Below are 68,417 nucleotides of genomic sequence, written 5' to 3'. Positions count from 1 at the left end.
AGGTGTTTGTCTATAATCCGGGGTCTTCTCTCCGCAATTACGTGGCAGTGACACAAAAATTGATCGATAATGTCCGATGTCCGTTCGTTTGTAATAGACCTATCGTTTCATTCACCAGACAGGACTTCTATTATCTGCCCGAGGTTATACTTCGTCATTCCCAGAAAAAGCAATATCCTAATGAACCAGTCTTGACTTCATTCGGATAGTCGCTCCCGCATCGTCTTCTATAGTGTTTACAAAATCGCGAAGACTTCCGCCTAAAAGACGCTACGACGGTACTTCCCAATTTCCAAGAAACTGAAAGTAGACTTTTACTCCTATGCCGCAATCCAATTAAGACCCATCCGTTTACAAAGGAGGTCTTGGAAAAGGCGGGGTAACTTCAACTCAGAGATACCTTTTTAAGAGAACAACTTCTTACCCGTCGTCAAGGAAGGACCCCCCTGGTACATATTACATCGTTCCGCATATAGCCCGTCAGCATGGTGTTGCATTGCTAGCCCCATTAGAATTGAAAAATGCCACACACCCAACATAACGGTGGAAAGGCGTAAGATAGAGCATGGCGTTCAGATTGCCGCGGTACCCTATACCTTCGCGAATATTATGCGGGGGGAGTGGAGAGAAAAATGGGCGCCCAACTGAGTTTTATGCCATAGCAAACATCCATAGGTGAGAGATGAGCGAACCACTGCCGTAAACATCCAATGTAACATCCGCGTCCTCAGCTCCAACTTCCCTCGAGAACCTTTTCTCGACGTTCCTTCTTCGGTTTATTTTCGGGGTCAAGAATTATTCCCAGTAGGTTTATACTCTGGGGTTCACACCAAGCCCATTGGCCTTCTCCAAAGCCCTCTTTGGAGAGGGCCCTCTGGCCACCCACCGCGCATCCATGCACACAGAAATGAAATCGATAAGAAATTTTCAATTTAAAATATAACCGAAAATAAAATTGTTTTCAATTCAAAAATTAACTGATTCAATCATTTCTTTAATTGAATATGAAATTTTTTCAATTACAGTTGTGATTGAAATGTTTGCAATTTTCAATTGAAACTGAAAGAATTTTTAAACGCAATCATGATCGAAATTTTTTAAAATTTTTAATTAAAAAATTAATTGAATCAATCAATTTTTTAATTGAATTGAAAAAGGTTTGAACGAATATTGGTATTCCTGCGATATAACTGTTAGAAGATTGCTCACATTTCGGTAAATTTTTAGTAATCCCATGGCATCCAATTCTACGAACCGGATTTTAAAAAAATTTTAAAAAATTTCAATAATTTTTTTAATTGGATCAATTAAAAAATTAATTGATCGAATTTAATTCTTTTTTATCACGATAATGCGGACTCTCAGACATTATTTGAAACAATGAGATATTTGAGAGCTCAAAGTATTAAATTTCAGTCCAAATTTTACTCTTGATTACTTCTTCCTATTCCCTCACATCAAGACAAGGATAGTGATATACCCTTTGTGTCTGATATCAGTCTAGCTATCGAACTTTTGATGCAAATGCAAATTTTCCTGTGAACATTCCATTAAGGAACAGGGGCAAACATCTCACACATAACCGAGTGCTGTCCGATTCAGTTTAAAGCTCAATGATAAGGGGTTCTATTTTTTATAGGCGAGTCCGAACGGCGTGCTCCAGAGCGACACCTCTTTGAGGAGAAGATTTTACATGGCAAAGTACCTCACAAATGTCGTCAGTATTAGGATGAAATTTTTTCTGATGTTCTCGCCATGATTCGAACCCAGGCGTTCAGCATTATAAGCGGACATGCTAACCTCTGCGCAACGATGGCCTTAAACGTTTGATACTAACATTTATTCGATACCCATTCTTGAGAAACCTCTAAACCTATGTTTTGAAGGTGTCTCAATCAAAGTGGCAAAAATGCTTCGAATATTGGTATTTTTATTGTTAGTGCCATGTAATGTAAATAGCAACCCTAGTATCAACTATTGAAGTTATTTTTAGTTATCTCCTTAACTGCAATCGTGCCGCTCTAACAGAGGAACTTACGTAAAATACCAACCCCTCACAGTACAGATGCTATTGGTAACTGTCACCTTAAGCATCTGATATTACTTTCGTTTAAATTCCTTTTCATTTTCCACAAAATCTAACAAATTTTAATCTCATTTTCAAATAACTACCACTAAATGTTGCGCTGTCAAAACCAATCAAAATAGTTTTCATGAATTAAAAGAGAACACAACACAAAATAGCTCTTAAGTGATAACATCCGGAAGGTGTCAATCACTTGAGATTTTCTCTCGCTCTTACAATATCTATGAAATTGCCGAAGACAAGAACAAACCTCTTGAAAAAGTCTTCAGAGAGATGGTGTAAATGAAGCTACTTAAGATTCTTTGAACATTTCATAGCTAACTACCACGAACACCCTCGTATACCCTCTTCCCCATGACAACTGAGTAAAAATAACAATGCCCACATTGAGATCTCAATTAGAGAGTCTTTACATCGTCTAAGAGCACAACTACTAAAGAGCCTCGTAACCAGGAGATAAAAGTTGAGTGTTGATAGTTGTACCAATAGTTGGGAGGAGTTTTATTTGCTTTTTTCGATTTGGGTGTCATTTTTCTTCTTATGTATAGCGCAGCTATTCCACATGGAATTGTTTCATCTGTTTTGTAGCGCTTGTTCTGCATTACAGATGATTGTTGTTCTTCAACCCCCGTCTAAAATACCTCACCTAGCCAAAGAGTATGTCATCGGACGTTTTGAATCAAGTTTCAGTGTCTTTCGTCTGGTATGACAGAGCAAATTAGCCTGACATACAGTGACTAGTGTTGACACCCATATTCCTTTTATTTATTTTTCCTTGTCCAACAAACTTCTTTAGCTCATCACCTCCTACAAGACTGACAGCGACATCAACACCATACTCAAGTTGAAACAATCAATTTGTTGTGCAAATGATGATCAGGATGGCTGCTGCTACAATACTACACATTGGGAAGGTTTGTAAGAAGAAAATATTAGAAAATTTTTACTTTCGAAAAAATTTCAACATAATTTTTTCTTAAGAGAACATTTTATGCAAATTGTGTCATGAAAACAATTTCATGGAAATTTTGTCTTTAGAGAACATTTCATGGAAATTTTGTTTTAAGAGAAAATTTCATGGAAATTTTGTCTTAAGAGAAAATTTCATGAAAATTTTGTCTTTGGAGAAAATTTCATGAAAATTTTGTCTTTGGAGAAAATTTTATAGAAATTTTGTCTTTAAAGAAAATTTCATTAAAATTTTGTCTTTAGAGAAAATTTCATGGAAATTTTGTCTTTAGAGAATATTTCATGGAAATTTTGTCTTTAGAGAAAATTTCATGGAAATTTGGTCTTTAGAGAAAATTTCATGGAAATTTGGTCTTTAGAGCAAATTTCATGGAAATTTGGTCTTTAGAGAAAATTTCATGGAAATCTGATCTTTAGAGAAAATTTTATGGAAATTTGGTCTTTAGAGAAAACTTCATGGAAATTAATTTTACGGAAATTTTTTCTTTTTCACTAATGAAAAAATTTCACGGAAATTTTTTTAGAGAAAATTTCATGGAAATTTTGTCTTTAGAGAAATTTTCATGGAAATTTTGTCTTTAGAGAAAATTTCATGGAAATTTTGTCTTTAGAGAAAATTTCATGGAAATTTTGTCTTCATAGAAATTTTTATGAAAATTTTGTCATCAGAGAAATTTTTATGGAAATTTTGTCTTTAGAGAAATGTTCATGGAAATTTTGTCTTTAGAGAAATTTTCATGGGCGGGCTTCGAATGGTGTTTTCCATAGAGAGCGAGCGCCTTGGTGTCGAACGCCAGTGGTGAGCAAATTGAGCGCTGGCCTGGCTGACCTCGGAATCGTCATATTCGACTAGAAAAATAAAGTCAGGGATCTTGTCGGCGGATACATATAACGACGTCATATGTTTCGGCGGTAGGGAAAAGCAGGTGCGCTATGTACCTATTGTATTAAGATATAACTTTATATTTGGGATTTTATATATCGCTATAATAAAATGTACGGGATAAAACGATTTCTGACAGGGGAACTTATGGGGAACTGCAAGCTATCTACGGCCGATTAAGCTATCTGGGGATACAACTAAGTGCGGATACAACTGGGTTGCAGATTCAAACTAAGTGCGGATGGGAGCTAAACGCAGATGCTTACTAGGTGCAGATGCAAGCTAAGTGCGGATGCGAGCTAAGCCCCGATGCAGACTAGGTGCGGACGTAAGCTAAATGCGGATGCGAGCTAATCGCGGATGCAGACTAGGTGCAGATGCCAACTAAGCTCGGATGTAAATTAAAATAATTCAGAAGACTACTCAGAAGAATATTTGCACAAGGTAATTTAGATTGTCCAATCATGGAAGACATAGACGACAATGTCAAGACATCGACGACAAGGATTACGATAGCGGTAGTGGGGTCCTTCGAAAATAGTTGTCCTGTTAGATAGAAAATCAGCCCAAGAAAAACCCTGGATGATTGGGGAGATTCGCAATATAGGGAAAGAGGTCATCAGATTTTACAAACGAACACGTCGTAAAAATGCGAAAATTTATTGGAATGTGTGTTACACACGGCTCAAGGAATACAATACGATTATCACAGCGGCAAAAAGTGCTTCCTGGAAGCGAAGGAAGATTATCAGAGCGGCGAACAAGTCAATACCGTTAATGATGCCGCTAAGATGCAAAAAGTTTCTCTCATAAGCCCATGTCCAAACCTCATAAGCCCTACTCAAAACCATGGAACGTATTGTGGATACCATGATAAAGAGTAGAACATCCAGCGAACTGATCAAACACAAACCAGCGAACTGTCAATTGAAGGTTGGTGGAGACTGCCCTGCACGAGGATGTGCATAAAATAGATGAAACCTTCGATGCTAAGGCGTAGATATTAGCGGTTTGTAAGGAAGGGCAAATAAATTGTGACATAACTTAGGTGGGGCACAAAATGATCACTGGCTTAGTTTTATGTCCATAGTGGCATGGGACGGATAAATTCCACATCCTCTTTTCAACCTAACATAATATAAAACAACTAGCATCCCCATGGTTCACTACGCTACACCCGTTTTTTATACCCCTTTTTTAGTGCAGGACTTCCGAAAACCTAGGAAGTCACGCAGTTTATAAGATTATGAAGTTTTGTTATAATTGCGTATACAATTTCAGAAATCTGTCCTCTTCTCTAATTAATGTACCAGATAAATAATGAAAGATGACAAAACATCGGATAAATCATTAAGTCGCTCAATATAAAGAGTGATTTTTTAGCTTTTATCTTTTTGTCAACACTGCTTTAAACAGCTCACCCACGTTTAGTGTTTTGTTTCAATGTCAAACATCTTCAGTTTGGTTTATTATTTAACCGTGAATCGCCTTACAAACCAACAATGGTGGCAAATTATTGAATTTAATGATCAAAATTCGTGCTCTGTTAAGAAAGTTCATCATCCGCTTCTTCCATTGAGCGTTGAGGCTAATTTTTGGCTCAATGGGTACGTAATTAAGCAGAATTGTCGTTTTTGGAGTGAAGATCAGACAGAAACATTGCAAGAGCTACCAATGCATCTAGAAAAATCACAGTTCAGTGCGGTTTATGGGCTGGTGGCATCATTGGATCGTACTTCTTCAAAGATGATGCGAATCGCAACGTAACTGTGAATGGTGATCGCTATCGTGAGATGACTTTTTTTGCCTAAAATGCAAGAGCTTTACTTCCATGACATGTGGTTTCAACAAGAAGGTGCCACATACCACACAAACAATGGACTTATTGAGAGGCGAGTTCGGTGAACATTTTATTTCACGCATTTATTCGGGAAATTGAAGCATTTATTCGGGAGATACCGGCCGAAATGTTGGAAAGAGTATGCCAAAATTGGACTTAGCGGCATTTGCATAAAATAATCTTCAAATATTAATTTATATGGACTATAATTATCGTTTCAAATAAAGATTTCATGCATTTTTCCGAAATTTAAATTTTAAATCATTTAAAAAATCCCCCTTATATAGAGATAGAGATAAAATAATTTATAAAAAACACCAACATCTGTTTTGTCCATGGCGTCAAGCCGATTTCAATAAAAGGAAAATTTTTCAAAATTAAAAATCGTGTCCCAATTCTATGACACCCACTGTATATATGGGAGCTACATATGAAACTGAACCGATTTCGATGAAATTCGCCATTTATATCTAGAGTGAGAAGAGAATCTTTCGTGACATTCCGAAAACAAATTACCATATTATTGCCAATTTGGTCGAAATCGGACAAAAGTATATATGGGAGCTATATCCGAATCTGAACCCTCTCCACAAAGATTTTGAATTTTATGTTAAATCACTTAAAAAATCACCCTTTATATAGAGATATATAAAATAATTTATAAAAAACACCAACATCTGTTTTGTCCATGACCTCTAGCCGATTTCAATAAAAGGAAAATTTTTCAAAATTAAAAATGGTGTCCCAATTCTATACACCCACTGTATGTGGGAGCTACATATGAAACTGAACTGATTTCCATAAAATTCGCCATTCATATCGAGAGAATAAGAGAATCCTTTGTGACATTCCGGAAACAAATTACCATGTTATTGCCAATTTGGTCGAAATCGGACAAAAGTATATATGGGAGCTATATCCGAATCTGAAACCTCTCTACAATGGGTCCCGACATGAAGAATACTGATTTTAAAAATCATAGTTCTTACAACATTTAAGGGCTAATCTCACTTTATTTGTATCAAAACTGAAAGTTTCATGGCAAAAAATTACCTTCCTTAACATTTAAATCTTCATTCTTCCCATTGTGCAAAGGTGTGTTGGGAGCAACTTACAGCTCATGGTAAAATGGTACTTCAATAAGGTCTTCATAAAAAGTTTGTGGGATTGTGTTTTTTTTAAGTTACGTAAATTATTTTCGTTTTTTTTCTATCCTTCCACTTTGATCTCGTTGACATCTTATAAATATGAGAATGTATAGTGGTGTGTACTGAAATTCACTCAATCTGATCGTTTGGCCACTCGTTCGCACTCCCCCTTACTCACATCCGTGAAATGTCATTTGCATATAACAGTAAAGTGCGGGTGAGTGCTGCCACTTCTTTTTAATTCATTCACAAAGGGTTGTTGGATGGGGATAGTGGCATTGGTGTTGTTGGTGTTGGTGGCTACGTTGCTGGTGATGATATGTTGTGTCATGTACTTGACTGCAGTTTTTTATGAAATTCTGAATATGACATGACAGCGTGTATTTAATATTAATGGCTTCTCATTAGTATTTCTTAACGAAATGAACAACAACAAAAAGCCACACCACCAAGAAACATTTACCACTTAAATATGAAGAACAAGATGATTATAAACAACAAAAAATGTTTGCTTGTATCACAAAATGTTCTCATGTCACCACATTCACAAGTAGATGTGATGGCACCAATGGGCCAATGTAAATGGAAAATTCTTCTCTTGAGTTCCATTACGAATGTTTTAATTTTTCTTAAGGAATTAGTGAAATCCTATTACAATATACATTTTTTTCGGGGAGGGAGGATGGATAACTCTTCTCACCGGAAATAGTGGGGTGATGAGCATATACTTCAAACAAATCTTTGAAATTATGATCGATATGGTTTGTTATGAAATTTGACTTAACTTAGTCGGATTATGCCCCAATGGCAAATATGGAGCATTGGTATAAGTTTTTTACATGAAGTAAAAAATCTCGGAATAAAAAAATTTTAAAAAAAACAAGAATAAATTTCATGGCATAATATTAAAAATAAAATACAAATTTCTATAAAAATCATGGATTATAAACGGAACATAAAAACAACATGACTTAAGAGAAAAAATTCCAAAGGATTTTATTTATAAAAAAAACAAGTTCTTTAATTGACTTTTGAATAGAAAAACACCACCTCCAAAATTTCAGGCAAATCGAGTAATAATTGCGCCCTCCAGAGGCTCAAGCAGTCTATTCGGGAGATCGGTTTGTATGGCAACTATATCAGGTTATGGACTGAATAGATTATACTAGACACATATGTTGGAAGTCATAGCAGAACATTTCATGCAAAATTTCAGCCAAAGCGGATAAGAATTGCGCCCTCTAGAAGCTCTAGATGTCAAGACCCAAGGTCGGTTTATATGGCAGCTATATCAGATTATGAACCGATTTAGACCATACCTGGCACAGTTGTCGGATGTGATACCAAAACACCACGTGCATAATTTCAGCCAAACCGAATAAGAAATCAAATGCAAATTTTGCCCATTCCACTAAGGAACAGGAGCAAACTTCTCACATATCAACGAGTGCAGTCCGATTCAAGTTTAAGCTCAATGATAAGGGGCCTCCTTTTTATAGCCGAGTCCGAACGGCGAGCCGCAGTGCGACACCTCTTTGGAGAGAAGTTTTACATGGCATAGTACCTCAGCATTAGGAGGGGAAAACCACCGGTGAACATTTTTTTCTGATGGTCTCGCCAGGATTCGAACCCAGGCCTTCAGCGTCATAGGCGGACATGCTAACCTCTGCGCTACGGTGGCCTCCGAATAAGAAATGCGCCCTCTAAAAGCTCAAGAAGGTAAGACCTAAGATCGGTTTATATGGCAGCTTTAGCACATGAGCCGATTTGGTATTTGTGCAATATTTCAAGCGCCTAGCTTTACTCCTTCGAGTGTTAGCGTGCATTCGACAGACTGACGGACTTGGCTAGATCGACTTAAAATGTCATGACGATCAAAAATATATATTCTTAATGGAGTCTTAGACGCGTATTTCGAGGTGTTACAAACGGAATGACGAAATTAGTATCGGTTAGGTTTGAGTGGCAGTCTGTCATCAGGCTCACTTACACGTTTTCGAACAGAAGAAGGAATTTGTCTTCTAGTTCCTACCGTTGAACCATCCAGATCGCTTTAAAAATCCCAACAACTTACGAATGTTCACATCCTCTAAATCAGACAGGTTCTCAAAGAAATGAGAACCTAAAGTAGAACTCTTTCTGACTGCCAGTGCGGAACACAAATAGACAATGACCTGTCATGACGGACGCAATGACTGAGAAGTCCGTTCTAGCCAGTAACAGCAAAGCGGTAGACCTCTTCAAGTCTAGATTAGGCCACATAGTTTTGGACTATCTATCATCGGACAATGTATCCAGGATAACACAGTGTCCATAGCCGCCATATGACCAAAGAGAAAGCTCCCTTAGCCTCATGTCAGAGGTCGCAGCAATTTGTCTAGTCGCAATGTCCAGAGGCATTAGATTTGGCATTAAATTCAGTGCATCAGATTGTGTCGTCCTCAGTGAGGTTGTGATGCCGTCCACCAGACCACAACACCATATAGCATTATAGGTCTGACCACTGCAGTGTATACCCAATGCTTGACGCGCGGTCTAAACCCCCAAATTTTGCCAATGGCTCTCTTGCAGGTGTATAGGGAAACAGTGGCTTTTCTTGCCCTTTCCAAAATGTTGGTATTGAAGTTCAATTTCCTGTCCAGCACAACACCCAAGTATTTCTGTATATGGAACATTCTCTTCTCTCAAGGATACGAGTGCTACTTTAGGCAACTTGTGTCTCCTGCTGAAGAAAACTACTTCTGTCTTGCACGGATTTACACCTAGACCACTTTCTGTGGGCCACTTCACTGTTGCACGAAGGTCATCCTGAAGCATAACCCTTTGAGTGCTAGCAAACCGCAATAGCCACATCATCTTCATACCACTTTTACGCCTTTTTCTTACAGAGACAATAATATATTGTTAATGACTATATTACAAAGTAGAGGAGACAGTACACCTCCTTGAGATGTTCCGCTGCTGAGCCATCTTTTTAGATCCACAGATCCCAAGCCTGCCGTAATGCATCTTTTAGTAAGTAAGTTATTAATAAACTTCCTTACGGTAGAGTAAGAACTTCAACTCCTTCATGATTGTCGTCGGTTTTACATTATTGAAAACACCTTCAATGTCAAGAAATGCTACCATTGTATATTCCTTGACAGCGAACGAACCTCCATGTAGGCGACTAGGTTGTGAAGGGCTGTTTCAGTGGACTTGCCTTTACTATGTATATGCATGCTGCTGCCGAGACAGACGATCTACAGGGATCTTTGCCCTAAGATATGATTCTATCAATCAGGCTAGTCCAAAACACTGTAGTTTAAGAAATGGAGGAGCAGTGCTTATCGCATCATTTTGAGCCGATAATCAGGCATATTAAAACAACAATTTTGAGAAGTTGTGTGGGTACGTGTTAGAGCATTTTGGCCCAAGAAAACAAAGTCGAAAATATGTGTTATTGCATGCATATTTTGCGAAGTTGTGACGGGTGGATGGTGGATTGACCTCTAAATGAGATTCCGACACTGGGTAGGTTATAGAATTCCAAAAACTACAGTCCGTTGAATCTTGCAACCACTTTTGAAAACATTTTGATTTAAAATCAAATGGTGATTTTATTAATAAATAAAAAAATCTAACCCATGATAAATAAGTTGGGCAATCATTTTTTTTAAGTTTTCTCTGCAGTATCTGCAAACCAAACAAATGATCTTGAAGGAACATAGATAAAATGAGAATCAAAATTTGGAACATCATATGAAATTTTTTTTATCCCAATTTGAATAAAATTCTCTTTGACAATCAAATTGCGAGAATATACATATTCTATAAAAATCTATCTATTACTAATATTTCCAATTTTTCTGTGTTTTATGAAGGATTTCCGGTTATTTGTACTTTCTTATTGAAAACAAATTCGTTTCACAGGAACTAATTACCAGCTGTCACTATATTCTCCTTACACTATTCCCAATGGTCCTTTAAATTGTCATTGCATCACAGAAAATCCAATTACTTAGTGAAATTAAATTCCAAAGAAGTTATCAAAGATGAGTATAGAAAATGTCTAGGCCAAACACCACTATAGGAAGCTCATAAATTGTCTTAAAAATTTAATGTTTCCTTCAAAAAAAAAAGACCTCATATTACACATGCGCTTCCTTAAAGAATGTAAGAAACATGGAAGATAATTTAAAATATCCTCGGAAATTGAGTGCAATCGGTCAGGCTGAATGCCGGTTGTAAAAAACCCTAGAAGAAGAGACGTTCAACTTGTTCCACTACAATTGTGTTGTCAAATAAATCGTTAGTAATTGTTTTCGAATGGATCCTGTTACATGCAATTGCAACAGGATTCATTTTAAGTACCCACGATGTTTGGATAGTTTACTTTTCGATGGAGTTGCTTCAACTACTTTAACGAAGGCCGAAGGGAAATTTATTTAAGAAATTTAATTTTGCGTGACACTTAACCGTCACATTTGAGTAACGATATGCATGCATGATGAACAATACATTAAGAGGAGAAAATAAAATATGAAAATTTGTTCAGAGTGGAAGCATGTTATGTTACGAACAATGTTTTCTCAAATATTATAGAATTGCTTGATTTCAATTTTTATTATTTTAATAATTTAAGATTTTAAATATATTAAATAAATTCGCGGCTGACATACTGCTGCACTTAGGTGCGGATATATTACCAGATTTAACAAACTTAGGGACATATATACCAGAGAACATTTAGGGATTTAGTGAGCAATACGGAATTCCTGACATAGATTTCTTAAGATAGCTTTTTGTGTTTAGAGCGCACAGAAAGCCGATTGCTGGCTTAGTTGTCTAGGTCGGATAATGATCCGTACCCTCTTTTAAAACTTAACCTACCCAAAATACAATTCATATTAGAATACCTTTATCATAGGATGAACGTAAAAAACAAGTTCAACAGTTTATATTTATAAAATTATCTGTCTACTCAATTGTTTAGACTTATTAGCCACTGACTTACCATCTTCTCTCAGTTTCATAAAGCGAATTACATTTGGTGTCTCCCACAATCTTCAACAAAGACCGTCCACCCACTGATCCCACTGGTGGCGACCCATAGTTTCCACAACAATCATTGTGACATACACTTTCAATTTATATTTAAATTATTATTTATTTATTTTATTTATTATTTATTTTATACACTATCTTTAAATTTCGATAACATATCTCTAAATTTGTATAAAATATCTTTGACTGTCATAAACTGTATCAATTTTTGCATCCCGTGAGCCTGATCGATTAAAGAGCATAATAAACAACGACAGCAAGGCGGAAAGACCTCTTCAAGTTTAGATTGATCCACATTATCTTGAAGTAGGGCTCTAAAAGTCGACTTAACGATTAATCGACTTTCACTGTTTAAAATAATAAGAAATAAGTAACATGGCAGGCTACCTTACAAATATAGTCAGCTTTAGTAAAATAACCACCGGTGAAAAAATTGTCTGATGTTTACACCGGGATTTGAACCCGGGTGTATGGCATCATAGGCGGACATGCTAACGGTGGCCTCCATATAAATAACAAGTATCTGTGCAAAATTTCAAGCGACAGGCGGAGGGACGGACATGGCTAAATTGGGTCAGAATGTCAAGACGATCAAGAAATTGAATACTTCATAGGGTCCCTGATCAAAATTTCTAGGAGTTACATACGGAATGACGAAATTAGTATACTCCCCATCCTATGGTGGGGTCAGTTGTTGTTCCAAAAACCATTGATGCTGTGCGCCAACTGATATTGCAAAATCGTCATGTGACTTATCGTGAGATTTGGACAACCTTCGGCATTTGTGGGATTCAATATTGCATGAACATTTGACCGTCAAAAATTTTTTTTCGCATTGGATCCCACACAACTTGTCAATTGCTCAATCGAGTCGATTGATCGATAAAATGCTCCAAAAATACGATCGCGTTGCTTCGAAACACATCTATGACATCGCGACAGTTGATGAATCGTGGATTTACGTGTGTGAGCCCGAAAGTAAACAGCAGTCTACTGTATGGGTGTTTCAAGGTGAGCCAAATCCAACAAAGTTGCTTGCGCACGAAGCACTTCCAAGCAAATGATCGCCAGTTTTTTTTTTTGGAAAAACTGGGCACGACACAATCGTACCACTAGAACAACGCAGAACAGTCAATTCCGAGTGGTATACAACCAATTTTTTTGTCAGTTGTCTTCCAAGAAATCAGGAAAACCAACAACTCTTCACAACGGCAATGCGAGCTCTCACACATCGACTTAAACAACTGCATATTTGAGCACTCAAAACATCGATTTGATCAATCATCCGCGGCATAGTCCTGACTTGACACCGAGTGACTTCATTTTATACCCATACGTAAAAATAAAATGGGAGGTCAACGTTTTTCGACAAATGAAGGAGCGGTTAATGCGTTCATAATGCATGTTTTGGAGATAGCTCAATCAATCGCATTGACTTGATATTCTTTCATGCAGTACTCTCGAGACTATCTTTTATGCGATGGTGAGGAAACTTATTACTTTGTAGTTGGCACATTCCATCCGACATATTATGCTGAGGTTCCAATCATCGGGTATGCGATCTTCTAGCCAGTTCGCGCAGACAAGCTGATGCATACGCCTTATCAGCATATCGCCTCCGGTTTTAAATAGTACAGTGGGCAACCCATCGGCTGCTGCTGCCTTGTTGTTCTTTAGTCCGGTCACTGCTACTTGCACCCCATTCTGACTAGGTGGTAAACATTTTAAGCCATAATCAGGGATATGTTTTGCGGTATCCTAGCCGCCATCGTCTGAAACCAGCAGCCGGAAAATGTTCTTTCCATATCCCATACACACTATCTAAATCAGCTACCAGATTTCCTTCTTTGTCGCTGCAGAAGTATGTGTTAGCTCTAAAGGTTTGATGTTTGGATTCTTTGGTAAAATTTCCGGATTTCATTCTGACTTCTGTACTTCTCAATTCGCTCACACTCACGTCTTTCTATTACCTTTTTCTTTCTGCGGAATTGAAGTTTCTCCTCGCGTGGAATCTGACATCTGGCGCGGCTTCAGTAGCATTTTGCCACTCTTGGTCGTACCATGGGTTTCTTGAGGAAGGCTTCTGATATCAAGTACGGATATCACGGCACTTTTCAAGGAGTGGGCAATGCATTGCCATTGCTCCGTTATATCATCGAGACAAGGAGTGCTATCATCAATCAGTTGGGTCAGTGGAGTGGAGTTTGCAGTTGCCATCTATTGTGTTTGCAGCTTTTCAATGTCCAGCTTTCGTGGAGTGACAGATTGTACTTTCTTCGCCATGCTCAAACGGGTGCAAACTTTTGTTGCAACAATGTAATGATCCGACTCGATATTCGCTTCGTGGATCGATTGTGCATCTTACACGCTGGTTCCTTACTTATTGATCTGTGGTGGCTTTGTGAATTTTCTTTTGTTGAAATCCGGTGCTGTAAACTACTATGTTTATTGCTGCGGCGAAATATATTAGCCGACAACCCATTATGAGAAGTTATCTCATGCAGGCAAAACTTTCCGACTTGTCGTCCAAAGTTATTTTCCTTTCCCATCTTTGCATTAAAATCTCCCAGAACGATTTTAATATCATGGGCGGGGGTCGTATTCTCTCTCCAGCTCGTAGGAAATATTCTTTGTCTGCTCATGAGCACCACTAAAGCTGATGTTGAAAATTTTGGCTTTTATGAGGATTGTGGTTAGTCTCTCATCCACTGGTGTAAAGCTGGAGACAAGGTGTTTCATTCTCCGAATAAGCACAAATCCACAGCCACACTCTTGCGTCGTGTTATGGCATTTATAGTATATCTCGTCACCGTTTGGTGTTGTTGTGCTGCCATTTCCGGTTCATCGCACTTCCTGTAAGGCGATAAAATCTGCCTTGTACTTCTCCAATACATCCGCCAGAAATATACTGCACCTTATCTGTAGAGTCCTGACATTCCAGGTGCAGATCTGCAGATCATAGTCCATTTTTCAGTTGCGTGGGTTGTCAACGTTAAGGAAGTCCTTTTTATACCCTCCACCATAGGATGGAGGTATACTAATTTCGTCATTCTGTTTGTAACTACTCGAAATATTCGTCTAAGACCCCATAAAGTATATATATTCTTGATCGTCGTGACATTTTATGTCGATCTAGCCATGTCCGTCCGTCTGTCTGTCGAAAACACGCTAACTTTCGAAGGATTAAAGCTAGCCGCTTGAAATATTGCACAAATACATCTTATTTGTGTAGGTCGGTTGGGATTGTAAATGGGTCATATCGGTCCATGTTTTGATATAGCTGCCATATAAACCGATCTTGGGTCTTGACATCTTGGTTCTCTAGAGGGCGCAATTCTTGACCGATTTGACTGAAAATTTGCACGTGGTGTTTTGATATCACTTCCAACATCTGCGCTTAGTATGGTTTAAATCGGGCCATGCTTTGATATAGCTGCCATATAAACCGATCTTGGGTCTTGACTTTTTGAGCCTCTAGAGTGTGCAATTCTTATCCGATTGCAATGAAATTTTGCACGACATATTTCGTTATGATATCCAACAACTGTTTGAAGTATGGTTTAAATCGGTCCATAGCCTGATATAGCTGCCATATAAACCGATCTGGGATCTTGACTTCTTGAGCTTCTAGAGGTCGCAATTATTATCCGATTTGCCTGAAAATTTGCACGACGGATCCTCTCATTACCATCAACATAAGTGTTCATTATGATCTGAATCGGTTTAAGGCCTGATACAGCTCCCATATAAATCGATCTCTCTTACTCCTTGAGCCCCAAAGGGCGCAATTCTTATTTGAATTGGCTGATATTTTACACAGGTCTCCAACATATAATTTAATGTGGTCCAAACCGGACTATATGATGATATCGCTCTAATAGCAGAGCAAATCTTTTCTTATATCCTTTTTTGCCTAAGAAGATATGCCGGGAAAATAACTCGACAAATGCGATCCATGGTGGAGGGTATATAAGATTCGGCCCGGCCGAACTTAGCACGCTTTTACTTGTTTCTATTCTTTTGTTTCTCAGAGTAATCCTTATAGTTTTCCGGGTGCGGATTACTTGATCATCGCTCCAATCGCATAGGTTATGTGGGATCGCACATGACCGCTCACCGAGACTCTTCTCGACCTAAGACCATTATGGCCTAATCCTGCATGAAACCAAACCCAACCACCACTTGTGGTACATTGTGTAGCATGTGACTCCTCTATGACTCCTTCACCTTCACCACATTTCATTAGCCACAGTGTCTTTTTTTTATCCAACGGCGAGAGCTCATCAACAGTCCTGATTCTTGTGGTACCACATTAATATACTCTAGTCGGACCAGCGCAACTGATTTCGATTTCTGTAGAGAATATTCCTAAAAGACTGAGATCTATTGCCACAAACGCTACGGCACATCTAAGAATGTGATGAAAAAGTTATTGCGTTAAGGACACAGAGAAGTGCAGTTTGGTCATAATACAGTCACAAAATAAACTTGAAAATTTCAATCTTGAAGAATGGCAGCTAAAGATCTCAAGATGCAAAGTCCCTTAACTACGCCTTTGGCTAACGTATTTTGTTCACCATTTGTGTTCTTCCCCTGAACAAATTTCATGTGTGTTTACAATGAAAAATCACTTAAGCATTTCATTTCTTACACTAACTAAATGTTATGGAAGAAAGAATCTGTGTGCAACAATAAGCAGCGGTCCTTATGTTATTCTTTGGCTTGCGTTATGTTTTGTAGTGAGCCATGGGGCCCGTAGGGGAAATGAAAATGGGAAGTTGTCATAAATACGAGAAGGATTAAGTTGAGTGACAACTGTCGTTCGTGTGTAACGAAAATTATGAAAAATGTTTAATAAATTCAAAATTTTAATAATCCAGAACAATTTTGTCTTTTTCTTTATTTAAAGATGGTGTCGCATGATATCTTTTAACTTCCATACAAGTATTTATTGTAAAAAATGCACTCAATATGATCATTTTTAATTTAAAAAAAGATGTAAATAATAATGTTCAAGTATATATAAATAACACATGAGTTGTATATCAAAGTTTGTAATAGAATTTTAGTATAGGTTTTTTTATGATTTGTATACAATTATCCCGTCACTGATACTGGCAATATTTGCGAAGTTTTCACAGTTCACAACTAGGTGGCTACTAAAAAGACATTCCCTTATCATAGAGCTACAACTTGTATCGGATAGCACTCTATGATATGAGGCAATAATACCTGTTTTTACTTTAAAGACATATCGATTATAAAGAGTATACCCTGGCGGCGTTTCTTGATATTGAAGGGCCCTTTAACAACGTAAGCACCTCTGCTATAGATGTGGCACCTAGGGATGAGGGTCTGGGGAACAGTGTGATTGCTTGCATAATGAATATACTATGGGCAGGGAGATAGCGGTTGCTATTGGTGAATTCACAGTGAACATGAATGTTATTAGGGGAACACCTCAGAGAGGGGTGGTATCACCTCAGCTCTGGATCCTCGTGGTGGACGGTCTTCTTAGAAGACTGGAAAGGAGTTAGAGTTTGCGTGAGGTTAAGGAAGCTTTCTCATTGGTCTAATGGCTGCTACAGACACTGTGTTATATTTGATACAATATACGATGTTCCAGGCAGTGTGGATTACAGGATTTTTGATAAAAATTACTGTACCACTATTCCTGATAGAACCGTTTGGAAATAAAATATCCCTGATTACAAAAGTTACATACACTTCTATACGGATGGTTCCAAACTAAACGACCAGGTGGGTTTTGGGGGTGTACTCTAAAGATCTAGAACTGGTCATATCGAAGAGGTTACCCAACCACTGCAGTGTGTATCAAGCAGAGATACTTGCAATTAAGGAAGTGGTGGAATGGCTAAGATATAATGTCATTACGACGATTGGCATAAATATCTTCTCAGGCAGCCATTAAATCCCTGGAGAACGCATTTCTGAACACAAAAACCGCCCTCAACTGTCGCAGATTTCTCAACGAGATGGCTGAACAGTTCAAAAATTCACCTGTTCTGGGCCACAGAGATATCCCAGGGAATTGTAAAGCGGACGAGCTTACGAGACTAGAAACTACCTTACACACTCCAGGGACACTGGAATCTGTGGGTATGCCTCTAGCGACATGTAAGCTAAGTTTTAAGGACCAGGCCCGAAGAGCAACGAATGATAGATGGTCACAAAGAGGGGGCTGTGAGCATTCCAAAACTCTGTTGCCTCATCTACACTTGAAGAGGTCTACTGCTTTGCTGTCATTGGCTAGAACAGACGTCTCAGTCATTGTGTCCGTCATGACAGGTCATTGTCTAATCGGAAAACGTGCTGACAGACTGAAGGTTGCCAACAACGACTTTTTGCAGAAGCTGTAGGGACATCGAGGAAGAAGAGACTATAGAACACCTTCTGTGTGTGTGTCCCGCACTAGCAGTTAGATGGAGTTCCACTTTAGGTTCTCATTTCTTTGAGAACCTGTCTGATTTAGTGGATGTGAACATTCGCAAGTTATTGGTCTTTTTAAAGCCATCTGGATGGTTCAACGTTTCGAACTAGAAGGCATCTTCCTTATTCTGTTTCTGTGGTATTACAATGGACGAAAACATCTAAGTGAGTCTGACGGCAGATTGCCACTTAAACCTAACCTAACCTAGAGTTTTCGAACGCAGACGATCTGGTTATTCTCGTCAGAGGGAAGTTTTTCGACACGGTTTCGAAGGTTTTTGTTGGTGCACTGCTCCATGGGCTGAGGGATGTGGTCTGGGAGACGGAATTGATCCTGTGTACGCGTAGTCGGAGGATACCGGTCTGCAGAGGGTGGCTTTACAGTTATCGCAGTCGGCGAAATTTTTGGGCAAATTGGATTGGAGACTGAACATGGAGTCGAGAATTGCGGCACTGTATACGTGTGGGAAGCTCATAGGCAGTAAGTGGGGTTTGAGGCCTAAGCACAGGTTGTTCTCGGCGGTCATGCGGCCAGTCCTAGCATATGGTCGCAACGTCTGATGGAAGGTGACAGATTTTATGTCACATGCCCGTAACCTTAACATGGTGAATAGACTCGGACTATGAATTGTGTCTGGGGCTATGGGAAACACTGCGACTTGGTCATTACAGCTCATGTTGGGAATTCAGCCTATGGACTTGTTTATAAGGGAGACAGCGGAAAGGACTCTTCTCAGATTGTCGCAGCTTGACTTGATTGGTGGATAATACCATGGCGATCTCTCAGTCAGACTTCCAAATAGCAATGGGCGTGATGGATAAAGGACTGCAGATAAAGTTAGCTACCTTGGCAGAGTGGCAGAAAGGGCGGGTTAGGTTTTCAGGCATTAATGTTTTTACAGATGGTTCGAAAATGTAAAATGGAACAGGGTGTGGTATCTACTGCAGTGAACTCGATATTAATGTCTCCTTCCGGATGAGGGATGATTGCAGCATCTTTCAAGCCGAGGTGTATGCGATGGCTGTATGCAATATCATAGACAACACAAGTTCCTTGTTGTCTATGAATATCGGGCGAACAAAAATTCATATTTTCAGCGACAGTCAAGCAACGTTGAAGGCGTTAAACAGTACATTTATGAGATCCAAGGTCCTCGGGAGTTACTGATGCGTCTATAAGAATGAATGAATGTCTACAAGAAGGCACAAGGACATAGAGTGAAATAAGTAAACCGATATACTTGCTAAGTCTGGAGTGAATCTCCCTCTTGTGTTGGTTATGGATTTATCAGATAATATCTGACGCTGGTGTCATATTATAGATGCTATACGAGGGTTGCTTTTTATATTTCAGGATTGGACAACCCTTGTGCTGCAACCTTCCAACTAAAAGCTTTATCCTAAAGCTTGACATTTTTGAGGTTATACGTACTCGGAACGTTTTCACATACGAGCGCTATTTGTGTTGTTTACAGTAAAAAGTTACTTAAAAGATTAATCTCGCCCAAAAAATTATATTAAATCGTAAACATTTTCGTGCGATTATGCAACTTTCGGCGTGGATTAACTCAACAACAGTGCATCGATGAACTTAATTCAATATTTTGGCGATGAAGCTCCATCATCAAGGACCAGTGTTTATCCCTGCCTACTCACTTTAAATGGCTATGACAGAACATTTGTTCCACTAGCCGAAAGCGGAATAGCGTTCCAAACGCCTCGATCTTCTGCGCTCATTCTAAAATCTCTGACACCAAATTTCCCACCACTTGATCTTTCCATCGGTCTTTTGGTTTTTCCGGTTTGCGTGTACCACCGTGTTTGTCTTCAAAAGACTTCTTTGCTGGAGTTTCTTCATCCATTCTGACAACATGACCTACCCAACGCAGCCGTTATATTTTGATGCGTGTAACTATGCTATCGTCGTCATACAGCTCGTGGTCGCCTATATTCTCCATTAATGCAAACTGGTCCATATATATTACGAAGAATATTTCTTTCAAATACTCCAAGCACTTCCTCATCTGCTTTCACAAGTACCCTTGCCTCGGAAACATATAGCAACACGGGTAGTATCAGTGTTTATCGACGGTAACCATACCATCAACCGAGATCGGAGTTCACTATAAAACGAATTTCGTGAAGGTCGTTCAAAATCAGTTGTTCCAAAACCATTAATGCCTTACGCCAACTGATATTGCATGTGACCTATCGTGATATTGAGACTACCTTAGGCATTAGTGGGAGCAGCATTCATTCAATATTGCATGAACATTTGATCGCTTAAAAAAATTTATTCGCGTTGGATCCCACACAATTTGTCAATCGCTCAAAAAAAGGCTCGTGTCGATTGGTCGGAAAATACGATCGCAGCGCTTCGCCTATGACATCGTGCAGGTTATTAATCGTGGATTTACGCCTATGAGCCCGAAAGTAAACAGCAGTCGACTGTATGGGTGTTTCAAGATGAGCCAAATCCAACAAAAGTTGCTCGCGCACGAATCACTTCCAAGCAATGATCGTTTTTTCAGAAAAACTGGACATGTCGCAATCGCACCACTATAACAACTTAGAACAGTCAATTCTGAGTGGTACTCAACCAATTGTTTGCCACTTGTCATTTAAGAAATCAGCAAAAGAATCCGCCGAAGACGAATCACTCTTTATCACGACAATGCGAGCTCTCACACATCGGCTCAAAGAACTGCATGATGAGTCATCCGCCGTATATTTCTGACTTGGCACCGAATGACTTCTTTCTATTTTCGTACGTTAAAAATAAAATGAGAGGTCAATGTTTTTTGACACATGAAGAAGCGGTTGATGCGTTCAGAATGCATGTTTTGGAGATACCTCAATCGGAGCAGCAAAAGTGCTTCGACAATTGGTTCAAACGCATGCAAAAGTGTATAGATCTTAATGGGGAGTATTTTGAAAAACAATAAAGCGATTTTCGATGATTAATGGTTGTTTTTGTGTTCTCTAATCCCGAAATATAAAAGGCAACCCTCGAAGAGGACAGTCAATACAAGGCCTTCATGGAAGCGAGAAAGTGCATTGAAGCCTGTCTTCCAGGCAGTTATTACTGCTGAGAGAACAGGAATAGTTCATGAGGATTCACAATGGGTCACATGATGGCCTACGCGAATGCTAAAACAAAAATCTTGGCGTCATCCTCTTCCAACCTAATTTAGACTACAATTTTCTATAGTTGACATTTTACAGATTGTGGCGTTTTTATACTGCTGTTTTAATTGAACGCTTTCTGGTGGTTTTGTAATGATCTATTCAATTTTTCGGCCAACTGTGAATATTGCACTCTTATTACATATTACATTTATTTTCATCATGCTTAACACTATTTATAATAAAAGGAGTATATATTGTAGATATTAATAAGTTTAGAAACCATCGCATCCAACATCACTTGTACAACATTGTATGTATCGAACGAGAGGGTACATTAACGGTGCAAGAGCCACGAACACTGTCATTTATGGTTATATCCTGGGGAATTGGAGCACTGCAAGAAAAAGAGAGAAGACAAGGAGATATAAAATAACAACACAGTAGCCATAGAAGCAAGAAACCGCAGCACATTACAAAATACTCAAGACAATTTTTGCTATTAAAACAATGTTGTAGATGTTGCCAATGAGCCTACAACAACATTCAACGGTTATGTTGTATGTGGCCATAAGTGGTGCAAAGCAGATGCACCCCAAAATCATTGGGGGTTATTACATTGCTGCGATATGATGTTCTTCTAAGTACTAAACACGCTCAACTCCTACAAATGTGTAATCTCAAGTGTATCATAAGGGAAAATAAAACATAAAACTATTAACAACAATTTTGTCTAGAGATTTACACCCGTCAGCATTCGTATAACACTTTGGAGAATGATACTGTACGAGGTACATTTAATGATTGGTGTTTGTAAACTAGAGTTAAAGAAACAGAGAAATAAAGTAGGAGGTTATTGTAACGGTATTCAGTTCAGTTGTTTTCAAATTTAGTGAACTGTCTTTCATATCGTGCTCGTTTTCCATGTTCGGCAAGGGAACAACAATCCACTTCCCTTTTCAGGACAAAATACATCGCCGGAATTTCTTAAACCTAACAGAAAAGTGGCGAGTATGTTGGTTTAATTTTGGTTTAAAATAGGGTAATCCACCCTAAACTGCTATGAACATTAAAGTGTCCCAGAGACAACAAAAACGCATTTCTTTTTGATCTCAATAAGCAAAACATCAAAAAATACCCATGCCGATAGGACGCCAAGAGTTGAATGTAGTAATTGTCAAGAGATTCAGTTGAGTATTCTGGGTCCTAGAATGAAATTTGTAAACAAAGTACATATTTATACTGCATTAGTGGTTAAAATATGAAATGTGCCCTTCGTCACTTTTGTGGCTATGATAGAATGGGTGGCTTAACTCAGAAAATTTTCCTGATTCGTGTAAACCATGCCCATTTGTTCCTATATCCTTTCAGTACCCTGTCTGTCGTTTTTTTTTGTACTCAAGGTAAAGGTCCATAAAATTTCCACATATCACATTTTAGGCCTAAGTCGAAAGCTATGAATTTCCACATATCACATTTTAACCCTAAGTCAACAGCTATGAATTTTGGTAAAAACTCAGTTCAGAGTTAGATATATCTTCCAAAAATATATATCGCGAGATTTACGCTTATAAGAGTGTAGTTACTAGAAAATTCAGCCGATTTGCACGAAATTTGGTATATACTTAAATAAGCTATGCCAGAAAATATGTCCCATTAGCCGAACTTAGAATAGATTTTCAAGGGCCTCTCCTTCTCGGAAGAAAAATTAAAAAAAAAAATACGACAGGACGTTTAGACATCGTTTAGAATCCTTTCAGAACTATCGGAACAAAAATTCCTATAGACAAACAGTCCAGAAATCGTTCAGAAGTCTTTCCGAAATAATAAAAAAAACGTACGACAAGGTGATCAGATATCGTTCAGAACTATCAAAAAACAAATTTCTGCAGACAAGCACTTCAGAAATCGTTCAAAATTCCTTTCGAACTGTCGGAAGAAAAATAAAAAAAACCTTACGGCAAGACGTTTAGAACTCTTTTAGAACTGTCGAAAAATATCCCTCAGAAAATCAAACAGAATTCGAAACGATTTTGGTAAGCTATTGTCGGAAGAGTTCAAAATTTGTACAGAAATGTCTGACATCCGAAATATGGTTCACTGGGATTCGTAGCTTTGTTAATATTTCAACACTTCTGGCCATACCATTGGTGCTTTGGTGGAGGCATTTGGTGCCCAAGTAAAGATCTTGACATACTCCTCGAGGAGTGGGAAAAGAAGTTCTTTCATCAAGCAATTTGGTTAGTAGAAAGGTGTATGCTGTTGCCACCTGCTGTTTTTGATCTGAACCTATGTTCGCCTCTTAGACCGATGGTAACGAAATTTAAACATTGTTTACTGCAGTTGTCATATATGGTGTTGAGGCTTAGCGGACAGCACTTCAAAAATACACCTACTACTCTATAAGCGCTGGATCAAATGATGGGTTGTGTACGCATCACTTGCTGGTTTGTTCTATACCCACTCTTTTCATACCATCCCCCTTATTTAGTTCCTTTATAAAACTCATACGCATAAATTCTTCAAATATTACTTGTCCTCAAGTGTGTAATGAAATCTTAAAGACGTCAAGAAGAAAACAAACCCCGACAACAACGTATTCCATAAATGAGATTATAACATTCAAATACGCAAAGATGAAACTGAAGTAGCGGACACAATAAATTTTCAAGTACTTAACACTCAAAAGCATTAATGGATCTTTTAATAAGAAGACATTGTCGGGCCCTAAATACCAAGAGTCAGAATGAAATACACGCCAAAGGGCAAGCTGTAGCATATGAATATGAACGCGTGCCAAGAGTATCATGTAATTCATACACCCCAACTTCTTACTTACCTATTCAATATTATCAAAGCAATTGTATCATCCGGTCTCAGAAAACCCACAGCATCTACCGTATTTTGAAGACTGTTTACAGACACTTTAATGCGTTTTGAATCTGGTCTTATAAATTTGGAAAAATGTCCTATGCCATAAAACATGGGCTGCTTATAGAATTCCGAGTAATCTGAATAAGAAATTTGTTAAATTAGAATTTAAATATAGAAAAAGTTCACCTCTTCATGCTCACTTGCTGTATTCACCACAATGGGTGCATCCACATTGTTATTTACATAGTTTGGACCACCTTGCTCATTCAACATAAGATTCCAATCTATCCATCCATTGAAATTATGCTGCAAATCTTGTAGATATGCACGTATGTATTGTTCAGCACGTTCCCATGATCCTAACTCGGGTCCATGCGTTTCCCATGGCTTATCTCCGACACACGACTCCGTATTCAGCAGAAGCTTATTGGGAAATGAACGCATTGCCTGATCTATTAGTTCGGGGCCAAACATCTCATCCCAATACCAATGGACAGCAAAGCCGTCAAGGTATTTTAAGACATCGGGCTTGGTAGCATTCATCTGAAAATCAAAAAGAGTAACGAACAATGGCACCGATGTAGCTTATCACAGCTGACTAGCATATTTTAGAACATGAAGACAAGTTAAAAGGCGTTAAATTTGGCCTGGTCGAACTTTGGATGGCGACCATCTCGGGTATTTATGTAAACCACCTTTCGCCAAAATCCGGTGAAATATGCATACATTATGCCCCACAGCAGCTATATCGAAATATGTTCCGATTTGGACCAAATACTTATAACTACAAGTCATTGTTCAATTGTGTATAACAAAATATTGGTGTTTTAGGTAGCTATATCTAAAAATAAACCAATCTGAACCATATACGACACGGATGTCGAAAAGCCTAACATAAGTCACTGTGTCAAATTTCAGTGAAATCGAATTATAAATGCGCCTTTTATGGGGCCTAGGCTTTAAATCAAGATATTGATCTATATGGGAGCTATATCCAAATTTGGACCGATTTGGGCCAAGTTTCAGAAAAATATCTAAGAAAAATATCACAAAATTCGGTGACATCGGAAAATAAATGCGCCTCTTATGGACCCAAAACCTTAAATCGAGATATCGGTCTACATGGCAGCTATATTCAAATCTGGACCGATCTGTGCCATATTGCAGAAGTATGTCAAGCGGCTTAACTTAACTCAAGGTCCCAAATTTCGGCGACATCGGACAATAAATTTCGCCTTTTATGGGCCCAAAACCTTTAATCGAAAGATCAGTCTATATGGCAGCTATATCCAAATCTGGACCGATCTGGGCCAAATTAAAGAAAGATGTCGAAGGGCCTTACACAACTTACTGTCCCAAATTTCAGAAAAATCGGATAATAAATGTGGCTTTAATGGACCTAAGAACCTAAATCGGCGGATCGGTCTATATGGCAGTCATATCCAAAACTGAACCGATCTGATCCAAATTGCAGAAATATATTGAGGGGCCTAACACAACTCACTGTCCCAAATTTCAACAAAATTTGATAATATATGTGGCCTTTATGGGCCTAATACCCTAAATCAGCGGATCGGTCTATATGGGGGATATATCAAGATATAGTCCGATATAGCCCATCTTCTCCATTTTTGAAGACTGTTACGTGATTTCAACAGACAGACGAACGGACATGGGTAGATCGTCTTAGATTTTTACGCTGATCAAGAATATATATACTTTATAGGGTCGGAAATGGATATTTCGATGTGTTGCAAACGGAATGACAAAATGAATATACCCCCATCCTTTGGTGGTGGGTATAAAAGGACAGGGAATATTTCTATCAAAATTTTGATTTGTAGAAAAAAATTACCCTAACTAAGATAATTCATGCAAAATTTCGTATGTATTTGATTTTTTGGAAAAAATGTCTACTTTTTATAAAGAAATTTATGAGAATGTTATTCTTATGGTAATTGTCTTCCAACATTGATTTCCTTAAAAGACATATTCATTTGAAATAGTTTTCAGTATGGATTATCAATTACTTACCTTTTGGTACCACTCTGGATATGAGTAACGTTGATCATCATTGCCAAAGATTAACACATTTTTAAATTGAGATTGCTTTAGCAATGGTCCCAGATGGTCGTTCAAATAAATGGCCTATATGAAACGATAGAATGAAAAAGCCATTAAAAAAATTCTAAATTCAAAATCTATATGAGGATAAGAGTCCGTTTTTTTGTTATATGCGCCATAATGCACATCGTACCTGACTGGCTGGTGTCCAACCCAAACTCATGAAACGAACAAAAAACCAACCAATGACTCCGTTTAGAGGCTCATTGCCAGTGGATATGGCCCAAATCGTTATATTTTCATTATGCATCAACTGTAGATATCTAATGGTAAAATTTAAGAAAAATGTAAATAAATAAACGCATACTCGTATTTTGTTTAAATTTAGTTCTAACAACATCATGCAGTGAACAAGATCTGACTTTTTCTACCCACCACCGAAGGATGGGGGTATATTCATTTTGTCATTCCGTTTGCAACACATCGAAATATCCATTTCCGACCCTATAAAGTATGTACATTCTTGGTCCTCGTAAAAATCTAAGACGATCTAGTCATGTCCGTCCGTCCATCTGTCTGTTGAAATCGCGCTACAGTCTTTTAAAACGAATATATTGAGCTGAAACTTTGCACAGATTCTTTTTTTTTTTTTGTACCTAGGCAGGTTTAGTTCGAAAATCTTGATATAGCCTCTATATAGACCGATCTCCCGATTTAGGGTCTAAGGCTCATAAAAGTTGTATTTTTACTTCAATCTCAGTCCCTGGGTTCTCAATGTAGACGACCAGGCCCACTCTGTCCTCTGGCTTTGATCTATCCGTGTAACATGATCTTCCAGATGGCAATACTAATGTTCCGTTTATCCTAGACTGTGCCGCTGGCAGCGGAACCCTAGAATTGTCATCTGGAAGATCATGTTACACGAATGAATCAAAGCTAGAGGACAGAGTGGACCTGGGGGTCTACATCGAGAACCCAGGGATTTAAACCGAATTAAAAATACAACTTTTATGAGCCTTAGACCCTAAATCGGGAGATCGGGCTATATAGGGGCTATATCAAGATATAGTCCGATATAGTCCATTTTCGAACTAAACCTGCTTGACCATAATACGGTCCTACAGGCGGAGATTCGGGCGATAACGGAATGCATGAGGTGGTGTGGCGTTAACGCGAGGACATTGAGTTTGAACATCTTTACACTGTTTGCCACTGTTCCACTAAGGAACAGTGGCAAACTGCTTACATGTCAATGAGTGCAGTCCGATTAAAGTTTTAAGCTCAATGATAAGGGGCCTCCTTTTTATAGACGAGTCCGAACGGCGTGGCGCAGTGCGACATTTCTTTGGAGAAAAGTTTTACATGGCACAGTGCATCACAAATGTTGCCAGCATTAGGAGTGGAAAACCACTGCTGAACATTTTTTCTTCTTAATGGACAGTAAACAGGCTATAAGGGCAATAACAACCAGGACGGTAAGATTACGAACAGTCTTGGAATGTAAGAAGGAGATTAACGCCTTCTCTGAGGATGTCACGATCCCCATCGTTTGACTGCCGGGCCATAGCGGAGTAACTGAGAATGAGAAAGCAAACGATTTGGCGGTGAAAGCCAGAGAACTGCCGTCAATAAACTTGGTTAACCCGAAGCCTTTCGGGTCAACGCAGTCCACGTTAACCGCATGCAACCCTGTGGAACAGCGAAACGATCGATAGGACGGCGAAAATCCTATGGGGAAACCCAGATCATGAGAAGACGAGGCTATTAGTGAAAGGAAGTAAGAAGAAGGTGAAAATAGCTCTCGGTATCACAACGGGATACATAGGACTACGATCTCACTTATGTAAAATCAGTGCGGCAAGTGGTAGCATGTGTAGGGCATGCCAGGAAGATGAGACGTTGGAGCATTTCCTATGTCATTGCCTGGCTGTCGCGTCTGACAGTTACCGGCACTTAGGTGGGGACACAATACCAGACGTGAACCAACATAGGGTCGTGGCATGGAAAACAATAAAGGATTTTGTAAGTTGCACGGAATTCCTTACTTAAATTTCCTTTTTTGAGTTTACTTTTGTAGTATTTAGAGCGCACAATAAGCCGATTACTAGCTAAGGTGTATGTCCACAATGCCATGAGGCGGATTAATATACGAACATTCTTTTCAACTTAACCTTACCTAATCCGATTTGGCTACAAATTGGCATAATGATTTGTGCTTAGATTACCGACATCTGCGCCGAATACGATCCAGATCTGTTTGTATCCTAATAAAGACCTCATATAGACCCATCTCCCGATTTTAGCTCCTAGGCCAATTAAAGCCTCATTTATTGACCGATTTCCCTGAAATTTGGCACAATTCCTTATGTTGAGAGCCTCGACATCCGTGCTAAATATGGTCCATGTCAATCTATATCATAATATAGTCCCCAAATAGACCGATCTCCCGATTTAGGGTCTTATGCCCATAATAGCTGCATTTTATACCCTATTGGGCTAAAATTTGGCACAATGATTTGTGCTACGATTCTCGACATTCTTGCCAAATATGGTTCAAATCGGTCTTTGTCTTAATATTGCTCCCATATAGACCGATCTCCCGATCCAAGGTTTCAGGTCAATAATAGCCGTACTTATTAATTTTGCTGAAATATAACACACGTGAGCTGTGTTCGGCCCTTCGACGTCCGTTTCATGTATGGTTTAGATCGGATTATAAAGGGTGATATTTTAAGAGCTATAGGAAAGTTTTTCATACAAAAACACGTAAAATTATTGAATCGATAGTACGGTCCATATAATTTAATGTTTGAAGATTATTTCATGCAAATGTTGACCGTGACTGCGTCTCAAATGGTCCACCCCCTAAGTCCAATTTTGGCATACTATTTCCATCATTTCGGCCAGTCTCTAACGAATAAATGCGTCAATGTTGTCTTCCCATGAGTCAATTGAAGCGGGCTTGTCTATATAGACATGAGCTTTAACATAGCCCCACAAAAAATAGTCAAAAGGTGTTAAATCGCACGATCTAGGCGGCCAATTAATCGGTGCCGAACGCGAACTCGCTTCTCAATAAGTCCATTGTTACGCTCGTTGTGTGGCATATGGCACCGTCTTGTTGAAACCACATAATATGCAATTCAAACTCTTGCATTTTGGGCAAAAAAAAGTTGGATATCATCTAACGGTAGCGCTCACCATTCACAGTTACGTTACTATTCGCATCATCTTTGAAGAAGTACGATCCAATGATGCCACCAGCCCATAAACCGCGCAAAACTGTGACTTTTTCTGGATGTAATGCTTCTGGCTGATCTTCACTATAAAATCGGCAATTCTGCTTATTTACGTAACCATTGAGCCAAAAATAAGCTTCGTCGCTTAGTGGAAAAAGTGTGCGATGAACTTTCTTAACAGAGTACGCATTTGATAATACAATTCAAAAATTTGCAAGCATTGCTCGTTTGTATGACGGATTCATGGTTAAATTATAGACCAAACTGAAAATGTTTAACAGTGAAACAAAACACGATACGTGAGTGAGCTGTTTAAACCAGTGTTGCCAAACAGATAATAGCTAAAAATTCACCCTTTATTTGAGTATAGCCCCCTTATAGACCGATCTCGTGATTGAAGATCTTTCAACTTTGGTGAAATTATGTAGAATGAGCTATGTTAAACCCCTACACATCATCCCCGAATATGGTGATTATCGGATAATTTTTGGATATATAAAAAATTGCAAATTTTGCCCATGAACATTCCACTAAGGAACAGGGGCAAGCTTCTCATATATCAATGAGTGCAGTCCGATTCAAATTTAATTTCAATGATAAGGGGCCTCCTTTTTCAAGCCAAGTCCGAACGGCGTGGCGCAGTGCGACACCCCATTGGTGAGAAGTTTTGCATGGCATAGTACCTCACAAATGTCGCCAGCATTAGGAGGGGAAATATATGGATGGATTTTGGATATATATTCACCCGATTTATGGTCTCGAACCCATAGAAGACTTTTTTATTACCAGATTATGCTGAAATTTTGAACAGTCAGATGAGGCGAGTTTTGTTCATATCAGAGCATACTTCTAAATACCTACTGTAGGTTCAGAATCGATATTTTTTCACCGAATTTTAACGAAATATTGTTTATACCCGAGGTGGTTGATGGGTATCCAAAGTTCGGCTTAGCCCATACTGGTTTTAATTTCTTTGCCATTGCACTTTAACCCTAAAGTTTCTAATTAATGTTTCTTTTTCAGGGAAAAAAAACTTAATTATGGTAGTATTGCTAATGCAGATCATTAGATTTGGAAAAGTTCGATGGTAATGAAAGGGGTGAGTTACTTATTGAATATATTTTCAGTTACTATCTGGCGATTTTTAGTTAATTAAAAGGATCTACATTTACTTGTTGTCACCTTTGTAACAGAGAATATCGGCGAATGGATATGTGAAGGGGAAGTTTCGTATGACAACAGTGCAAATGCAAATTATCCCATGAACAATCCATTAAGAAACAGGTGCAAACTTCTCACATATCAATAAGCGCTGTCCGATTCTAGTTTTTTTAGCTCAATGATAAGGGGTCTTTTTTTATAGCTGAGTTCGAACGGCGTGCCGCAGTGCGACACCTCTTTGGGGAGAAGTTTTTACATAACTGCCATACCATTTTTATACCCTACACCACTACTGTGGCACAGGGTATTATAACATAGTGCATTTGTTTGTAACACCCAAAAGGAAGAGAAATAGACCCATTGATAAGTATACCGATCGACTCAGAATAACTTTATGATTCGATTTGGCTATGTCCGTCTGTCCATGTTAATTTGTGTACAAAGTACAGGCCGCAGTTTTCATCCGATCGTCTTAAAATTTGGTACAGCCATGTTTTTTGGCCTAGAGACGAAGCCTATTGAAATTGGAAAAAAATCGTTTCAGATTTGGACATAGCTCCCATATATATGTTCATGTTTGCAGTAATAATGCAATAAATGTATTTTCTTTTTACTCTCGACATTACTGTTGAATTTCATGAAAATCGGTTCAGATTTAGATGTAGCTCCCATATATCGTCCGATTTTTGAGAAATTGTTAACCGATTCTCTCGAAATTTGGCAGGAAGGCCTTCCTTATGACTCTCGACTGGCGAGTTTCATAGAAATCGGCAGAGATTTAGATATAGCTGTCATATATGTACATCGCCCGATTTTCACTCCAAGAACCACTGGAAGCGCATTTATTGACCAATCTTGCCAAGAAAGAGTAAAGAAAATACAATACAATTCTGCAGTTCCATGTAAAAGAAATCTCAGACTTTAAGGCGACTAAAGTAGAGATGGGCACGTGAGTGATTTTTCACTTATGCTCACGCTCTCACGAAAAAAATATTTACGTACGCACGCTCATGAATAACTTTATTGTTTCGAATTACGCTCTCGCACGCTCACGATACAAACATTTTACCGACGCACGTTTACACTCAAATTACGAGAAAATTACTAAACTAAACAGCGTGTTGTGCATTGGCTATATACTGCACATGTCAGATGTATAATGCTGTCAGATGTATAATGCTAAATAAATTATGGCTTGGCGGAAGATGCTCGAAAAGTACGCCTGCTAGTCCATACTCAACCGGATCCAAATGATGGCTTGTTTGCGTATCTCATCCACATTGAGTACGAAAGCGTTTGATGGACTAATATTTAATGCTTCCGGACATTGTAACTAAAATGTGGGCGACGACCACTGCTGTGAGGATATGGACATTTCTCTTTGGTTAACTTAGTGCATTTGTTAAACAGTAGCTACTGGCGCAATTTTTTATACATTGTCCGAAATTTCAGGCAATGTGTACTACACCGCTATTTGATAAAAGGTATTGCACCACTTTGTCTGATCGAACCCATTGGATCTAAATTATACCTAGCAGTCGAAGGTACCTAGACTGCAACACTGATGGATTCGTATAACATGTGGGCTTTGCGGTGTAGCCTGCAGAACTGGGACTTGGTATATCGATGATCCTTGCAAAAAGAGATGTGATGGAATACGTATGATATAATTTTTTGACGACGCACTGTGGGATACAATCGAAAAAAATAGAAAAAAATCTCTTTGATATCTCCATCCGTATTCATGAGATATCATATAATATAATTTTAAGGCCATAGGTAATCCGAGCGCCTCCTGGCAAGCCTCTAAAGTTCGACGACTTGCGCGAAGACGTGGTCAGATTTCCAATTTTTTGCTGAATAGTGTTCAAAAATCCCTACTAAAAAGTCAGTCTGATGCCTACAACGTCTCTTCTCGGGGGATTTCGAATGGAGGATAGGTAGAAGTTAAACAGTGCCGGAGATATCACGCCACCTTGGGGAACTCCCTGTTTCACTCTTCGGTGTTTCGACTTCTTATCCCTAAATTCCACAAATGACTGCCGACCACATATATAATTTGCGACCCAGCGCAAATCAATCAAATCCTCAAATAGTTTGGCATGGCTGACCATGTCGAATGTCTTCTATAGGTCCAGTGCCACGAAGACCCTCCTATCACATGGCCTGGGCTGAATGAAGCCACGGCAAATGTGTGCTGTGATGGCATGCAGAGCAGTTGTCGTGCTATGCAGTCTTCAAAATCCATGGTGATGCCCGGCGTATGGAAATTCCCAACGAGGCTCGGAAGGAGTAGTCTCACAAGCGTCTTGGCTACTGGTGAAAGAAAGGAGATCGGTCTGTACGACTCCTTCAAACTCGGGTCCTTTCCTCGCTTCAGTAGCGGGATCGCCCTGCCTATCTTCCAGACATAGGGAACTATAAGAGTGTTCATTGACAGGTTGAGGACCGTAATAAAGTACTCAACTCCAGGTAGATCCAGATTCTTCGGCATCAGTGTAAGGTCGCGACCCAACGCCTTAGATGATTCGGCGCCACGGATGGCTGTCGTAACTTCGACCACGATAAATTGTGATGGCTGTCCATCGGCTCGGAGACCACGGATACGACGAATGGCTCTCTTCCTAGCCTTTTCACTCTCGGGATGCACAATAAATTGACGGTTGAATAACCTGGCGCATCTCTTCGGATCAGTCACGATTACTTCGCCAAAAGTGACTGAGGTCCTGTCATCCCGTCTACCGGGGTTCGAGAGTAACTGTACAGTAGACCACAGATTGCCTAAACCGGTGCCTAAGTTACATTGCTCCAAGTGTTCCAACCACAAATTCCGCTTATGTTCGTTGACTACCCTGTTTATTTGTGTTCTGGGGTTAGTGGAGTCCATACAAAGAATCCCATCACGCTCGTCTGCGAGTACCACTGTCTGCGCCGGGAAATTAGGCCGTACTTGGGGTATTCGACCGACTGGTATAAAGCTAGCGGCTACTGCGTTGATGATGTCTCGGAATTTCCTCTTGGCAATTAGCACATTCGAGGGGGGTGGCAGTTCACTGAAGCGGTGATGATCGTCCGGCGCACGAGTGGTCGGTCGATGGTGAGAATTATGGGGAGGTGGTCTGACCCCAAAAAGATGACGGCTTGCCAGGATACGTTACTCGGGAGATCAGGGGATGCAATGGAAATGTCTGGCGAGTTGCTGCATCTCCTCGTAGTCCTAGTTGGGCCATCCTCATTCACCGTGCAAAACGTTGAACTTTCAATCTGCTCTGCCAAAGCTATGCCCAGCTGGCTGTTACCTAGGTGGGAATGCCATGAAACGTTATGCGCGTTAAAGTCTCCTAGAACCAGACGATTATGGCCAGATAGTAGCCCACTTATGTCAGGCTTGTAAGCTTGGCCATTAACTGGGTCACATACAGTGTTGCCACTCAAGAAAATTATTTCCTACCAAAATTTAAGAATAATCATACCAAACCAGACAAAACCTACCAAATGTTTTACAAGCCAAATATGTGGTATAGTATATTTTTAGCCACCACCGAACAGTTAGCCATTTTGACATACCATTTCGAACATATCAAATATACGTTTCCAACTCTACAAAGTACTAGATCGTCGTTATTCATAGAGGATCTAGAGAAACCCGTCCGTCTGTTTGTTGAAATCACTTTACAGCCTTAAGTTCAAAACCCCTTTATACTGATTTCCCGATGAGAAATCTTGAGCTCATGAAGTTGTTTTTCCATGAGCATGAACCAAATTGGGCCATATTTGTATGCAGCTACCACATATCCCTGTTTTCCGACTGACGTCATTGAACGCACAAAACCCGAATTTCCTATCCAGATTTACGAAATTTAGAAGAGAACCTCTAACATGCGTACCAGTTATAGACAAAATCAAAACTTACGCCCTTTTCCTAAAATTTGAAGCAGTGAGACCCTTTGTAACAGTAACATCCATGGTTTTATTCTGCACTCCTAACGAATACACAGAAACAACATGAAGTGAATTAGTTTTGAGTTATTCCCGGCGAATTATCGTGGTATTTACGATATGTATGTTGGAAAAATCTAACAACCTACCAAGAGGACAAAAACCCCATGCAACCCATGTTGGGATCACTAGCGCCAGGTGCAGTCGAGATGCGTCTATACTGCACGGAATGGTGTATCCCCCACCTCCATTTCTTAAGTGATCCGTACGTACCACATTGTATCCGTGACAACTGTGCACGCTGTAGGTGTTGGTCAGCAAGTTCTCCTGAATCGCTGCAACCAATATGTGCCCTTGCCGATGAGGATTCCATCGGGTCAATCCGATGGGTACAACCGACTGCCATGGGATTGCTACTAATCGTGATGGCTACGGTGCATCTGTAGATGTATCTCCTAATTAGATTTTTAAAAAAGTCATTCAAATAACTTGTCAAATCCGATCCATGGTGGAGGGTATATAAGATTCGGCCCGGCCGAACTTAACACGCTTTCACTTGTTTCATTTTATATGTACCCTAAACACTTGCAAACATTTTTTTTTTGCGCAAAACAATAGTCGTAGCCTCCACAGCCAATTTGCTAAAAAAAAATAATATTGCACATGATGTCATCAACACCTCAGCTTTAACCATTTCAATTTTCAAATAAATATCTCGACCCGTTTTCAAACGGCAGATTTTTTAATAGTTTTTTTTTCGATTCTATCCCACTGTGCAACAATTGGTATAAACATCTTCTCAGACAGCCAATAAGAGAGTCTTATTGCTAACTTTACAATTTCACTTACTTCATATGATATTCGGCCCATGTATGATAGTATTCCGTTCTTAAATGACTATAGCCAGTCCAATCGTTATTGCTCTTCATCCATGGCGGTGGACTCCAGGCAGCGGCCATGATCTTTAGATCTTCCAAAGCACCTACTGATTTAATTTTTCGAATTTGCTCTATCTTCAAAAGATCCCGATTATCGAGTTTTGTGAAATTAGAAAGTTGGACATCATTTTGAGGCATCTCATTATAGGCCCATGGCTCCAAGTCAAAATCACAGCCACCAATGGACGTACGCAATATATTGTAGCCAATGCCATCATTGTGGAAATATGATCTGAAATTAGAACATTTTGAAGAGGTTACTCAGATTGGTGGGGTGGCTTTTCATTTGTCTTACTTATACAAATGGTCCTGTAGCTTAGGGTCCAATTTATTTAGTAAATACGAAACACTACCGGTGAGTGCTCCACCAAAGCCTATGATTTTCTGATAGGTCACACTGCGATCGACAGTAATAGATGCTGATGAATCACTTTGTTGTTGAGGTATATTGAAAACTGAAAACATGTATAAAAGGGAAATTTTGACTAAAATTGTTTAAATGAAATTTAAAATTTACCATTGCCGTTCTCCTAGATATTCACATGATTGAGTTAAGACAAAATTATTCTAAAACTCGAACTTAAAGATTTTTCGGTGAAAATAAGTCTTGACAAAATTGTCCTAAAAATCGAATGTTCGAATGTCGACAATATTTCTGTTGAAATCGAATTTTCAAGAAATTGCTTACAAATTCCATGTCAGGTCCAAAAAATCTTAAAATCTTTTGAATAATACTTCTAAGGGGTAAGCATCCGAACGAACGATGCAGAAGGGTCGAAAGGGTCTTGCATACGGCATATGACTGGGCTAGACCCAGAGGTCTCAATGTTAACCCAGAGAAGACTGAAATATACCTGTTTACGAAGAAGATGAAGGTGGGCAAATTTAACGCACCACGTTTCCTCAATAAGACGATTTTGATATCTAACAAGGTCAAATACTTAGGTGTAATCTTGGAAAGGAAACTGAATTGGAAGTGTCACATTTAGGAGCGTACTGAGAAGGCTCACAGATGTTGGGCACTATGTAAACAGGCCGTAGGCTCGAAATGGGGCCTGAATCCGAGGATAGTCCACTAGCTCTACAGGAGCGTGATTAGAGCAATATTTGCTTACGCCTCATTAGTTTGGTGGACTGCTATGGAGAAAAAGTGCAAGTGTAAAGTACATAAGGACCATACAAGAAGTTCAGAGAATATGTTGTCTTGGCAAAGGCGGAGCGATAGGACCACGCCCACTGGAGACTATTCTAGATATCCCAACCATTGACATACAGATTAAGTGTGAGACAGCCACTGAGGCTGTGAGACTTATGCCGACGGGAAAATGGATTGAGGATGGGAGCGGTATACTCAAGCCGACGATAGGAAACCCTGGGAAGAGGTTTCCGATCGGATACCTGAGATTAACCTTGAAGCCGAGTGCGAGGCACTGATGCCATGGGGGATCCAGATCGTGAGAAGACGAGGCTATTACTGAAAGGAAGCAAGAAGGAGGTCAGTATAGCTATTGGTATCATAACGGGACACATAGGACTACGAGCTCACTTATGTAAAATCGGTGCGGCAAGTGATAGCATGTGCAGGGCATGCGGGGAAAATGATGAGACGTTGTAGCATTTCCTTTATCATTGCCCTGCTTTCGCGTCTAACAGATACCGGCACTTAGGTGGGGACACAAGACCAGACATGAACCACCTTTTAGGGGAGTGGTATTGAAAACAATTAAGGGTTTTGAAAGCAGCACTGAATTACTAACTTAAAATTTTCGTTTTTAGTATTTAGAGCGCACAACAAGCCAATTACTGGCTTAGGTGTATGTCCATAGTAGCATGGGGCGGATTAATATCTGCACCCTCTTTTCAACCTAACCTAACCCTTTTTTTAAACATTTTTTGCAAATCATGCTTACCACTTCCTTGTTCTAGACCAAAAAAATAGCCCAATGAACGTTTATTGTCTACCATAATGGCATCTGCAATGAAATTTTTTGAATTTGCAGCATTGTTCGTTCTAGGCTCATGATAATCTTCAATGGTTATCAAATCTGTAGAACCAAATGTTCCTGCTGTCTCAGAGAAACGTAAACCATTCTGCGTTTTAAAAAAGAAAAGTTCAATCAACCTTCAGTATTCAGAATTTGTATTTGAAAAAATATTCACCTTACTGGACGAAATCGCTATCCAACTCTTGGCGCCTTTGACAGGGGGTTCTGTCAAATAATCACAACTATTGGCAGTGCACTTACAAACCATACCAAAACTGGTTTGCTGACGATTACATTCTGCATGGGAAAAATCTGCAAGACAGACATGGTTAGGGTTAGGATTAGTTATAATAGAGAACAACAACGTAATATCAACTACTTACCAGGGGACTGAATTATGACTGCTATAAGTAAAACTAATTTGTATAAATTATACATTTTTGGTTTGGATGATTTGGAAAAAATTTCACTTTTTTGGGAGATTCCAACTGGGCGCACAAACAAATTCTTCCGTAAAAACAAAGCTTAACACCATTGACCCCACCGAAGCGTCGCAGTAGTAAACAATGCAAATCATACAAATTTTTTGAACGACTGACTCTCCAATTGATTTGCTAGCCCCAACAAACCGAACTTTAGAGAGCTTAGATCATTTGTTATCACCACTGCCAACTGAACGTAAATGTTTGTTTACCTCGGCTCTCTGAGGTTTTTTGAGTTTAGCCGAGCAAACGTCTATTTAAAGTCTTTCTTCTCCATTGCACTCACGCTCATTTATTGTGAAAACTCATTGGTGGAGGCTATCAGGCATTAAGAAACGAAATGTTTTTTATTACAAACACAAATGTATTGAAATGTATGAAAAGGCAGTTTGGCCCACAGCAAAAGCAGGAAGCTAAGTGTCATGGTAGTGAGTTGGTAGCAAGTTCGGATTATTAGTGCGGGTCGTGGGTTCGATTTCCACATGAGGTTTTGGTCTGTCGCTGTTCTGATTTCACAATGGACTAAATAGTCCAAGAGAGACTGTATGTAAAATAGACATAATTATAATATCGACCTAGCCTAACCTAAACATAACCTATCCTTACCTAACCTAATTCCGTTATTAAAATTAGATCTCCGAAACTAAATAAACTGACGCATAGACGAAATGATGGCAATATCATAAAATCTACCGAGTACCGAGAGTAGAGGAAGGTGTCCGCTTATTAAATATTAACTACGCAAACACCGAGAGCTTTTTTTCATTACTAAAGGCCTTATTGGGCGCTTTTTTAAATGATTTTCCACGCCTGTGAATGTTTATTACTTGAAGGTGAATATGAATTAGCAAGAATCTAGTAAGCTGAAATGCAAAAGGTTTTAACTGATAATTTGTTCCATAGAAGCACTTGTTTACCAAAAAAATACGCTATCTTTTGAGACAGATTTAATTTTCAAACTGTTTGTCGACGTTGAAAACAACCGTTCGTTCGGCCTGCAAATTAAAAAAAAACCGATTTGGGTTTGTGTATCTCATTTTAAACGAAGAATTTATCGAACGACAAGCCAAACAAAAACGTATGCATTCCCATATAAAGATGGGTTCATGCAAGGCGAATTTTATAAGGTGGGCGCATCGGCGAATTGCTACAACAAAGCGTGTTTTTTCAAATCAAAAAAAGAAATTAAAAAATTTTTAAAACTCCCATTAGCTTTAAAGGTTTTTCCTATAAAACCACTAAGATGGCAGGTTTAAGAATTTTTCACTAGGGTATAGTAACGCAAGGAGAGGCGAACTAACCCAGATTTGTGGGAATGCGGAGTTATAGACGGTTGAGCAACAATTGTGGCACTGCCCTGAAATTGCGGTGAAAGTGCAGGATTATGGTTATACGAACACCTTTTTATGCCCACCACCGAACGATGGGGGTATGTTCATTTTATCATTCCGTTTGCAACACATCGAAATATCCATTTCCGACCCTATAAAGTATATATGTTCTTGATCAGCGTAAAAATCTAAGACGGTCTAGACATGTCCGTCTGTCTGTTGAAATCGCGCTACAGTCTTCAAAAATAAAGATATTGAGCTGAAACTTTGCACAGACTCTGAACCGACTCTGAACCGATCTGGGCCAAATTGACGAAGAATGCCGAAGGGCCTAACACAACTCACTGTCCCAAATTTCAACAAAATTGGATAATTAATATGGCTTTTATGGGCCTAAAACCCTAAATCGGGGGATCGGTCTATATGGGGGCTATATCATGATATAGTCCGATATAGCCCATCTTCGAACTTAACCTTATGGACAAAAAAAGGGTCTGTGCAAAGTTTCAGCTCAATATCTTAATTTTTAAAGACTGTGGCGTAATTTCAACAGACAGACGGACGGACAGACGGACATGGCTAGATCATCTTAGATATATATACTTTATAGGGTCGGAAATGGATATTTAGATGTGTTGCAAACGGAATGACTAGATTAGTATAGATGCCTAGTATGATCCAAATCGGTCTATAACCTGATATACCTCCCATATAAACCGCTATACCGATTTTACTTCTTGAGGCCCTAAAGAGCGCAATTCTTATCCGAATTAGCTGACATTTTACACTATGACTTCTACTATGGTCCCCAACATTTAATTATGGTCTGAATCGGACCATAACTTGATATAGCTCCAATGGCATAGCAATTCTTATTAATTATCCTTTGTTTGCCTTAAAACGGGATACAGGGCGAAGAACTTGACAAAAGGGAGCCATGGTATAGGGTATATAAGATTCGGCCCAGCCCAGAACTTAACACATTTTTTTTTCTTTTGTTAATCCATTTTTACATTTTATTTGTGTGAAAGTCGCATACTACAACTCACTATGCACATGAACAAAATTGGAGATTATCATCAACCAGCTAAAAATTATTTATTCAATCAATGATAAATGATGGTATGAATGGAGCGAGGTGGTACAACTAAAACAACACTGCCTCGTTCACTGTCGATTACACTGATTTCCACATTGGCGTTACCACTGAAAGAAAAAAAACATTCTATTTTTCATTGAATTCAAAGATTTGAAACCAAGAGCCTTACCTATTAAAAAGAACCGCTGAAATAGTTCCATCAGGACGCAAATAGGCCACGCTATCAATATTAACATTACTGGGTATGGCATCAATGCGTATCGAGCCCTCAGGTATAAATTTGGAGAAATGACCCATGGCGTAGAACATGGGCTGCTTCAAAATTTCAGTGGGATCTATGAAAAGAAGGAACCTAGTTTAAGGTTCTACAGAAATTTTTGCTTCCAACTTACTTGAAGTATCAATGATAATGGGAGCATCTACAGTATTATTGACATAATTTGGTCCACCATTTTCATCCAATATCAAATTCCAATCAATCCAGCCATTGTAACCATGTTGCAGATTTTGCAAGAAAGCGCGGGCATATTTCTCACCACGATACCAAGAGCCCAAAATAGGGCCAGCCTTTTGCCAAGGCTTGTCTCCAATGCAGGATTCTGTTACCAAAAGATCCTTTTCGGGCATTTTAGCCAAGGTCTGATCAATGAAACTGGGTTTGAAAATTTCATCCCAATACCAATGCACAGCCAAAGCATCCAAATATTTCACAGAGTCCGAGCGTCTCAATTTCATCTATTGGAGCAAAATTTAAGAATTTAAGCTAGAATCAAAAACCAACAACTTACCCAATCAAACCATTTGGGAAAGGTGTAACGTTGATCATCATTACCAAAAATAACCAAATCCTTGTATTTCGAATTGCGTATGGTGGGCCCTAGATTATCACTAAGCCAAACAGCCTGGTTAAATGGATGCCAGCCCATGCTCATGAATCGTACAAAAAACATAAAGGCTATGCCATTCATAGGTTCATTGCCAGTCGAAATGGCCCATATGGGTAGACCATTCTCTTCCATAAGTTCCAACCATCTCATGTGATAATTTGCCCATGTTTGATAGTATTCCTTCTTCAAACGGCCAAAACCGGTCCATTTATTATTGGTCTTCATCCAGGGTGGTGCACTCCAGGCAGCACCTTTGATGCGTAAATTATTTGGCTCGGCCACTTCCTTAAGGCGGTGTATTTGTTTAACTTTGGTCTGGTCTCGGAGATCCAATTGTGTAAAACCAGACAATTCCGGATCGTTAACGGGTTCTTCATTATAAGCCCAAGGAGCTAAATCGAAATCACAACCTCCTATGGACATACGCATTAAATTCCAACCAATACCATCGGCGGCATAATAAGATCTGGAGAATTTGTCATTATGAATTGGTACGGTCCTATGGGTTTGCCTTGGATGTACTTACTTGTACATGTGATCCTGCACTTCTTGTGGTAGTTTCTCCAAAAGATATGAAACGGCCCCTGTGAATGCTCCACCAAAACCAACAATTTTACGATATTGATTTTCACGGTTGATATTGAGACGAACTGTACGAGTGGCTACTGAATGAATGAAAAACAATAAATTCTAAATATAAAGAAAATGATAAGTTCCTGAGCGTAATTCCAGGCCGGAAAATCTATAGGTAGGATCTATTAAACCGCGGACCAATGAATACTGGACCATGTTTGGTAAAATTGCAAATTTTGCCCATTAAAATTCCACTAAGCAACAGGGTCAAACTTCTCACATATAAATGAGTTCCGTTCAAGTTTAAGCTCAATGATAAGGGGCCTCCTTTTTATAGCCGAGTCCGAACGGCGTGCCACAGTGCGGCACCTCTTTGGACAGAAGTTTAACATGGCATAGTACCTCACAAATGTTGCCAGCATTAGGGAAGGGAAAACCACCGCTGAAAATTTGTTTCTGATTGTCTCGCCAGGATTCGAACCCATGCGTTCAGCGTCATAGGCGGACATGCTAACCTTTGCGCTACGGTGGCCCATCTTTGGTACTGACTTGGCCCGTAAAATAAATAAATAAAATTAAACTGAACATAGTCCAGCTAGGATGTTTCGTCAGGTTAGGATTTGTTCATTAAAATTTATAATTTAATAAAATATAAAACCAATAGGGCGGAATAGGGTTGGACCCTTCATCCTATCCTTAATATATCCTAGCGTTGGATCCTTCATCCTACCCTTACATATCCTAGGTTTGGATCCTTTACTCATATCGGTTCAGATTTGAATATAGCTCCCATGTAAACCGATCTCCAGATTTGACTTCTACAGGCCCTGAAAGCCGTAATTGCTATCCGATTTGACTGAAATTTTGCACGGAATGGTTTGTTATGAACCATACCAAGTCCAAATCGGTCAATGACCTGATATAGCTCCCATATAAACCGATCTCCCGATTTAATATCTTGAGCCTCTAGAAGCCTCAATTGTTGTCCGATTTTGCACATAGTGTTTCGTTATTACTTCAAAAAAAAAAAAGAAACGTGCCAAGTATGGTCTAAATCGGGTCTTCATACCCTCCACCACAGGATGGGGTATAATAATTTCGTCATTCTGTTTGTAACGCCTCGAAATATTTGTCTAAGACCACATAAAGTTTATATTTTCTTGATCGTCATGACATTTTAAGTCGATCAAGCCATGTCCGTCCGTCTGTCTGTCGAAAACACGCTAACTTTCGAAGGAGAAAAGCTAGACGCTTGAAATTTTGCGTCATTTGTTTGACTTTGGAATTTTGCACAAATACTTCTCATTAGTGTAGGTCGGTTGGGATTGTACAATAAATGGACCATATCGGTCCATGTTTTGATATAGCTGCTATATAAACCGATCTTGGATCTTGACTTCTTGAGCCACTAGATCACGCAATTCTTATCCAATTTGGCTGAAGTTATGACTTTCAACAACTGTGCTAAGAATGGTTCAAATCGGTATATAGCCTAATATAGATGCCATATAAACCGATCTGGGGTCATGACTTCTTGAGCCACTAGAGGGCGCAATTATTACCCGATTTTGCATGAGGTGTTTTGTTACGACTTTCAACAACAGTGCTGAGTATGGTTTAAATCGGTCCATAATCTGGTACAGCAGCCATATAAACCGATCTGGGGTCTTGACTTCTCTCAAGTCTCAACAGGGAGCAATTTCTATCCGATTTGGCTGAAATTTTACATTCTGACGTGTTTTGTTACGACTTCCAACAACTGCGCTAAAAATGGTTCAAATCGATCGATAACCTGATATAGATGCCATATAAACCGATCTGGGGTCATGACTTCTTGAGCCACTAGAGGGCTCTATTATTATCCAATTAAGCTGAAATTTTGCATGAGGTGTTTTGTTATGACTTTCAACAACTGTGCTATGTATGGTTCGAATTGGTCTATAACCACTTAAACCGATATGGGATCTTGACTTCTTGAGCCTCTAAAGAGCGCAATTATTATCCGATTTGGTTGAAATTTTGTACTCAGTACCTTTAACATACGTGTCGAATATGATCTGAATCGGTTTATAGCCAGATACAGCTTCCCAATAAACCGATCTTCCTGTTTTACTTCTTCAGCCCCTAAACGGCACAATTCTTACTAGATTTGGCTCAAATTTTACGTCATGACTTCTACTATGGTCTTCAATATTCAATTCAATTATAGTCCGAAATGAACCATAGCTTTTATGTAGTTCCAATAACATACCAATTCGTTTCTTTTATCCTTTGTTTTGTTTGCCCAAAAAGAGATACCGGGAAAAGAGCTCGAGAAATGCGATCCATGGTGGAGGGAATATAAGATTCGGCCCGGCCGAACTTAACACGCTTTTACTTGTTTAATTTAAAATGTTGCCTGATTTGGTAGAACTTTAACATGTAGTAATTTTTAAAAGACTTCATGTAATCCAGGATCCCCAAAATTCGGTACGGCCAAACTTAGCACGTTTTACTTGTTTTGAAATCCCGTTGAAGGAACTTTACTTTCATCGAAAGTTTTAAGGAAATGCAATCATTTAAGGTTAATCAATCAATAACAACCAAGAAGGTAAGGTCACGAACAGTCTTGAAGTGTAATAAGGAGATTAACGTCTTCTCCGAGAATGACACAATCCGCATCGTTTGGGTGCCGGGCCAAAACGGAATAACTGGAAATGAAAGGGCAGATGATTTGGCAGTGAAGGCCTGAGACTGCCGTCAACAAACTTGGTTAACCCGAAGCCTTTAGGGTCGACATAGTCCGATTCAAGAGCGTGGGCGAACAACGAAACTGTCGGTAGGACGGCGAAAATTCTATTGGGTGAAACGAATCGTGAGAGGACGAGACTATTACTGAAAGGAAGTAAGAAGGAAGTGAGTATAGCTATTGGTATCATAACGGGAAACATAGGACTATGAGCTCACTGATGTAAAATCGGTGGGCTAGTGATAGCATGTGTAGGGCATGTAGGGAAAATTAAGAGACGTTGGAGCATTAATTATGTCATTGCGTTGCTTTCGCGGCTAAAAGACACCGATACTTAGGTGGGGAAATTATACCAGACATGAGCCAAATTAGGGGAGTAAGTTTTGTAAGTAGCACTGAATTGCTAACTTAAAATTTTTCTTTTCGGGGTTATTTTTTAGTTTTTAGAGCGCACAACAAGCCGATAACTGGCTTAGGTGCATATATCCGCACCCACTTTTTTGAACTAAACTAACCTAAGTTAATCAACATAATGTGTGGACCGATACGATACTTATACGATCCTTAGACCAGTAACAGGTGGAACGCGTGTGTAGGGATGTGGATGACCTCTGAGAATCTATCTACATACTTCTTAGGAGCAGGAATTCAAATGAGCTTTACAGAAAGATCGAAATGGTCTTGGGGCTAGCATACAACTGAGCTTGACCTAAGAGTTTAAGTGTTCATCTGAAAACGATTGAAGTCTGCCTGTATACGATGAAAACAAAGTTTGACCAATTCAAAGCGCTACGTTTGCTTAAGAAAACGATCAAGGTCTGACAAGGTCAAATATTTGGGAAGTGTGGTCCGAATCGGTATGTATCCTAATATAGCTCCCATGGTCAGTATCCCGGATTTAAAAGAAAAACATATTACTAATCCTATCTATTTTAAGATCTAACTCCTAAACTCCTAAGATTCAACTCCTAAATACACTCATCTCAAAATTTTCTTCAGCCCTTAGCAGGTGCAAATCTCATCCTATTTAGCTGAAATTTTTACAAAATCAGAGTAATTGAGAGACCGGCCCACTAATGTTGACCCCTAATCTTTAACATCAGATTCGAACTCTACTCCTAAAAAGATTCCTTTTAAGTAATGTTCCATTTACAGAAAACGCAAAGTACCTCGGTGTTTTGCTGGACAGGAAATTGAACTTCAAATCCAACATTTTGGAAAGGGCAAGAGAGGCAACTATTGCCCAATACAACTGCAAGAGAGCCATTGGCAAAAGTTGGGGGTTTAGAGCGTCATGCATTGGGTATATACTGCAGTTGTCAGACCTATAATGCTGTATGGTTTTGTGGTCTGGTGGACGGCGTTTCAAAAGTCCGCCTACTGTTACTTAACCGGATCCAAAGGATGGCTTGTTTGTGCATCACAGCCGCACTGAGAACGATACCATCTGATGCACTGAATTTAATCTACATCTAATGCCCCTGGGCATTGTGGCTAGACAAATTGATGCGACCACTACCGTGAGGCTAAGGAAGCTCTTCTGTGTGGAGTTCCATATTAGGTTCTCATTTCTTTGAGAACCTGTTTGATTCAGCGGATGTAAACTTTCACAAGTATTTGGGCTTTTTAAAACGATCTGGATGGTTTAACGGTAGGAACTAGAAGGCATTTTCTTTCTCCCGTTCCTGTGGTATCACAATGGACGAAAACGTCTAAGTAAGTCTGATGGCAGACTGCAACTCAAACCTAACCTAACATAACCTAAGTTCCATATTATACCGATCAATCTATATCCTTATTCCGGGGGGCTTTGGGGAGGGGCTAGCCTCGTAGGTACTTGACCCCAAATTTGTGATTTGAGTTATTGAGTAACTATTCCCATTAATCGGTGCACCAATTATTGATAAATCTCAGATGTCCCATTTATTTTAAGGACTTATTAAAAGGTCCCCAAAAACATTTGGTCTGGAAACTCTAAACCCTTTTGCAGTTTTGTTCTACTGATCTAAACCCAGCACTCTGATTTAATATGTTGCACCCCCAGACCTTGGACTCTAAAATTGTTCTACAGTTTTGTTAGTTTGAGTGCACAACAAACTTATTACTGGCTCAGTTTTATGTCCATTGTCGCATGAGGCGGATTAAAATCTTCACCCTGCTGTCCACCAAACCCAACCTAATCAACATAAACACATAAATAAATCCATCTTATATCAGCGAGCCAGAGTATTACACAGAAAAAAAATATCCCTTAGAAAAAACCAACTACCAAATTTGTATTTGAAACTTTAAATTCTCAACTAATTTTGTCATTAAATCGTAGACATTATTTGTTGAAGTACGCAAGTAAGTCTCTACAAGAGACTTGACAGACAAAATTATTGAAGTTTTGTTGATTTTCAACAAATTCTTTAGTTGAGGTAGTTGTACAAATGGGCGTACTACCATGTAGAGCACAAAACTCCCATGCCATTCATGACTTGCAAACCCAGGTTCGAGTCCCCCGGTCGTCCAAACAATTTTTATTTTTTTTTTTTTTATAAAACTTATTTTAGAAAATTCGGCATTAAAAAATATGAATTTTGTATTCAGAACAAAATTTTTTTGTGTGATTTTGACCTTTTTTAATTTCTTTAATTGGGACACTCATTACTGTGCAGCAGTACTTATTGACTTATTTCACCATAAAGAAGATGATGTCGGTAGGCTAGAGGATGCGTGCAAGAGTGCCAAATATGAGATCATGAGTTCTCAATACTCTGCGGCACCAAAATTAATAAAGTTGGTTTTTAAGGGTAATAGTAGAGAGTGACAGAGGAAAACCCGAGTGCAGCAGTAAAATGAACGAGACAAAGCAGCGCGAGCCGAACAAAGAAAATGAAAACACCACCACCGGAAGAAAAGCACATGCGTTGGCTGTTTAGATGCTTTCTTGTCTTGCTTATGGATATGTTGTTGTTGTTGTTATATGTTGGTTTGCAAAGAGTGCCTTTCAACAACAAATTTGTACTTTGGGTCATTGAAATTCAAAATAAATTGTTGCAGGAAAATTAACAATTTTCATCGTCGTTTCTCGACCAAAATTGTTGTGTTTCAAAATTATTTTTATCTGTGTACACTCTTTCTTTCTGTACTTACCTCGTTCATTCATTGAAAGGGTTTCATTTTTGAGTTGGTCTTCCATATTTGGAACATAGTCCATAACAAAATGTTTACTAAAACGATTAAATAATCCATCGCTTGTTTGAAATCTTAAACCAGCCTAAAATGTTAATCAAATATCAGCTATAATGTGGTATAAATTTTACTAAGAGATTTCGGACTTACCTTTGATGAGGAAACAAGAGCAAATTGATATTCACTGGCAGGTGTTGGATCATCAAGATAATCACAATGATCGGAATTGCAAACACAAACACCACCTTCCGGCGTTGGACGTAGATTACAGGGTGTGGTGACGGCACCAATGCCCACTAAAATAACCAAATTTCGCAAATAATTAGTATGAAGTGGAGTACTTAACATTTTCAGAAAGAGTGACTCATCTCTATGTTATAAACAAAGAACGAAAATAGAAGTTCTTTTAGCAACTTCTATTGTATTTTTAGGCCCTTCCTTCAAACGATTGATATTTTCTTTAAGATTTTGCCTTTTAACTGTTCTTACCCAGTAGTGTAAGTAGTATTCCAATTTGCGTAAAGCTTAAATCCATCTTGTGCTAAGCAATGACTGCCCAATGCTAAAATCCAATATCGCTCTTAGCTGAGCTAATGGACGACTATTATACGTTGACCATAAGTTAAAGCAATTTGACTGCCACTATCACTACTTAAGCATCGATAACATAATTCAAAATTGATAGAAAATCTTAATCTGCCCATTTAATTCGTTGGGGTTTGTGTGTTGATATCTGCCTTCAGAACACTTTAAACGTTGTTGGTGTTTCACACAGATAACAAAATTCTCTCTTACTTGCAAAAAATTATCTTGCTGAATTTGTTTCAGATAACAAAAAAGTGGGGATAATCTGGTCAGGTATAGCTGTTTTATTTGAAAATTTGTCTATCCTTACTAGGGGTTAGGCTAAAAATAACCAGTAAGGAAAGGCAAAAGTGGGGTTGTGCCGACTGTATATTACCCTACAGCTACCCTTTAAGTACAAAGTGGGAGCTATCTTTTATTCTGAACCATTTTTAATGGACCTCACCGGATGTTTTCAGATGGGTTTTTAAACAATCCATATCACATTTCGGGCAAATATGTTCAAACTGTAATAACTACAAATGGCAACATTATTGTTAATTACCCAAAGTCTGACAAACATATATATGGGAGCTATATTTTATTCGGAACCGATTTCAAGCAAACTTCTTAGAAGTTGTGGTCGAGTAAAGCTTTGTGTAAAATTTTGGCAAGATTGGTCAATAAATGAGCTTGCTGTGGCTCTAGAAGTGAAAATCGGGCGATATACATATATGGCGGCTGTATCTAAATCTGAACCGAATTTTCTAAAATTCACTAGTAATCGAATCGAACGAACATATATATGGGAACTATATCTAAATCTTCACCGATTTCGAGCAAACTTCTTAGATATTACTACCTATTTGCGTCGTTACATTGTGTTGCATGGACCCCTCCACATCTTTTTGTATGCGGCTGCCACATGTGCATATTTTTCGATTAAAGGCTCAAAGCCACATTTCCTACCCAGAAGTTAAGAAATTTGAAAGAGATCCCGTAACACTCGTACCACACAGAAAGAAAAATGTTCATGATATTAATGATTTTGTCATAACATTTATGAAATAAATGTTTTAATACGTCATAACATTTATGAAATACGTTCCATAAATCTCAATTCAATGAAACATGTCATAGTATTCACGAAAATCAATCATATAGTTTATGAAAAGTTGTCATAACATTAATGAAAAACTTTCATAACATTTATGAGTATTTTTCATAACATTTAAGAAAACATTTCATAAAATTTATAATTGTATCTATTACATTCATGAAACTCTGTTCTACTGTTTATAAAATGTTTTCATTACATCTATAAAGAAGAAGCCGTTGGTCAAAATTTCTGCCAAATCGGATGATTATTGCGCCCTCTAGAGGATCCCGGACCGGTTTATATGGCAGCTTTATCAGGTTATGCACCGATTTGCGCCATATTAAGCCCAGTTGTTGGAAGTCATAACAAAACACGTCATGCAAAATTTCAGCTAAATCGGATGAGAATTGCGCCCTCCAGCTGCTCAAGAAATCAAGATCCAAGATCGGTTTATATGGAAGCTACAATATACCAAGTTATGAACCGATTTGAACCATACTTGCACAAATGTTGGAAGTGATACCAAAACAACACGTGCAAAATTATAGCCAAATCGGATAAGAATTGCGCCCTTTAAAAGCTGAAGACGTCAAGACCCTTGATCGGTTTATATGGCAGCTTTATCAGGTTATGCACGGATTTAAACCATTCTTAGTACAGTTGTTGTAAGTGATACCAAAACACCACTTGCAAAGTTTCAGTCAAATCGGATAAGAATTGCACTCTCTAGAGGCTCAAGAAGTCAAGACCCAAGATCGGTTTATATGGCAGCTATATCAAAACACGGACCGATTTGGCTTATTTACAATCCCAACTGACCTACACTAATAAAAAGTATTTGTGCAAAATTTCAGGCGCCTAGCGTTACTCCTTCGAAAGTTAGCGTGCTTTCGACAGACAGATGGCCGGACGGACATGGCTAGATCGACTTAAAATGACGATCAAGAATATATATACTTTATGGGGTTTTAGACGCATATTTCGAGGTGTTACAAACAGAATGACGAAATTAGTATACCCCCATCCTATGGTATAAAAGTAAAATAAAACCAAAAGCTGGGATATTTAGTTAAATTTATTGAAATAGAATTTATACATAAATCTGGGTAATATTTTGTAGCGATTCTGGGAACGCTAGATCGTTCCGATATATAAAACTAACGCTGTACACGAACACAAGTGTTCCACAGACGAAAAAAATTGCTTCATGTTTACCTTTTTTGTGTAAATTTTGATGGTCTATCCATGGCTTCACTTTGCAATGGCTTCTTACGCTTCAATTCCTCGTACAGGCGATAGTTAGTTCGGAATGATCCTAGTGTACTTTTCACACTTTTCACCTCACTGCAAAGTTAAAAACACCCAAAAGCTTCAAGATTTTAAGTAGAATTGTGCTTGTTGTCATGTTGTGCATTGTTGTAATGTAAAGCATGCGTAGGTATGCGCATGAGCATGCATGTGAGCAAAAATGCTAAACCTCTTCCAAGTATACATTAAGTAGTTTGCTTGAACTTAACTTTGAAAATTTTCCATCAAATTTTCGTAAAAGAGCCAATTTCCATTGTATACCTACGTGGACATATTTCAGTAACACAATTTTTATATTTATGATAAAAATTATAAATATTAGGAAAAGTTTCTTTACATGTATGAAACAAAGTTTCTTAAATTTAATAACTTTTTTTTTTATAAACGATCATATTCATACATTTCTTTCATTAAGAATTTTCATAATATTTATGATTCTTTCATTTATGCAATGAAACTTTTCGCAATATTTATGAACAAAAGATTATGAAACCCGATCATTACATTTATGAAGGAAAATTCTCTCTGCGTGCAGTTACAGTCAACATCAGAACTTACGCCCTTTTTGCCGAAATTTAAAACAGTGAGACTCCTTGTAACAATATTTGGTCTTTCGACCATCCATGGTATTGTTCTGCACTCTTAACGAATACGCAGAAAAGACAAGAAGTGAATTAATTTTGAATTATCCCGCCTGATTTTTTCAGTAATTAACATTGTATATGTATGTTGGAAAAACTTACTTATGAATAAAAACCTGCCAATTTTGGAACGTACCAAAAACGGCAACACTGGTTGTAATTACAATACCATAGTAGTGGTGCAGGACATAAAAAGTTCAGGATGTTTGTCAGAGAGCTCGACTAATTTGCGATGTTAGATGACGTATTTGATGCTTTGAATTTTCTATATTCACATATATTAAAGACCCCAGTTGTCATGGGAGGTCAATTACAGAGGTCTATTCCTCTATTCGAATCTGTTCCGAAATACAGAAGAAAGAACCCAAAAGGAACGGTGTGCCTTATACTACTGCAGCAGGATTTTTGGCAGGAAGTAAGGAGTACACCCATAGATGATATTACATTGCTGACATATGGGGAGGGCTTTACATAATAGACTCCTTCCTACCAGGGAGTTCGGAAAGGTCCAAAGACTGGCCTGCATTGAATCAAGGCGGTGTTGAGATACACACGACAGGCAGATTTTTTAGCTGCCAACAGCCATGGTTGCATTCGGGCTGAGGCAGCTTTGCTGAGGGAATGTGGGTGCGGCCAAAGCTCCATTTTAAATACCATAGATGCGGGGGGTATACTAAGTCTCAAACGTCCTGGCACCGAGACCGAATCAAGCTAAGATGTTGGTTAGGTTAAGTAAGAGTGGCATTCTTTACAGACTCACTTAGACAATTTTAAGTCCATTGTGATACCATAGTAGCGACAGACCAAGGCTTCTGGCGGGAATCGAACGACTGCATTGGTAATCCAAGCATGCTACCAACTCGGCTACCAGAGCGCCCATGATAAGATCTTAAGGACTCGTCTTTCCGAGAGTGAATATTAGGAGGGGAAGAAGGGGTTTGCCACCTTTCAAGGGCACATTATTGCGGCGCTCAAAGTCTGGATTCGAGGGCAGTGGGTGGCAAAGTCCGAGATGTTCCAGGCTCATAAAATAGATCCGACTTGGATTCCGGAGACTACGATTTTCTTGGAAATGGGAAGGCCAGCCAATATGTCAGGAATGGCTCGGCCACGGCGAGAGAAAGAGCCATCGGTCCCTCGTTCGTGGAATTTGTCGATGTACTGAACTCAGTAGAAGCTTTGGCCAGTGTGGAGTTTGGGACGAGGCGTGAATTTGTACAAGAATGCCAAACTGCTCGTACTTTTTGGCCTAGCATTGACCGAAAGAGGACAGCGGAGTTGCAGGTTTCGATAAAGACTGGAAAATGTTAGGGGGACACCGTGGCGCAGAGGTTGGCATGTCCGCCTATGACTATGAACACTTGGTTTCAATACTGACGAGAACACCAGAATCATTTTCAGCTGTGGTTATCCCCTGGCGAAATCTGTAAGATACTATGCCATGCATAGAAGCCATGTAAAAACTTCTCTCCAAAGAGGTATCGCATTGCGGCACGCCGTTCGGACTTGGCTATAAAAAGGAGGCCCCTTATCATTGAGCTTAAACTTGAATCGGACAGCACTCATTGATAGGTGAGTGTTTCTCCCTTTTCCGTAATGGAATGTTCATGGGCAAGTTTGCATTTGCATGTTTTATGGTCATATGGCGTCGCACATGGGAATCTCGCCTAATGATTGCTCTAGGAGCTGTCTGTATAAGGATGATCGAGCACTTACTTTATTCATGTCCGGTTTTTAAAGACCACACCTTTTCCAACTTGGAGAGGCGGGTTTTCTTGCAGGTGTGCTCAGGCTTAACATTATGAAAGTACACTCATACTGCAAGGCGTTGTGGATCACGAGCGTCTTCTTCGTTATTGTTGTTGGGATCTGAGTCTGAATCGAGTGGGTCTGGCTGGGCAGTGAAACAGGTCAGGTATGTCGAGTGTTTTCTGGTTACAATCAGCACACACATCCTGCCCGTTGGCATCAATCGTTGCTCTGTAGGAGTTGAGGCGGGATCGTAATTGAGCCAGATCTACTTTGATTTGTCGGGGGAGGTCAATTTCTTCAGGTGAAATGGGAGGCGGTCGTTCTCCAAGGATCATATTTATCCGTGCCTACACAACGCATCTGCTACCATGTCAGCATGAATGTTGTCTAGACTAGCTTGATATGCCGCTTGTCTAGAGGTTCTCTAGTAGTGTGCACGTGAGTTGTCGTGTGACCAGTGAAACACGCGTGGCTCACGTGATTCGTGAGTGAGATCCATATCTAATCACGTGATCATGCGTGACCGTGATTCTTCGTGCCTGAGTGAGTGAAATTATGCTCACGGCACTAATCACGACTCACGAGCCATTTACGAGAAAACCATGTGAATGCCACATTCACGCACGACTCTCGTGAATGTGCGTGAATAAAATTTTTGTCTCGAGAGCGCGAGTCGACATAAAAAAGTCATGCGTGGGTAATATTTTTCTCTTATGAGCGTGATTGAAAAATCACTCAAGTGAGCAAGCTCATTCCGGTCCATAAGACCGATCACCGTAGAAACGTGATAGCCATTGGTTATATTAACTCGCCTTGCCATATTTAAGCAAGAACCGATTCCCCCCCCGGCCTCTCACTGAAACTCTCCACCTGATACCTTTGATTGCCCGCGACAACAATTACTGTTACCTCGGATGGATCATACCACTATCCGCTATCTGTGGACGCGCACGGCAGCTTCCAGTTTTCTCGCGATAACGGAGCTCAGAGATCCAACCCGTGTTGTGCTCATGGTTATCCCGTGCTGCGATCAAACTTCTTGTGGCAATGAAACGGTCTGTGATAAAACTATGCAGCTCCGGTATGGTCTAGCCATTTGTGTCGACACGCAGTGTAATAATATCCAAACCTTCCAGAATTCTGCTATGCGAACTGCGAAGCGCTATCGCCATTGTTATTATGTGGAGTGTGCAGATATTAATCTGCCCCATGTCTCTATGAACATACACCTAAGCCAGTAATCGGATTATTGTGCGCTCTAAATACAAACAAGTAACATCAAAAAAGAAATAAGTGAGCTCGAGTCCTATGTCTCCCGTCATGATACCAATAGCTATACTAACCTCCTTCGTACTTCCTCGTCTTCTCACGACCTGGATCCCCCATAGAATTTCGCCGTTTCACCGACCGTTTCGCTGTTTCACAGGGTTGTAAGCGCATTCATCGCCTAGGCTCTTAACTCGGACAGCGTCGATCCGAAACGCTTCGGATTAACCAAGGTTGTTGATGGCAGTATTCTGGCTTTCTGCACCAAATCGTCTGCGCTTTCATTCCCCTTTACTCCGATATGGCCCGGCAACCAAACGATGCGGATTTTGCCATCCTCAGAGAAGGCGAACTTATCGTCCTGGTTGTTATTGCCCTTATGGCAATTTTACTGTCGGTAAAGATGTTCACACTCGACGTCCTCGCGTTAGCACCACACCACTTCACGCATTGCGTGATCGCCCGGATCTCCGCCTGCAGGAACGTATTATGGTCAAACAGATCTCAGTCCCTGGGTTCTCAATGTAAACTCCCAGGCCCACTCTGTCCTCTAGCTTTGATCCATCCGTGTAACATGACCTTCCAGATGGCAATACTAGGGTTCCGTCATTCCAGGAATGTGCCGATGGCAGCAGTGCCTCGCACTCGACTACAAGGTTCATCTTAGGTATTCGATCGTAAACATCTTCCCTTCTTTCCAGGTTTCCTATCGTCGACTCGATTATATCGCGATGGTATGAGCTACTCCCGTCCTCAATCCATTCTCCCATCTCCTTAAGTCTCATAGCCGCAGTGGCTGCCTTACACTTAATCTGTATGTCAATGGGTCGGATATCTAGAATAGTCTCCAGTGCCCTAGTGGTCGTGGTTCTCATCGCTCCGCCTATGCCAAGACAACATGTTCTCTGAACCTGTTGTATGGTCCTTATGTTGCACTTTTTCTCCATAGCAGTCCACCAAACTACTGAGGTTTAAGTAAGTATTGGTCTAATCACACTCCTGTAGAGCCAGTGGACTATCCTAGGATTCAGGCCCCATTTCGAGCCTACGGCCCCTGTGACCTTGGTTTCGCTAAAAGTAGTTTTCCTTCTTCACATTCGTTTCACCAAATAAATATTTAAGTGACCGCCAGTTCATACGAAATTATAAACAAACTATACTTTCTGTATATGCGCCTAAAAATATGCGACAATAAAAACGCAAACTATTGATTAAAATGTATCTATTGTTAAGTACATAATTTATTTAAACAATTTTTTGCATTCTATGCCTTATAAAAATGCTTCAAAGTATATCAGAGCTTCTATTTTCAAAAAAAAGGCATTTTTACTATGTAAAACTTTATACAATATGTAATATATGTATATATTCTGTGTTTTTTCTTTTAATTGCTATTTGCTTCTGTGATAGATACGTTATTTTGGTAACACGAACAGCGGAATGGATTAATTAAAAATTCAAAAATAAAATAAAGACATAAACAAAAAAAAAATAAAATTAAATAAAAAAAGTTTCTAAGAACAAAATTGTTAACTCAAAATTAACTATTGTTAATACTCTTTGCTATGTATGCAAGGTGTGAACGCATGTTTGGCTATGCAATAAAAATATGTAGTATTACATGACATGCATAGCACCTCTTACGATGGTTTTGGCTATTTGAAAATCTGCAACAAATGTTTCTTAACATTTTAAAATATTTTTTGTAAATTAAAAACTTTGTGCCAATGTTACAGCATTCCCTTTCTTCAGTTCTTCTAGTTCAAGAAACGTATAGACATTTTCTGTTCAACGTCGGTTCGTTCTAATGCCTTGCAGAAGTCCTCAAAGGAAATTTTACCCTGGCAACATAAATCTGCTTCCAAAATGGTACGTTCAGCTATGCTCACCAATTGGTCTTGGCTGATATTGGCTCCAACCATCATATGGAGAATGCTTAGCAATTCATCGCGGCTAATGACACCATCATCATCCAAGTCGTACATCTTAAAAGCAACTGCAAGTATTAAGGGATATTTTATAAAACAATTTTTATTTATTGAATTAAATGTTATCAAAAAGACAATCTCTACTCAATACCATGGCAGCCGGTTGCACGTACCGGATTGACCCGATGGAGATTTTCATCGGCAAGGGCTAGCGCCTCGGTGTATAACACACTTCTACAACAACAAGAACAACAATCTCTACTTACATTTCAGCTTATCTTCCCTGGAATTGAGTTTGTTTTCCTTTTTGTCCTTGATTGGTCGGAAATGGGCCAATACATTCATGAATTGTCGGAAATTGACACGATCATCGGAACTGTCTGCAAAGAAGGCATGTACAATACGATCACACAATGGATTGATGGCCAATTCCGGTATACGAAGGAAGTCATCACGAGATAAGGTGCCACAATCTCCGCGATCCAAAGAGGTGAAGCGTGAATACAAACGTTCTATTTGATTGGGTGTAACTGCAATTAAAAAACAAAAAAATTAACCGTTTTGTAAATTGGAGCATATAAGCGGCAGATTAAATAAGACTCTAGCTCAGATAAAAAAAAGCTTTCCTAAAAAATTAAATAAGGACATCATACAGCAGCTGAAATAATTTTTGGAGGATAAAATGTAATCCTTCAAAGATTATTAGAGCTTATTATTACCCATAGAGAAGAACTGGGCCTTATGAGTCTATGTTATTCTTATAAATAAAGGAATACTCAAGCTTTTCGACGGCTTCAGCGTTATTCAGACTCATTTTTTAATTTTGCAATCTCTTAATGGCAGTCAAACAACGAAAGGGATGCTCAGGTTATGTTGGATTGTAGATCAAGCGGCAGAGGGTAATATGCGAAATTTTTTGCAAAGACTGCAAAGACACCACTTTTTCCAAAATTGCATATTGAAAGTCATAACTCAAATCTTTGTTCCAAATTTCAGCCCAATCGGACGAAAATTGAGGCTTCTATGGGCTCAAGAAGTCAAATCGGGAGATCAGTTTATATGGGCGCAATATCCAAATATGAACCGATATAACGAACAAACTACATCAATAAGTAGTATCTGTGCAAAAGTTCAGGCGGCTAGCTTTACGCGTTCGACCACTATGGTGATTTCGAAAGTCCAGCGGGCGGAAATGGCTAGATCGACTCAGAATGTCGAGACGATCTAGAATATATATACGTTATGGGTTCCCAGATCAATATTTCTAAGTGTTGCAAACGGAATGAATAGATTAGCATACCCCCTATATTGTGGGTATAAAAAAAGTCACTGACCTTGGTAGTTATTGTTTAATTGAAAAAGATTAAATTTCCAATCACATTTTATATACAAAATTTTTTAAGATGAAATAAAAAAAAAATATTGAATCAATTAATTTTTTAACTGAAAATTTCGAAATCCGATCACGATCGTAATTGAAAAAGTTCAGATTCAATTAAAAAAATGATTGAATCAATTAATTTTTTAATTGAAAATTTCGAATATGTAATCACGATCGTAATTGAAAAAGTTCAGATTCAATTAAAAAATTATTTAATCAATTCATTTTTTAATTAAAAATTACCGGTTTCAATAAAAAGTTTAAATTTTCAAACATTTTTTATATAAAATTTTTAGGTTAGGTGCAGATATTATTGCGGTTAGGTTAGGTTAGGTAGAGTGGCAATTCTTTACAGACTTACTTAGACAATTTTAAGTCCATTGTGATACCACAGTAGCAGCAGACCAAGGCTTCTGGCGGGAATCGAACCCACGACCCATGCACTGGTAATACAAGCACGCTACCAACTCGGCCATCGGGGCGCCCAATCGGCTTCCCCAGCCTGTAATCGGCTTAAGTGCTCAACTATGTTCCGGCAGATGCAGAAGCCTTCTTTCATACTTGGCTACCAAGTCTTCCTTGGCTACCATGTATGTCCTACGTCTGCCATGTCTGCCCTACGTTCAACGCGAACGTCGGGTTTGAAATTCCGCCGACTAACCCACTATCTGAGCGACACGCAGTGAAATAATATTCAGACCTGCCAAAATGCGTAGTGCGACGAGTTGTATCCTCAGTTCACACGAACACCACCCACATTAGGAGACAAATATCCTACCCATGTAAAGGCACAACTACGTGCTGTCCAAACAGTATCTACTAGGATGCTATAGCCATCCCGATCACCATCTTGTGGATAGTCATCCACCGCCAAGAGACATCAGGGTAGAGCTAGATCGAGAGCATAGTTGGGCACCATAACGTGTAATAACGAGAGTGAAAGAAGGCGCAGCGTAGTGGGCCCTGTCCAGCTAGTTAATGATTAAATAAAGACTGAATTTGTTTTTCCTTTTTCATATCAGGTGAAAAAATGCTATTATTTATGATAATTTCCTAATAATTTCATGGGAGAAGCGAAGATAAAGCACATTTGAAAGCCATATTTTTTAAATGCAAATAAGAAAAAATACTACCTTGTTTATTGCACAATATGCCATTGTTAGAAATAAGGCAGTCTAACTTCTTTCCACAACTAATTACATAAATACTCGTACATGCATAGGAATGTCTGTATTTTCTACTATATCGTATTGATAAGGGGAAGACACTGTTTAAAGGTATATTTATTAATGAACTTGGAATATTGAACGATGACGTAATTTCCAAACATCCAATTTAGTATAATAAATACGTTCAAGGTAATTGATGATAGTGTATTGAATGCAAGTGCAGAAACGTCCCCACAAATGGAAAATTTTATAAAGTTACCACATATCATATCCAACAGCATACACTGTGAAGGTATATTTTGGGAAAGAATACTTCAGCCTCTGAAAAATTACAAAAGGTAAAATGCATCTCTTTTTTAAAAATGCCAATGCAATGAAGGTGATAAAGACAAACACCCAACTTACAGTCCATACAATGCAAAAACTTTACACTTTACTTTCATGGCTGCAATATACAAACAAATGAAGTAATTGTCTGTGAACTATGAATGTGTGTATATGTTTATCAGGTAGCTTTATCTTTATTTTTTGTGAAAATAATACAGCCATTTAAAAGAAAACAAGTTATAACCCTTTGAGAGCCAGCAAGAAAGACAATACGTTTTCCCAACAAAACATTCTTTATTAGTTTTATCAAATGCTCTATAATATGATGTATATCAACTTAATCGCTTTCTTCGATTGGTTTATATTTCTTTACTTCCGTAAGCAGACATACGACTACAGCTGAGAACTTTTCATCAATTCATCTGGCTCATTTGGGAATATAAATTGACGAAATCTTGCCACTATAAAAAATTGGTCGTACACAAAGGTTAGGATTTGTGCCAGTCTGCAATTATTTAGACATTTAAGTACATTGTAAATTCTTTGAATCAAAAGACCTAGAAACTTGCAAATGTCCGCAGCCGCTGTGAACAACCAGTCTCTTCCTCGACGCCCTCACAGCTTCTGCAGAAATCGTTATTTTTCAACCTTTGGTCGATCAGCCTGCAATCACACTGACGTACATTAAAAACTTTAAGGTTGTCATTCGTCCCATCTGCGGTCACCGAGCCGATGACCAAACATCGCAATACATCGTGGACTATGTTACGAATGACATCCATAGCGCTAAGTCATCCAAGGAGCTGAGCCCCAGCGGAATCTCTAGAGAGTCGGTACATCCTCAACATGTCTTGTCTGGTAAATGGGCTACTGTGGGCAGGAAAGGACTGAAGCAAAGTAAAATCGTACAGACCAATTTCCCTTCTCTCACCGATAGTCAAGACACATGCGGGACTACCCCACTACATATTTATGCCATAGTCTTAACCTGATCAATCCGAGCTATACAATTCCTGTGGCTTTTGACCCATCAAAGGCTTGCGGTATGGCCAGCCAAACGTTAAATCGCTAATTTTTTATGTGGTCGCCAGTCTTATGTGGAATTTAGGGATTAGAAGGAGACGATTCGTAGTGTGAAACATGGAGTTGTTCAAAATGGGATGATATCTTCAGACACTGTTTATCTCTACCTATCCCTCTATGCTATGATCCCGATCATGGCATGCGGACGATTGTATGATCATGTCTTTTGCCCCGTAAGTGCTTATTTCGCTGCAAGAAATTTGGAGATATCCTCCTGGATGGAGGATATCTTCTTACCGTTGGAAATTGTTAAAAATGTCAAGTTTAAGCTCAATGATAAGGGGCCTCCTTTCTATAGCCAAGACCGAATGGCGTGGCGCAGTGCAACACTTCTTTGGAGAGAAGTTTTACATGGCAAAATTGCAAAACTTAAAATTTTGCCCATGAACATTCCACTAAGGAACGGGGGCAAACTTTTTAAATATCAATGAGTGCAGTCCGATTTAAGTTTACCATCTCAAACGAAGAAAATTTTGGTTGTTAAAAAAGTTATTGCCAAGAACAAAAAAAAAAATAGCAAGTAAAAGCGTGCTAAGTTCGGCCGGGCCGAATCTTATATAGGGTGATTTTTTTGAGGTTAGGATTTTCATGCATTAGTATTTGACAGATCACGTGGGATTTCAGACATGGTGTAAAAGAGAAAGATGCTCAATATGCTTTGACATTTCATCATGAATAGACTTACTAACGAGCAACGCTTGCAAATCATTGAATTTTATTACCAAAATCAGTGTTCGGTTCGAAATGTGTTTTGACAAATTTTGTTCAGCGATGAGGCTCATTTCTGGTTGAATGGCTACGTAAATAAGCAAAATTGCCGCATTTGGAGTGAAGAGCAACCAGAAGCCGTTCAAGAACTGCCCATGCATCCCGAAAAATGCACTGTTTGGTGTGGTTTGTACGCTGGTGGAATCATTGGACCGTATTTTTTCAAAGATGCTGTTGGACGCAACGTTACGGTGAATGAACACATTTCGAACCGAACACTGATTTTGGTAATAAAATTCAATGATTTGCAAGCGTTGCTCGTTAGTAAGTCTATTCATGATGAAATGTCAAAGCATACTGAGCATCTTTCTCTTTGACACCATGTCTGAAATCCCACGTGATCTGTCAAATACTAATGCATGAAAATCCTAACCTCAAAAAAATCACCCTTTATATCCTATACCTTGTATCGCATTTGTCGAGTTCTTTTCCCGGTGTCTCTTTTTAGGCCATCAAAGGATTAAAGAAAATAATTGCTATGCTATTGGAATTATATCAAGTTATGGTCGAATTGAATGTTGGAGACCATAGCAATTTTTAAAATTTTAAGAAGTAAAATAGAGAGATCGGTTTATATGGGAGCTGTATCAGCCTATAAACCAAACCAGACCATATTTGGCACGTATGTTGAAGATCATGGGAGAAGCCGTTGTACAAAATTTCAAACAAATCGGATAATAATTGCGTCCTCTAGAAGAAGTCAAAATCCCAGATCGGTTTATATGGCAGCTATGTTAGGTTATGAACAGATTCGAAACATATTTGGCACAATTGTTGGAAGTAATAACAAAATATGTCATGCAAAAATTTATCATTGAGGCATCTTGTGGCTCAAGAAGTCAAGATTCAAGATCGGTTTATATGGCAGCTATATCAGGTTACGGACGGTTTTGAACCATAGTAGTTGGAAGTCGTAACGAAACACGTAATGCAAAAATTCAGCCATATCGGATAGGAATTGCACCCTCTAGAGGCTCAAGAAGTCAAAACCCCAGATGGGTTTATATGATTGTTATATCAGGCCGTGAACCGATTTTAACAATTCAGAACTTGTTGAAAATCTAAGCAAAAAACTTTTTGCAAACTTTCAGCAAAATCGGATAGGAATTGCGCCCTCTAGTGGTTCAAGAAGTTAAGATACAAGATCGGTTTATATGGCAGCTTTATTAAAACATGAAGCTATATGACCCATTTTCAATCCCAACCTGCCTACACTATTAAGAAGTATTTGTGCAAAATTTTAAGCGGCTAGCTCTGCTCCTTCGAAATTTAGCCTGCTATCGACAGACAGACGGATGGCTAGATCGACTTAAAGTGTTATGACAATCAAGAATATATATACTTTATAGTATCCTCGACGAATAATTCGAGAAGTTACAAACAGAATGACGAAATTAGTATACCCCCATCCTATGGCGGAAGCTATAAGAACACGTTTTAAGCAATATGCCATTGTTTTTTTAACAATATGTTATAAAAACTCACGTTTATATTCGAAGTTTCCAATAGAATCAATAGATCCAATAGATTTCGGATGCGGTAATTGGGGCTCTGAATATTTAGCAGATACTAGCAACCTGAAGAATGAAGATACAAAATACAGTCACAACAACCACCAAATTCCCCAAAACATTGTTAACTTTCTAATTTGCACTTTTTGCGGTTGAGTATCAAATTCCCAAGTTGTAAACATTTAACCCCCCAGGGTAGTTTTGGGGCTTTTCGACCAGACTTGCACTTGGCCAATTTACATTTTATGAGACGGAAGGAAATTTTTGGGTTCTCATAACCATTTTTTGACGTGTGAAATATCATAGGATTTTGATTAATTATTGCAAAAAAAAAATTATTCCACAATAATGCACATTGCCCTTGGCCATCTCCTTGACCGCTAAAGGAGAATTCATATGTGCCCTCTTTCAGATGTCTAGTTAATTAGCAACTACATAGGCGGCACAATGTACAATGTGTTTAAAATATAAGCCAATAAAAGTTATTTATTATTTTCTTAAACAATTAAGAAAGTCAATAAACAATTAGCTCTGATAAAAAAAAAATAGCGTAGCGTAAGCACACTCACACATATGCAGATCATTGTCATAAAAATTTAATGGAAACTTAACAAGCAAAATTATTAGAATTCGTCAATAAAATGAGAGGCAGCAATGGAAACCTTGAAGAGGTTTCTTACATGAAATTACCGTAAATAACTCTTTTTGTCATACTTACATCCAGTTTCCTCTTGAATTTGAGCGATCTCTTCTGGCCTCAACAGTAATGATGATTTATTACCCATGTTTTGTGGTAAAATTTAGTATATTTATTACTAAACTTGCCTTTTGTTGAATTAAAACAAAACTACGCGATATGCCAGTTGCGAACGTAGTCTTTCAGCTACCAGACAAAACAGCTGTTTCAGCGACAGCTAAAAGCAGTGTTGCCAGAAGATATGACTGCAAAGAGGATTGAGATAACAGAGGAATTTTTGTGCTCTCATAATTTTACATCATATGTCAAGCTTATAGGTGAGGGCAAGGCGTATTTAATAAGTTGGCCGCATCGGCGAATTGCTACAACAAAGCATCTTTTTTGGGAACTTGATATGTCAAAATTTGTAAACAGGGCGAAGAAAATTCGATTCGCCTTGACATTTAAAATTTTCGGAAATTTTTTTCTACCAATCAGAGCAAAAAGAAAGAAGTTTATTAATTTTTGGGTGTTAAGAAAACACATATTTAAAAACGTTCAAAATACCAATTAGCTCCAGAGGGTTTACTCACAAAACTGGCTGGAACATTGAGGTCCCATCTGTGTGGTGTTCATTGCTGTCACGAGAAGCTGAGCTGCGAGCTACTGGGCGCATCCACTGGTTGCGGATAGTGGAATGCTGCATACGAAGTTGCTGCAACAGCAGCCGTGGAAAATCAGCGTTATTGAGCGGAGAGTCTCAATGAGAGGCCGGGCGGCACCATAAATACTGAGTGCCTATGATGCTCAATACGACAAGGCGGGTTATTGGCGCCTTTAAATAACCAAAGGCCAACCTGTTCCCGCGGCGATCGGTCCTTTGGACCGGAACGAGCTTGCTCACCTACAGGAGCCTGACAAGTATCGCCACCTCCACATGAAAATGTGACTACAACAAGCCACATATCCACCAAAATGCCAGGTTTAAGGTTGTTGTAGCCGTAGATAGCTATCAAGTGAATGCTAACAAATGGACCAAATAGGAAGAATGTGATTTGAGCCCAATCGCCGCAAGGAGAGGTTGTGTACCCCTTTTTGGCTCTTTAATATCTGTCGGATTTTCAGGTCATTTAAAAAGGACAGTTAAAGTTTGTTGGCTACGAGGATGACGTTGTCATCATGGTGTGTGGCCGTTCAGAGTGCATATAGTATGCTGCCAAAATACTAGATAACTTGGTATGTTCAGGGGACCTCTGCTAGTTGTGATGGAGCTGCCGCTCTCACTATTGAATGTCCTGAAAAGCCATTGCAATATTAGGACTTTGACCTCACGCTGGTCACATGGCGGACTTGATTGTGGAGATGAAGAGGGGGAGTCATAGTCGGTTGAGCACCTATCATGAGACTGCCCTGAAATTTCGAGAGTAGGTGCAGGATTAAATTAAATTACCTGTCTAAATTATCTTCATGCAATTGTACTTTCGCCACTCTTTGACTGCTTTAGCTTTAAAGCAGGAAAATTCTCCAGACAGCCTGGCCGTCGTGTCATGTATGTCGGCTACTATAATAGTGTTCAGACAGGCTGAGGACAATTGTAAGGTACTCGACTCCAGGCAGATCAGCTTCAGTGTAGATATTACGGCTGGGAACAGCACCTTACGCTACTTGGCGCCGCGGATGGCATTCGTAGCTTCGTTCACGGTAATTTGTGATGGCTGTCCAGCGGCACGGAGATCACAGATAGGACGAATGGCTCCCCTTCTAGCTATGTCACTCTCGGGTCAATAAATTGACGTTTATTTAAGAAAAATACCTCAAAAATATCACCAGCATTTTTTTATTTAAAAAAAATTTCCTAAGCAAGCAAATAAAAAACCAAACAAAACAAAAATCAGCTGTTTTTCTGCAAATTTTCACTGGAAATCGTTTGCGTACTTTTGCTTGTAAATTTTTTAAAGAGAGGTAAATAGCTTATACTCTTGCAAATTTTTACTGGAAAAGTACGCGAACAGACCTTGTGTACGAATAATTTTTTTGCTCTTTTTTTTTCTTAATTTTTTACTTTTCTGCGTCCAAGATCTTATAGGGACGTATTACAAAAATTTTGTTTTGTCTTTTTGAGAGAGAATTGAGTGAATTATCAGATACCAAAGAGCAAATTTGGAAAAAATAGTCAAAATTGTGTCCTTTGTTAGCTTTTAAAATTCCAGATCCCTGGAGATCGCGTGTCGCGGCAGCCCTTCAAGACCTAGTCGACTACATAGAGGGTTCTTTCGCTGTCATGGAATACATTTCTTGACATTGAAGGTGCTTTCAATAATGTAAAACCGACGTCAATCATGAAGGAGTTGGAGTTTCTAGGCATCACCGTAAGAAAGATTATTAATAACTTACTTACTAAAAGATGCATTACGGCAGGCTTGGGATCTGTGGATCTAAAAAGATGGGACAGCAGAGGAACTCCTCAAGGAGGTGTACTGTCTCCTCTACTTTGGAATATAGCCATTAACAATATGTTATTGTCTCTGGAAGAAAAGGGCGTAAAAGTGGTCGCTTATGCTTATGACGTGACTGTTGCGGCTAGGGGAAAGTTTCCCAGCACTCTTAGAGATATACTTCAGGAAGCTCTACGTGCAACAGCAAAGTGGGCTACCGAAAAGTGGTCTAGATATAAATCCGTGCAAGACAGAAGTGGTTCTTTTCAGCAGGAGATACAAGTTGCCTACAGTGGAACCTGTCTCTTTGGGTGGAGAGAATGTTCCATTTACAGAGAGCGCAAAATACCTGGGTGTTTTGCTGGACAGGAAATTGAACTTCAAATCCAACATTTTGAAAAGGGCAAGAAAGACCAAGACAGCAAGAGAGCCATTGGCAAAAGTTGGGGTTTAGACCGCGTGTCATGCATAGGGTATATACTGCAGTTGTCAGACCTATAATGCTATACGGTGTTGTGGTCTGCTCAATACTTTACCGGATTCAAAGGATGGCTTGTTTGTGCATCACAGGCGAACTGAGGACGACACCATCTGATGAACTGAATTTAATGCTACATCTTATGCCTCTGGACATTGTTGCTACCCAAACTGCAGCGACCACTGCCGTGAGGTTAAGGGATCTTTCTCATTGGTCATATGGCGGCTATGGACACTGCGTTATCCTTGATACAATATCCGATGTTCCAGGCAGTGTGGATTACACCCTACCTAAGCCACTTTTTGATAAAAAAAATTACTGTACCACTATTCCTGATAGAATCGATTGGTTTAACGATATCCCTGGTAACAGAAGTTACATAGACTTCTATACTGATGGTTCCATACTAAACGACCAGGTGGGCTTTGGGGTGTACTCTTTAGATCTAGAACTGGTCATATCGAAGAGGTTACCCGACCACTGCAGTGTGTATCAAGCAGAGATCCTAACAAATAAGGAAGTGGTGGACTGGCTAAGAAATAATGTTATTACGAAGATTGGCATAAATATCTTCTCAGACAGTCAGGCGGCCATTAAATCCCGGGAGAACGTTTTTCTGAACACAAAAACCGCCCTGGACAGTCACAGATCTCTCAACGAGATGGCTGAACAGTTCAAAATTCGCCTGTTCTGGGTGCCGGGCCACAGAACGGATGAACTTGCGAGACTAGGAAATACCCTACACATTCCAGGGATACTGGAATCTGTGGGTATGCCTCTAGAGACATGTAAGCTAAGTTTTCAGGACCAGACCCGAAGTACAAAGAATGATAGATGGTCACAAAGAGGGGCTGTGAGCATTCCAAAACTATGTGGCCTAATCCAGACTTGAAGAGGTTTACTGCTTTGCTGTCATTGGCTAGAACTGACGTCTCAGTCATTGTGTCATGTGTCTGTCATGACAGGTCACCCTTGTCTAATCGGAAAATATGCTAACAGACTGAAGGTTGCTACGACTTTTACAGAAGCTGTGAGGACATCGAGGAAGAATAGGCTATAGAACACCTTCTGTGTGTGTGTCCCGCAATAGCATTTAGAAAGAGTTCCACTTTAGGTTTTCATTTCTTTGAGAACCTTTCTGATTTATCGGATGTGAACATTTGCAAGGCCACCGTAACGCAGAGGTTAGCATGTCCGCCTATGACGCTGAACGCCTGGGTTCGAATCCTGACGAGACCATCAGAAAAAATTTTCAGTGGTGGTTTTCCCCTCCTCATGCTGGCAACATTTGTAAGGTACTATGCTATGTAAAACTTCTCTCCAAAGAGGTGTCGCACTGCGGCACGCCGTTCGGAATCGGCTATAAAAGGGAGGCCCCTTATCATTGAGCTTAAACTTGAATCGGACTGCACTCAATGATATGTGAGAAGTTTGCCCCTGTTCCTTAGTGGAATGTTCATGGGCAAAATTTGCATTTGCATTTTGAACATTCGCAAGTTATTGGGCTTTTTAAAGTGATCTGATGGCAGACTGCCACTTAAACCTAACCTAACCTAAGCTACAAACGTACACACATATTTTAAATTTTGTCTTCAAAGAGGTTTTGTTCTGCAGTATGCCGCTTGTGAGAAGTTTGCCCACGAGGAAATGGTTTTACAATATTTAATAACAAAAATTAAACTAAAAAAAGAACATTTTGAATAGCCCTCGACTCAACTTCAACCTCTTTTTTTACCATATTCGTTTCACACAAAATTTCCTTTAAGTACAGGGTGCGCCAGAGAAATTTACTAATTTCAAAAAAAGCCAATAAAAACAAAAGTACTTTAGTTATTCTTCTAATTCTTAATAACAAAAATTAAACTAGAACAAAATGTTGAAGTTGAGTCGAGGTCTATTTAAAATTTTAAAATAGCCTCCGACTCAACTTCAATATTTTTGTCACCATATTCATTCCACGCTAAATTTGCTTTAAGTACAGGGTGCGCCAGAGAAACTTACTTATT

General features: G+C 39.1%; 3 protein-coding genes and 1 long non-coding RNA gene across 5 annotated transcripts; all 4 read right to left on the bottom strand.

Moving 5' to 3' along the window:
• Positions 1-21,735: 21,735 nt before the first annotated feature.
• LOC106090900 (lysosomal acid glucosylceramidase) lies at positions 21,736-38,458 on the bottom strand. Its single transcript, XM_013257254.2, has 10 exons — positions 38,132-38,458; positions 37,924-38,060; positions 37,674-37,854; positions 36,059-36,218; positions 35,675-35,995; positions 26,680-26,809; positions 26,457-26,570; positions 24,623-24,965; positions 24,388-24,559; positions 21,736-21,945 (listed from the first exon to the last, which is right to left on the bottom strand). Exons 1-10 carry the CDS (start codon positions 38,184-38,186, stop codon positions 21,846-21,848), a joined length of 1,713 nt encoding a protein of 570 aa, XP_013112708.2. The 5' UTR covers positions 38,187-38,458; the 3' UTR covers positions 21,736-21,845.
• A 2,110-nt stretch (positions 38,459-40,568) lies between these two features.
• Positions 40,569-48,656, bottom strand: LOC106090901 (lysosomal acid glucosylceramidase). 2 transcript variants are annotated; one of them, XM_059362818.1, is made up of 8 exons: positions 48,515-48,656; positions 48,176-48,321; positions 47,987-48,110; positions 42,074-42,209; positions 41,449-42,013; positions 41,053-41,395; positions 40,830-40,995; positions 40,569-40,767 (listed from the first exon to the last, which is right to left on the bottom strand). In XM_059362818.1, the coding sequence occupies exons 1-8, from the start codon at positions 48,558-48,560 to the stop codon at positions 40,668-40,670; spliced, it is 1,626 nt and encodes a 541-aa protein (XP_059218801.1). In that variant the 5' UTR covers positions 48,561-48,656; the 3' UTR covers positions 40,569-40,667. The 2 variants fall into 2 exon arrangements, with proteins under 2 accessions (XP_059218801.1, XP_013112709.1); XM_013257255.2 differs by having other exon boundaries at positions 40,570-40,767; positions 42,074-42,212.
• Positions 48,657-55,862: 7,206 nt separating this feature from the next.
• LOC106090898 (calcineurin B homologous protein 1) lies at positions 55,863-63,718 on the bottom strand. The gene is made up of 3 exons (XM_013257253.2): positions 63,541-63,718; positions 56,850-57,113; positions 55,863-56,651 (listed from the first exon to the last, which is right to left on the bottom strand). The coding sequence occupies exons 1-3, from the start codon at positions 63,605-63,607 to the stop codon at positions 56,413-56,415; spliced, it is 570 nt and encodes a 189-aa protein (XP_013112707.1). The 5' UTR covers positions 63,608-63,718; the 3' UTR covers positions 55,863-56,412.
• LOC106090899 (uncharacterized) lies at positions 59,232-60,534 on the bottom strand. Its single transcript, XR_001221917.2, has 2 exons — positions 59,539-60,534; positions 59,232-59,454 (listed from the first exon to the last, which is right to left on the bottom strand). It is a non-coding gene; the product is annotated as an uncharacterized LOC106090899 (long non-coding RNA).
• Positions 63,719-68,417: the final 4,699 nt, after the last annotated feature.

The sequence above is a fragment of the Stomoxys calcitrans genome, chromosome 2, assembly GCF_963082655.1.
Source record: "Stomoxys calcitrans chromosome 2, idStoCalc2.1, whole genome shotgun sequence".
Taxonomy (NCBI): Eukaryota; Metazoa; Arthropoda; class Insecta; order Diptera; family Muscidae; genus Stomoxys; species Stomoxys calcitrans.
The sequence above is the reverse complement of the archived record's forward strand: the minus strand, read 5'-3'. Positions and strand labels throughout refer to the sequence as shown.

Excerpts from the sequence above, each read along its gene's own strand:
- LOC106090901 (XM_013257255.2), bottom strand. The coding sequence starts at position 48,560 with ATGGATTTAAGCTTTACGCAAATTGGAATACTACTTACACTACTGG. Across the intron at positions 42,213-47,986 it reads CCTTTCAATGAATGAACGAG|TAGCCACTCGTACAGTTCGT; the intron begins GTAAGTACAGAA and ends TCATTCATTCAG. Across the intron at positions 42,014-42,073 it reads GTGCAGGATCACATGTACAA|ATCTTATTATGCCGCCGATG; the intron begins GTAAGTACATCC and ends CAAATTCTCCAG.
- LOC106090898 (XM_013257253.2), bottom strand. The coding sequence starts at position 63,607 with ATGGGTAATAAATCATCATTACTGTTGAGGCCAGAAGAGATCGCTCAA. Across the intron at positions 57,114-63,540 it reads AATTCAAGAGGAAACTGGAT|TTACACCCAATCAAATAGAA; the intron begins GTAAGTATGACA and ends TTTTAATTGCAG. Across the intron at positions 56,652-56,849 it reads CAGGGAAGATAAGCTGAAAT|TTGCTTTTAAGATGTACGAC; the intron begins GTAAGTAGAGAT and ends TAATACTTGCAG.
- LOC106090900 (XM_013257254.2), bottom strand. The coding sequence starts at position 38,186 with ATGTATAATTTATACAAATTAGTTTTACTTATAGCAGTCATAATTCAG. Across the intron at positions 37,855-37,923 it reads TAGCGATTTCGTCCAGTAAG|AATGGTTTACGTTTCTCTGA; the intron begins GTGAATATTTTT and ends TTTAAAACGCAG. Across the intron at positions 24,966-26,456 it reads ATCCAGAGTGGTACCAAAAG|ATGAATGCTACCAAGCCCGA; the intron begins GTAAGTAATTGA and ends TTTGATTTTCAG.